The sequence below is a fragment of the Emydura macquarii genome, unplaced genomic scaffold, assembly GCF_026122565.2.
Source record: "Emydura macquarii macquarii isolate MOO-44397 ecotype Brisbane River unplaced genomic scaffold, CSIRO-AGI_Emac_v2 contig_2768, whole genome shotgun sequence".
Taxonomy (NCBI): Eukaryota; Metazoa; Chordata; order Testudines; family Chelidae; genus Emydura; species Emydura macquarii.
Genome location: NW_027132905.1, coordinates 5844009 through 5909140, shown reverse-complemented (window position 1 = coordinate 5909140; position 65132 = coordinate 5844009). Strand labels below are relative to the sequence as shown.

At 42.2% G+C, this 65132-nt stretch overlaps 1 long non-coding RNA gene across 1 annotated transcript; it reads right to left on the bottom strand.

The window, feature by feature from the left end:
• Positions 1-17341: 17341 nt before the first annotated feature.
• Positions 17342-64920, bottom strand: LOC137165352 (uncharacterized). Its single transcript, XR_010923343.1, has 3 exons — positions 64871-64920; positions 59620-59689; positions 17342-20076 (listed from the first exon to the last, which is right to left on the bottom strand). It is a non-coding gene; the product is annotated as an uncharacterized lncRNA (long non-coding RNA).
• Between the last annotated feature and the right edge of the window lie 212 nt (positions 64921-65132).

Genomic DNA, 65132 nt, shown 5'->3' with positions numbered 1-65132 from the left:
CTTGCTGTACTGAGGAAATAGGTCGGGGGAGAGGGTGGAGTTGTATTGCTTGACAAGTGAAGGATCTTTAGACCTTCGAGTATCAGACAAGAGAGCACTTGTTGGCCCAAACTGGATAGTTCCTGAGAAATGTGGCATTAGTGAGATAGGATACATTGTGCAAACAGCGAGGACCGTATCCTGCTCTGATTCAACTCCCTGGCAAAACTGCTACTGACCTGCCTGGTGCTAGAAAATATCCTTAATGAGGTAGCCGGGACACTTGTTTGGGGGAGCAGAGAACTAGTGTGTTTACTGGGGACAAGAGGGAGTCATCGTTTTGTTGTGACCATTGAGAAACCACAGCAGCAGGTCATCCATCCTTGGAGCTGGGAGCGTCATTCCCCACTCAAGTAGCCACACTCAGGTTAGCTCTCATTGACCTAGCACTACAAAGAGTAGCCTAGCCACAACAGCATGGGGAGTGGCAAGCAGTGGGAGGGGCTAGCTGCCCCGAATACAAACCCGTCCAGAGCCTGTGGGTGTGTGCTTGGCACAACTACCCCGTGCTGCCGCTCGCCGCTCATTGTGCTAGGGCAGCACTATTTTTAGTTCACTAGCCCAATGAGCGCTAGCGTGTGTCTAGTCAAGCTGGGAACCACAAGCGCAGCTGTAGCCTAAACTGACTCCTTGCTGCTGACAGTTATTTTGACAAGGCCCCTAGTTAATTTTTCCTTTGCAGACTATTTTCATCCTCTCTCTATATAAAGGTCTCTTCAGAGGGAAACTTTTCGTCCCAGATCAGATCCTCCTTCCTCTCCAGGCCCGGACAATGGTGCAGTTGAGAAGGGTGGAAACAACAGGCTTCATTTCAAATCACCCAACAAAAGCGTTCAGTCAGGGCACTGACAATAACTACAAGCACCAAGTGAGAGGGCTTCCATTTCCTGACAGCATTGCTCTCCAGAGAGCGTTTGCTGTGGAAAGAATCTATTACATCACTGACCACTGGAATGTCTGTTGAAATGGTTTAATCAAGTCACAGTACATAAGGGGGCTTCAGTTCTTCTGGCTGGACAGAATGTTCCCAGTCTGGGAGCTACTGAGAAACTCTATTGACAAACCGAACCAAAGAGCAGGGGCACGCTCACGTAAGAACTGCAGTGGTCACTACTCCTCAAGAAATTCCTCTTGGTCCAGGATTAAAGCGGGTGGCTGGAGTATCATGGGCCTAGTTCAACAAGGCACTTACGCACGTGCTTAACTTTAATGACTTCCGTGGGACTTAAACACATGCTTAAAGGTAGGCATGTGCTGTAATGCCTGCAGAAAACTCAATGATGGTTAGACAGTTCGTGTGCTCTGACCAACCTCTCTCAGTACTGATCAGCATCGTTTCATCGTTTCCTTGTGTTCCCCCTGGCCCTTTGTTGGATCCACCTGTTGCCTATGAGCTTCCATTGTTAACTCTTTGGCTCAGGGACTGTCTATGTTATACATTTATACAGTGCCCACTTCTGGGCACTATTGAAATACAAATTCATCGCAGCAGTGATAGATTTAAGCATGTGCTTAACTGTTTTGCTGAATCAAGGCTTCTATTCTGAGTCTTTCAGTTATTTGTATTGTGTTTTCTTCTGTGTATGGAACGGGTCATTACTTAGTCTAACCTGTCTGAGGATGGCATGTGCCTCTGTTGGTGTAGCCTCACTGACTTTAATGGGGTTACAACAGGAAAGAATACCACCTTGAAGGGAGTAAAACGGTTGCAAAAATCTTTCCGACTTTGGTGGATATGTTGATCAGGCACATATCTTCTCTGGCTGGGATTCCAGCCAGCTGACAGTAACAGACATGTCGCCGAGCAATTCAAAAAGCAGTGCAAGTGCAGAAAATTTCTATGTTAGCCTAATTTGCTGGTAAGGGCTCAGATTAGCTATTAATCAGAACCTTGTTAAGGAGGACATCAGCTACCACTAAAAGTCTCCTTTAAGCACAGCCTTTGTGCAGATCAGATGCTGAGGTTAGTGCTTCTAGAACAGGGAATGAGGTTTGGTGAAGAAGTACTGTTCAAAGGTAGATAAGTGAGATACATTTGCAAGAGATTAACCCAAAGGCTGCTCAGCTTCATTGGTGCAATGGCTTTGAAGTAAGCGGAGTCATACTAGCGTCAGGCTGGCACACGTTAGCTAGGAAAATAAACTTGGTGAAATTTGGAATCTGCTACTTCACCAGGTGAGATGTAATTATAAAGGTATAGCCAGTTTATTAATTAGGTACTACATCCTAACACTGAATGATTCCATTGCTGAGAGACTTTCCTAGGTCTTAGGTGAGGGCCTGATCAACCACCCGGGGTTTCCGTAGGAGTTGGATTAGGTCCTAGGAGAGGAACACGCCTCTAGATGCAACTCCTTGGTAGGGGGAAGACAAGAGACATACCTGACTGAGGTCATGTGCTGTGTTACAACTTTAGGATTTTTTTCAATTGGCTTTATACGACATGCAGTGTTTTGCCCAGGTGCAAGACAAAAGACCACATCCCTCAGTTGGTATGAAGCAGCGTAGCTCCATTGATGTCAATGCTGATGGTCAACGGCTGACAGTCTGCTCCAAAAATACAGACTACCCATAAAATCAGAAGCCTATGAATGCCTGCTAACCAATCACAAAACAAAACATGAATCATGGTTCAAGCACAAGGTAAGGGAAATGCAGAAAGCAAATGCATAAATGGTGAAAAGTTAGATTTACTAATAACAAATTTAAAATTTTGTAACAGGTTTAAAAAAAAGATTTCACTTGATTTGTCCCTTTAATCATCCATTTATCAGAGAGGGAGATTTGTGTAGTATCTTGTTTTTAACAGGAAAATAAATATTTGAGTAAGAATCACAGGATACTTTCAGTTAGAAATCTTAAAGCAGAAATGTATTGCTAACGTAACAAATTACTAATGAAACAGGTAGGTCATATTTAAATCAAAGCAGTGAATAATCCATTGCCATTATATAATTTTTCATTGGCAGGAAAGGCAATAAATATAAAATAATGATGGGCTGCTGAGCCAGTAACGGAAGCTGTGGCTGGCATCACTGGGGAAGATATCATTCAAAAGTATTTAGTAGTAAATAAGAAGCCAAGTTTAAAAGTGCAAAATCTATTTTATAAAACCACAGTTTCAAATGTATATTGAGTTTGAACCAAATGATTAAAATTCCAGTAAGACAGAATCCCTTGTTAGTTAAGCTTCAGATAACAAATCAAAATGTCAAGTTATTTAATCCTGCAATGCGACAGAGTGAGAAAGTGTATGGTGTTGCATGTACTATTCTCTATTCCATCCAAAACCGGAAGGTGACAGTTTACATAATTTGAACTAGTTAAAGCAAATTAAAGTAAACATTAATTTCACACTTATGGGTTGAGATAGACACTGTCAAAAGAAAAATTAAAAGAAAAATACATGCACAAGAATAGAAAGAGCTGCCGCTCAGTAGTCCAAAGAAAAAGAAAGCTGTTCTGCAGAGCTATGATAAGGATAGAGAGAGAAGTCTGCCTTGGCAGGGGATCACATCATGTGGATCCTGCAAGAAAAGAATGTTTTCTTAAGAAAACAGAAAATGATTTGAGAGAGGTATTTAGGCTCATTGTCTGCAGTGAAAAGTCTGTGAATCCAGCGCTAGCGTGGCAGCTTTGTGCGTATCCATGTCCAGCTTGAAAATAATTTTCTCTGCTATTTTCCATCAGAATATCTTCTGTTCCTACGGGGGGCATAATTTTTAAACTCTACTATCATGCTATCTCTGAAATCCTGCTTTGAATAAAGCAGTCCACTAGTTTAACACAAAAATCATGTCATAGCCCATTCACTCCCATCTCTTCCTCTTCATTTTCTGGGAGTTTATAGCAAGCTCGTTACTGTAATAACTGAATGTCTTATTAAAAGATTTTATAAAGCCAACAAACATCTAACATTTTTCTGCTCCGTCCTTCCTAGCACAAGGATCTTTTCAGTCTTATTTCTTCCATTGTTGCCTCTTCTCTGCCTCTCAATCCTGGGAGCTGGTTGCTATCGTGGGAAAGCTCTGACAAAGAGATGGGTATTGCATGGCATCCTGAAGGGGTCAGGATTTGATGTCACTCTAATTCTGTGACAGGATGTCCCATGCCACAATGTGCCTGCCAAGCAAGTGCTATCCCCTGAGCTCTGGTGCCTCTCTCTTTAGGGGCCATTGTGTCTCATGTTCATAGTTGGTGCAGTTGGTCTTGACCAGAGCTGCCAACAGTCCATACATTTTCTGACAGTCAGTAAAAAAAATGTACGACTTTAACACTGTCCGTAAACCCGTAAATAAATGAAAATGTCCGTGAAATTGGGTAGAAATAAAACACATTGTATTTTGACATTGATTGTCGTCGTTCAGAATCACTTCTTGTATCATAAAACTACACTGACCATGACTATCGATTTTTTGTTTTCTATTATTGCCCAAAGAACCCGCTTGATCAATTAACTGCAGCTAAAACAATTGCCGTAATTCCGAATTCCTGTGTACAGAATGTCGCGTGTAAGTGCACACTTTTGTGACATTATTGTCTTGTTTATGATATTTTTAGTGATGTCAGTAAAAAGCTTACCATGTCAGTTAAAAAAAAAACAAAAAACAACTTCAGATCTTCATGTCAGTAAAATCTAAATTGCAAGGTTGGCAACCCTGGCTAACTGTGGAGAGAAAGTCAGTCCCTGAGACATCACCGTGTGTGTAAACTTGTTACCATGTACATATAAGAATTCCACCAAATTTGCAATCATTGCAACGCTCTGGATTCTGATTGTAGTGCCTGTTCTTCACATTCCGATGCCAAGAGGCCTCAGGCTGTCCAGCAGGGAGCTCACTGAAACAGACCGAGCTGCTCGTAAAAAAAACAACCCGAAAACAAAACAAAACCCTTCCCCTTCGCTAGTGGCCAGAGCATTCAGCCATTCGGAGTAATAGTTTTCCCTGTATAATGTGGCGCATCATAGATGAACACATTGCAGATTGGCAGTTAAAGATGGATCTGAACTGGAATGCCAGCAGCAAACCCGCTCAAACTTCTCAGGCTTGAATCTAATTCAGCACTTCATGGCCTAGGTCCATCTCTACAAACAATCTGAAGTAGTTATGAAGAAGTCAGTGCTTGCCCCAAGTCATGGCATAATGGCATCTGGGATAGCACGGTGACTTTCTACCCTTCTAACAAAAGAACAGTGGGTAAAAGATGATTATTTTTCCTGGTTATTACAGTGCATTCATGCTGGGACCATCCCTATCAAATCTACACCCATCCACAGAGAAGACTACACAGGATGACACTCCAGCAAGCAGATTCTTATTTCCTTCAGCTTGTGCTGAATGAGAACAAATAGACAAGCAGACAAACAGTAGAAGGAAGACATATAATATATTAGCTGAGTAGTCAAAGAAGTCATTGGCCACATCTTGGTAATATATGGTTACACTAAATTTTCTGTCCCACAAGGAGGAGGTACATAGAAATTATTCCCAATTACAACAACTCAAAACTTGCCATTATAAATCAGCTAGTTTCTCCACAGCGTAAATGGCTCCTTAGGACTGACCCAATTATGGAGAGGTTATAGCCTGGCAGATAACCCGGGGTGATGAGGGGTGTTCCCATGCAGTTGGGGTGGGGTAGAAGGCACAGAGATATTTGTGTGAGAGGCTGACAAACAGGCGGATGAAGATCAACGGGCATCACAGGGTGGACGTGACATGGAACAAGGGCAGTTAAATAGAGGGGGCAGAATCATGCAGGGCTCTGATGGTGATGACAAGCGTTGGAACTCAATCGGGTGTAGTAAAGGGAGTCAGTGGGTGACAGTATTGTCTAGTAGCTAGAGCATGTGACCAGGAATCTCAAGACTTGGGTTCTAGACCCAATTCTGCCACTTACCTTCTTTGTCAAGTCACTTGACCTCTCTCTGCCTCTGTTTCCACTTTTGTAAAATGCGGATAATGATACTGAACTTCTTTGTAAGTTTGAGATCTGATGAAAAGTGCCATATAAGAGCTACATATTATTAATTATAAGGAGGCGAACTGGTCAGGATGGTGGGCAAGCATCATTTTAGCAGCAGCATTTTATAGAGGCTGGAGGGGAAGGAGTATCAATTTTGGGGACGGTAGCAAGGCAAATTCCTATTGCACAGCAGGAATCTAAACAGGAAATGAAGAGGCCCTGAATGAGTGTGTTTAGGGTAGGGATCAAAAGAATAGGAAGGAACTTAGACATGTCATTCAGGATGAAGCAGAAGAACTTGGACAAAGATGACAGGGCAAGGGGAAGAGAGAAGGCAAAAATAATCCCACGGCTCGAGTGATGGGGAGGACAGTGGTGCTGTTAGTGGCATGGAGAGTTTGGAAGATAGATAAGGGGCTTGGTTTTGGCCATGTTATATTACGATAGCGAGGCCTCTGGGGCCTCGGCAACACCAGCATTTTTCTACAAATTGTACCCCACCAGTGCAGCTGCACCGGGATGGCCGATGAGAATGCTAGTGTACACTGACCAGCACCTGCTGCTAGCATTATAGCCCCAGTGTAATCGAGATCTGCTGTGATTAATATGCAGAAAACCAACTGGATGGCAACATTAATTATCTGAATCCTTCCCATGCATCACATGTCACACTGGGCACAAATAAGGCCCTGCCATCCCTGTTAATTACACAGAGTCCATTGGCTGGCAAAGTTAATTATGCAGTGAGTCAAATGAGCAGCAAAACAAGTGATTTGGGCAGAATAATAGACCATTATGCAGTGACAAATGGCAAAACAAGTTACTCGGACAGGGGGGTCATGTGAAACAGACACTCGATTTCCAGTAGTAGAGGCTGGCATAACATCAGCACACACTTGATGAAGCTGCAGAGGGTGACCAGATGTCCCGATTTTACAAGGACACTCCTGATATTCAGGGTTTTGTCTTATATAGATGCCTATCACCCACCCCATCCACCCCCACTGCCTGTCCCCATTTTTCACACATGCTATCTGGTTACCCTACCTCCAGCAGGTTCTTCAGGAAAATCAATGGAGCCCAGAGTTAACATTCCTGATATTTCTAAGCCCTTGTCAACACAGGAAAGTTTTTGCGGCATGAACTGCCCGTGTCTACTTACAAATGATCTTTTTTGATTTATCTTATTTCACTGTAAGGTCACTTCTGAGGCTGATTAATAATGATTTTGGAATGAGTTTTATCTTATAACCTTATAGTGGGGAAAAAAAAACCAAGAGGTGGGGGCGGGAGACAACCCCAAAACACTGAAATACTTACAAAAAAAAAAAAAGACAGCAACAAATCCAATTTTTAAAAGATAAATTCAAGGTGACCTAGAGGCAGTGCAACATTCTTCTTGTCAAATGATCTTACAAAGAACTTCAAAATAATATGTCACAAAGGTTTATACAAATAGTTAACAGTAACATTTGGCTTATTTACATGGCCACTGTCTCCATCATAGGTTAAATATCAAAGTTTTGATCAGTGCAGCTTTCAGTCCTTTGTAATGGGAAAATCTGACAAATTGGGAGTAAGCTCAGCATAATTAGCAGCTAGTCAAATATATAATTCCCCCTTTATTTACTCAGCAGTGCGTACTTTAATCATGACAAAACATTAAACCAATCCTAATCAGCTGTTTCTACATTCTGGCTAAGGAGCTTATTTGTTCTGCACTTGGAGCAGCTCTTAAGAAAACAAATCCTACAAAGTGCACTTAAAAGTAAATTTAGTTTTTCTGATGACTGCATCTGAAAATATATTTAATAAAACTGCTGAGGGGAAAAAAGGGAGGCATAAGCATTTTGTTTGCCTGGTTGGCATATAGATGGGAGGAAGCCATTTAAGGGTTTGTTTTGTTACTTTGGAGGAGAAGGGTGGAGTTTTAACAAGTTCATAGATTGAGTCAGGATCTGAGCTTTCTTTAAGCCCTTTGTACTAGCTTGAGTGTATGAGTAATTCACTATTAGCTGGTTTGTCTGGGTTTGAGAGAGTCTCACCCACGTCAATATTTTGATCATTGCATTCTCTGTCTTGGATATTAGCCCTCTGACCCTAATCTTATCTCACTATCATGTAGTTCCGTCTTTAAAGTTTATCGTCTTGAAGATATCCCATGTTTCAGATGTCCGTAGGAAGAGGTATCTGAAGGTTGCTTTTTGCTCTAGTATGTCCCTCCTGGCAGGTCATGGTACTACCAGCCAATTCAATTGCTATTTAGAAAAATCTATTTACGTTAACAACATAACTGACTTAACATTTGCCCTGTGGGAGCCTGAAGTAACAAATGCGACTGAGTGATAAAAATGCTGTTTTCTTACAAAGGGGATTTCTTACATGTTTATCCCAGCACACTACATTACAGGAATAAGAGTTGCAGCAGGGAAGCCTTCTCTCTCGTGCAAATATTGTCCATCTTTGCCCACAAAGAACCCTTTTTTGAAATTTTGAAATTTTCTTTATCAGATCTAAAATTTAGAATTGTAACATTTCCACTGCCACAAAAATTTTGAAATATTAGAACAACATTATCAAAGCACTTCATTTTGATAAGCAAAAGGCCCTTTGTTTCAGCCTTATTGTGTTTATTTATTGTATTGAAGCACTCAATGTGATCAAAATAAAGCACTTCATTTGTTCTAGAAAAATTGTGACAAAGTGATACATTCCCACAAAATGTTTTGATTTTATGGAATCAGCATTTTCCCATGGAAAAGTGTTCCGCTGGAAAATTTTCAACCAGCTCTAGTTAGTGTGTGGTCTGATGAAATAGATATAGTGCTGCAACCCTTGCTCACAACTGTGAGAATGCAGCTGGGACTTCATTCACAAAAGTAGAGTGCTGCATGATGACTTCAGGATTATAGTCTCTTATTGACCAAGCAAAACAAGGCCCCCCACACTTAACTCGATGGCATTTTCCTGTTTGCCTATAAGTAACACAAGAACCTTGGAATATTGCAGCTAATCAGTTCCAAGATTTCAGGGAATTCTAGGTAACAATGGGCAGAGCCCTACTGATTTTGATGAGAACCAGAAAACATGAACAATCGGATTGTAGAAAGGTGGACTCACCTCTGGGATGCCCCTGGTGGCTAGGTGTGGCATAGCCCCCCAGCCAACAGTTGCTCTGGTCCAGTGGTGGTCCACCTCTGCTCGCAACTCTGGCCAGATCACGTTTTAGTTCCACACCCCTTTCAGGTACTCTAGTCCTAAATCCACATAAAACCGTACCAAAGTTCCACTTTCAGCAGCCCATCTCCCTGGGGGTTAGGAGGACCTGCAGGTCATCCCCAAAGGTTTTCAACAGACACTGCTCAACAAAAGCTCACTGTAAATACTTCTAGTCCCACTAAACTCCCAGTGCTTTACCCATCCCTGCGTTGAGCTTGCAATGGCAAGAACCCCTTGTCTCCCTTTGTTTTGGAGCTTGATTGGTCTCAGCGCTGTACTGAACCTTTATTTGGGCCTAAAGAGAGGGTCACCATTGCTCATAAACCTTTGCCTTTTGACTATCTGTGACTATGGCTCTTTTTGCCCCTGACTGCTTTCCCTCACATCCTCAGCTTCCAAGGCTTCCTTTCTAGGCATGCCCACCCCTTCCTGTTTCAGGGCTTCTTCCCAGGGCTTAGCCTAATACCTGCAGAGTTCATTCTTGCTCTAATTTCAACACATGGCTTCCCTTCTGGTCTTTCTTCCACTCACCTGTGCACTCTCCTTTTTGAAGACCCAGGTCCTTCCCAGTTGGATTTAATCACCAATTATGCCTAACACCCTCCAGGTGCCAACCAGTGGCCTACTTGGCACCAAGCTCCTGTTAAGTCATGCTAAACCTGTATGGGGTTTATCCACCCCCCTCATGCTGATTTACAGGAAAACCAGGCCCATGCACTGCCTGCAGCTGCAGGCAGAGAAAAATCTCTGGTGCCCCTTGCTTCTGCCTACACATATCAGAGGCTGCAGCTTAATTTGCTGTGTGGACAGATTGTGTAGCTGGGAGTCTAACAGACATGATCTGGCACTGGGGAGGGCTTTTGGGGGGGCGGAAGCAGTGGGGAAAGGGTAGGGGTGGAGACAAGCAGCAGGGACCCAGAGGGACGAGGCAGTTGTGATGAGGGAAGCAGGGATGAGTGGAGGGGAGTGGAGATGGGGAGGAGAAAGCAAGGACTGTTTATAATAAACCCTGGGTTTAACCAGCTCATCCGCCACAACTATTGGTTCTGGATGGAGAAGACCCTGAAGATTGCAGTGTAGGGGAACCCCACCATGGCTTTGGGGTGTAAAGGAGGTTCTGGTGGGGGAGGCATCTGAATTTCTGGGGTCAGGTGGGATGGGAATGGGGGCAGCTCAGTAAGTAACTGGAGGGTAAGTGCACGGGCTGGGCTGGTGGGGCTCTGTAACCCCGCCATGAGCTCCATCTCTGCCTCTAGCCCCCGTCTCTGTCACTCCTCCCCCTTGCTGCAGGCAGAGGAATCTGTCTGGCACCCCCTGCTGCTGACTAGACAGCGGAAGCAGCCGCTCAAAAGGTACGCATGTTCCCTTGGCGCAGCACAGTGCAGACAGCGCACTAAAAGGAAGTTATGAAGTCAATGGGAGTTACGCAAGCTACTCCCGTCAACTGCACTGAATTTTGCCGGCAGTGTAGACCTGCCCTTAGCCTCCTATGTTAATTTATTTTGATGAGCAGTTCCACTTCTCTGTTCAGCCTCAGCTACTTCTAATATCTGCAATCTAGGCTTCCTGTTGGGATGTTTGGCTCTTTTACAGTTTTGATTATGTCTGATTTCACATGCCAGGTCACACTGAGATCTCTGTAATCCAAATGGCGCTGAAAAATCAATTGTGTTGTCTTGCAGTTGGGACAGATTTTTATTTTTTTCTGTTATTAAATCCAACCCTGGAGGGTCCATCAGTCAGCGCGTTGCAGTCATGATCCTTAGTCATGGAGCAGGACCCCTGTGAGCGGGACATCACACAAGCCTCTCTGATGTTTTCAAATGAAAAATATCCTATAAACCTGTGTTCTATTTCCTGAATATTTAAGGCCCTCTAGTATTTCCTCACGCATTAGTGTTATGAGCTAGTTTCTCATTTAAATCTTCACTGCTTTACCCAAGAAGCCATCAAACACTGAACTTTTTTGCTTAGGAAAGTATCTTTAATAGATAGGATCCTTCATGGCTTAATCAACTTTTAGTTGTTTTTTTAAATGCTTCCTTGGGATTTATGAGTAATTTTATAGAAAAAAATGGTTTAAAATGCACTAATCTGAAATATCTTTACATGGACTGTTGAGCTGATTGCACTCTATGAGTACTTGATTGGAACTGCAGCTGTAATGAGATCACCACTAAGATGCTGGCATTATATGCCGTAATGGCCACAAGATTTTGGGTTGTTACAGACTATACGTTAGAAATTGGTTTTAAAAGTATGACAAAGTTGTGATGAAACTGAATCTCACAAAAGTTCTGTGTTGCACTATCCCCAAGTGAACTAGGAAAAGATATACCAAAGCTGATCCTGCTCCCAGTGAAATCAAAGTTGGATGCTGAATCCCCTCATTAACTCCCAACAACCAATGATCGTCTGGGAGAAAATGAGACCCTTCAATGGAAATACTTAAAGAATGTTCTTGGTCTATCTTGTATTGATTTTTTAATATTGACTCCGTTTTTTAATGCCATTATTATTTATATTACACTAGCTAGAGGCCCCAGTTACAGATCAGGGTCTCATTGCGCTAGCTGCTGTACAAACATGTAGTCAAGAGGCTATATCTGCCCCACACAGCTTACAGTCTAGGTCAATGGTCCTCCACCTATTTAGCATTGTGGGTTGCATATGCAGCTGTCTATGTGTTATGTGGGCTGTAGCCACACAATATATACAGTACCTGAATGGCCACAAGGATGTCACATGGGCCGCAGCTGTGAGCTGATTGGGCCACAAGCAGCCTGTGGGTTGAGAACCACTGGGCTAGGTCAATGACAAATGCTCAAGATGGACAAAGCAACCAGCTGTGGCTGGGAGAAGGTGATTAAAAACAGGCAGCTATGTGCACAGTGTGGTTTGCCACCTACACATGTACATGTGGCTGTTATAAGCTGGCAGTCTCCTGAAGACGTCACAGAAGAAGTGAGGTATTTGAAGGAGGATAAGATTAGTTGTAGCTTTACAAATTTTTCAGACAGTTTGCCCCACATGAAGGGCAGCATGGGAGAAGGTTTGTAGGTTCTTTAAAATAGTCTTACGTGCTGTAAACCTTTATCCAAAGTTTGCCAGTCACTTTACCACCCTTAAGTAAATCTCACTACTCCCTTGTGAAATAAATTGGTATTCCCTTTTTAGAGAACAGAAGCAAAGAGAGGCTCTGGCAGCCTGAGACAGTCAATTAACAAGAGCCAGATTCTGCTATCTCTTACATGGATCTGAATGTGAATCAACCCCTTTAAACTCGGTGGACCAGATTCTGATCTCAGTTCCATGGGTGCAGTTCCATTTTTGTATTAAAGTAGTTGTCTCAAATTTACACTGAGCATAAGAGAGATGAGAATATGACCTCATGTAGCAGAGCCAACAATAGATTCCCAGTTGAAGTCTTGACCCAATTAAAGTCAATGGGAGGTCCCACTTTTGTACCCTAGATTTACCTCAACCATTTGCTGTTGGAGAAGGCAATAAAGTCCCCAAACCTGAAAGAGATGTTGAATGTCTTCTAAAAGGTGCTAAGTACCATCAGCTCATATCTGAATTTCATGCTCATCTTCCATAAAAACTGCAGTGATATCCAAATTGACCCAAGAAGCATCCCTTTCATGCTGAATTTACAGTTCCAATTAGGCATAATGACAAAATATGAGGACTTCTATGTAATCATGGGAACTGCACCACCTGCCTCTAATTAAGTTGTCTAAACAGTTAGTTTAAAATAGCACAATGATTTAAAAAAAAAGATACTCAACATTTCGGCAGTTCAATAGGAGGCTAGCTTTCTTCACATGATTGACTCTAACAAAGGATTGTTAATCTGATTTCAGATTAATAGACTATTCTTGCAGCACTCTGATAAAACAGTGAGCTACCTCCTGTTTGTTAAATTCCTGCCAAAGAAGCTGAAATGTCTGAGGATTAGAAGTACATATTTACATGAAAAATGCTACATTTGTCTTCGTATTTTCATTGCTCTTCACTATAATCCCAAAGGTTGAATTCTGCAAATTCAGTGATCTTTAAAGCTTTTAATTAAACTGGAAGCCCTAAGAAAGGCTGAATTTTGACCCCTCTTCCTAATTCCTTGTGTAGAGAAATCACTGTCACAACTAATGAGGAGGAAATATTACGGGATTCCCACTGGAACATAAACATGCATGCAATAGACAGTCAGGCATTACAGTAATACAAATAAATAATTATAAACAGAATCAAATTTCAGATCCAAACTTGCCTTAGTTTTTTTTATGGAGTGGGAGAGGAAATGACGGGGCTGAGCAGATATTAGAATCTTAAACTGGTTCCAGATCTGAATTTTGCAGATGGGCTCCACCTCTCCAATAGATCAAATCCAAACCCTGATCCAAATACTCTGAAACATGGGTACTGGAATGTCAAACTCCAAACCACATTTTGCAGCTCTGGCACATCTCTCCCCAAAAGCATTTTATCAGCATATTGAGATCCTGGAACTCATTTCCTTCTCTTCAGACAAGGCTCAACACAGAAAACCTGAAAGTTTTTTTTTCTTTTTAAATGAAATGACTGGGAAGTGTCCCAGGAAAAGCCTTTTAACACTCATTCTTGCACATTGTTTACTGTCATAAGTAGCTCAGTAGTGGTAAAAACTCAGTCCAAAATATTGCACAAGTGTCAAATATCGGGCAGAAGACAGACTTCTGAAGCATCAAATTCTGCTGTTGGTTATGCAGGTGTAAATCCATTTAGCTCAGTCTCATTGCTCTGGGTATAGACTGGTCTAAGTGCAAGCATGATTTGCCCCAAATGGTCCTCCAGAAAGAAAGCAAAACATAGTAGTTTTCACAGTAATATATTGGATGGCAAGCCCACACTGTTCAGTATATCATGTCACTGTATTATAGGGTATTTTTCTATTTAATTTAGGAATAGCTTCTCAGATAGCAAAAGACCACGCCCAGGTGTAGTGACACAGACTTCAATGACATTCATAGATTTTAAGGTCAGACGGATCATATCATCTAATCTGACTCCTGGATAGCACAGGACAAAAAACTCACTCACTAATTTCTGCATCACGCCCATTACTGCTGTTTGAGCTATAGCATATATTTTAGAAAGACATCCAGACCTTGATTTAACGAACAGTGGAGACTCCACCACGTCCACAGGTAATATTTTATAGCTCACCAGTAATGGCACCCTTCTGAATTTCCACACGAGAAACTTCTACACATCATTTGCAAGCAAGGGAAAGTAATGTAGACAAATGCAGGGTAGGCTAATATACCACCCAAAATTTAATTGGCCAGTTTAAGGTAATTTATAGTTTGTAGAGACATGGAAAGTCCTGTTTTCAATGAGGCTGATGACTGAAATTGATTTTCCTTATAGAAGAGTAAGACAGCTCCAAAATGAATATTTCTCCTAGCAGATAAAGAACCAAAGCTGTAATAAGGGCCTAGATCAAGGGAATTGGGTGCCTAAATATCTTGGAGGATGTGTGCCTAGTTTACTTGGCTGGTCGATAGTTTACTCTACCCATTAAAGGATGGATTAAAGTAATTTGCCTTGTTAAGTAGAGTGACTCCTAACAATAGTATATAAAAGGGGTGTTTTTTCAAAATTATTATGCTACCTACGTATTTAAGGATGCACGGAAAATGGTTTTATCTGACAACCACTTAATGACCCTTGTAAGCATTAGTCATTGCATGTTTTATGGGAAGCGAATGTAAAAAGGATGCATTGGCTGTGCAATTTTCATATTTCCTCCCATATCATTCCACAAAAATCGATCATTGCCATTATATAAAGAGGATGTGGGTAGCAGGAAAGGATCACTCCACTGCTGGTATGGAAAAGGCATCCAACAGCTTACTTTTCTTCTCATTAGCATTTATTCTTTGATCCTGGACAATTTCATTTTCATGCAAGTTGAGTCATATGCTATTTAGATAACAGTAAATGTCTCAGCTCCCACACTTCCTCTGTGTGTGTGTAATTTATATCTATAGAGATGGTGTAAGTGGACTGCAGTTGTTCAGATCTATAAGCCCTCTTGTTAACATTGGAAATTGTTAGGGAAATATTACCACCAGAGCAGCCTCACCCTTTTCCCCTGAACACGATGGCACAACTCCATCATTGCCTTCAGGAGTCAGATGGTGCATTGCTCATATTGTAAATGAAGGGGCTGGGGCCATGGGACCAGTCTCTCAGCTACTGCCGAGTAGTGCTTGACAGAGCTAGCGAGGGGGTCCAAGTCCTGAAGTTGCTCTGCATTGGTCTAGTCCCCTGACGCAAATTAAAGCAACCCCTGTGTGGTCATTGGAATAGTTGGAGATTGCTGGGATGCAAGAGAGGAATTGACATGGCCTCTTCTCTTAGCCATTCTGTAATACCCTCAGCAATGAGGGCTCTATGCCACCTGAAAATCGCCCTACTCAACTGGGACAGGAGGTTCCCTTAGTTTAGGGTCACTTTATACATAAAAGTGGCTGGAGTGAGGTCCGTGACTATGGCAAGAGGGAAGGGCTCTGCAGCCCATAAAAGCAGCATGGGCAGGATACAGGAGTAGGGCAGCAATCGAAGCGTGTGCGTGAGCCGACAACTCCCTGAGGTGCTGATGAACGTTCTTAAAGGGCCTCTGTGCTAATGAGGTTTTTGCTCCGGTAGCTTTTTTTGTGATCAGACTTGGTCAAAAGTAACCAGTGAACCAACTCTCCTCAGGACTCTGTGCGTAGGAAGGTGGAAGTTGCAAAGTCAAGCGGTTTCTGAATTAATCAGGCCCAAAAGCGTTAGAACATTTTCTTTACCAACTGTGAACTTTTCAGAGTTGTCTAATTCAAGTGCAGCTTGGATGATTCGCTTCAGGCCTTTGAAGATAAAACCTCATTGCTGGTGTAAGGTAAAGCAGGAGACTCATCAGATGTAAATAATATTTTTAAACAAAATTAGAAAAGGGTTCAAACACTGGCATTCGACTAGAAGGGGTCTTCCAAGCATTGTTTTGACTGGAAACATAGCTTAGCTGTGGTACCATATTGGATCCAGAGCCAGGGTAGGATCACTAATGCTTTGAAATGCAGCATGTGTCCTCTCCCCTCTCTCCCCTCCCCCCCACAACTAAATTCCCAGGACTGTTTGGTCACTCACCCTAAAACAATCCTAGCATCATGGGCTGTACCTTTGTCCTTTCTTAAAGAGTTAACCTTGAACCAAAGTCAGGATTTTCTCAGACTAAATACAGGCTTCTTATTATATACTGCAAGGCCTTTACTGATAAAAACACTCATGAGAATACACACGTTTTTCATTAGTATGTACAATCATCACATATCGTTCTCCAAAATCTATAGTTCACCCTGCTTTCGATCAGTTCCTACAGTGATGGCAACACCTAGGGTTTATCATCACAGGGGCTGCATCTCCTAGCAGTTTCCAAAGTGTCAAAACTGGAACTGCTGCTAGAACTGCACAAGTGACATAGCCACGCAAAAGTCACATGTGAATTTAAATTCTGCTCATCCACAAACAGGTTCAGCACAGCCAGTGGCAGAGCAAGTTTCGCTCATGTTGCAGGCCCTGATCTGGAGGGACCACTGCTAAGGATGGAAGTGTAGTTCAATGTCCATGCCATTCACTTCCCAGCCACTGTGCTGAACAAAGATGCCAATCAGAACCAGTTGTAATGGTACCTTTTTGAGATGCGGACATCTGTCCTCTAGAAAGTAGATCAGAGATCATTTAAATTACTTCTGACCTGATCATGTCCCATTTCAGTCCCCTGGGCCTTCCAGTCTCCAATCCTTTACCCTAGGTTGCACTTCAAAGGCTTTGACCTTGCAGTCCTTAAACAAATCTCCCACTGAAGTCAAAAGGAGTTTTCCCAGATTAAGGATTATTGCATCAGGAATTTAGCATGAAAAGGAGAGAGTCAAATGCTCAAAATGTGGCATAGAAATACAGTATGTATTTATTTGGGCTCAAATTTTTAAATGGGCTTATAGGAGGTAGGTGCCCAAATCCCACTGAAAATTCACTGGGGGACTGGCACCAGCTCCTTTAGGCTCTTTGAAAAAAACCCAGCCTTATTTGTTAATTGACTGTGATAAGACTTAAGTGATATCATTGCCCCTCTGTTTTACAAGGCACTAACCCAATTAGTGTGCGGACAATCTAGAAGGCCAAAGGGAATTGGATTATGTCTGAGGAAGACAGAGAAGCAATTAAAGTGTTGCAATGGTAGGACAAATTTAATCAACACAGAATGTTTTCATTTGCTCTCACGTCTTGAAAGCAATGTGTCGGAGTCCTCCATTTTATGTCTGGAGATAGTGGGCAGTGGAAACCACTTGTAACATTCAAGCAGTTGATGTCACACCAGTATTTTAACTGTGGATAAGGTTGCCATGGGACCATGGCATGGCATGGTGGGAAACTTTCAGCACATTTGCTTTGGGAACAAGAAAGACTAAGTATCATGCCCCTTTCCATGCCCCCACTGGTTCACTCCTCTTCCCTGGCCATATCCCCTACTCTAGCATCTCAATCCCAGAAGAGGCTGCTCCCAAGATTGAGAAATGAGGCTTTAGTTTTGACCTCAAATGAATTTTTGTGGTTGACAAAGAGCAGTTCTTATCCACAGAAGATTCCTGAATAAATTAATCCAGTAGGGATGATGATTTGACCACAAAATTAAAATGGTGCATCCTGGTGCACATAATATCCCACCTTCTCAGCGTTACCCTGCATTTTATTTTGAACTGGTATGATGTTACAATCATGACAGACTACATTAAAAAGAAAAGCACACCTTAAAGTGACAAACCAAGCTCTTATTTGTCATGCTTCCAAAATTACTCCAAAATTATAATTCATACTCATGAGTTTGTTCAGCTCTACTAAACGTAAAAAGCCTCAAGTGAAAAAAATATACACACAATAGTTACTAGTTTATGGACTTATCTCTCTCTCTTTCTCATGCGAGTGACAGGATGTAGTTTATAGTTCATACCATTTGAGATTAATGTGCATGATGGTGGAAAATGAATTCTTAGTCTAAGAGAACTGCATCTGAAATCATGATGATAATGCTTAATCATGTGTTCTGCAGACTATAGGCCCCATAGCCGTAAGGATGCAACACAGAGTTGGAAAAATGAGATAACTTATGAGTCTGCTAGAGTTTCATTAAAACTCTATATGTTTTGCATTGTCCTTTGTGACTAGGTGAACTCGGAGCTGAGAATATTTAACAACCAGGATAGTTCTGCAATTGCCGAGTTTTTAAAAACAGCTATATTTTAAAATTCAAAACAGAGGTTCTAGCATGGAAGTGATACTATGAATATCTCATTTACAGTCTCAAATGCTCTCTTACACCAATTGGCTTTATTTTAGTGCATGACCGTTACATCAGTAGCAAGCTCAATATTGCTACCAATCTATACTTTCTCAGCACTATAGCAACTATCTACATACGAAAATGCAATTTTCAAACATGGGTGCCTGCCTGGGAAACCCAAATCCTGAATTTGTGTGCTCCCAATGGCACTTTAGGCATATGATGGACTATTTTATGCACCTAGGTGATATTTTTCAAAAGTGCTTAAGTGACTTAGGAGCATATGTCCCATCATGCATTTTAAGAATAAGAGTAATTAATCATTAGAACAATTTACCTAGTGATGTGGTGGATTCTCTGTCACTTGAAGTCTTAAGAGTGGACGTGTGTCTTTCTGAAAGATGTGCTCTAACTCATCCAGAAGTTGTGGGTTTCATTCAGGAATCAACCTATTAAATTATATGGCCTTTGTTGATACAAGTCATGCTGAATGATCCAGATGGGCCCTTCTGCACTTAAATGTTTGAGTCTAAGACTTTCAATGCCAGCTTGAATCGCCAAATGCAGGATTTCAACACTGAGTTAATTAGATGTTTGAAAATTCAGCCATGCTGACACGTATCAGACAAATGACCAGGGTTTTGTAGATGTTTCCTCACATCAGAGTCTAATTTCAAAATCATGCAGTGACCACAAACCCCTTTTGACTAGCCTTCTGGACATGCACGGAGCTTGAGGCTTCAGGCAGTTTGGTGTATTTTAAATACATGGCATATTGGCATTGAGTAGGACTGCAGAGTTCCAGTACGTTCTTCATTCTCACCGCTGTTCGGTAGATCCGGGGGAGTTGGATGGAGACCTCAGCTGTGCGGATGATTTGTAGAATTATATGGCTGGGCACTTACAGAATTTACTCTCCTCCCAAATAGGGATTCAGGAACATTTAAAACCCCACTATTACCTAATATGCGAATTGTTCCCTATTGATCTATCTTGCCTTTCTTTAATAACATGCCCTTTAATAATGCTTGTGCCATGAGAAAAATGTTCCTCAGCGGAGTTGCTCTTCTTGAGTTAAACACAATATAAAACTTTCATTATTATTGCATTGCTTATACATTCCTCGGACACATCAGGTTATTAAATGGCTGCCAACATCCTCTGAGTCTTCAATTCTCTAGTTGCACGCCTCTTTCAGAGTAACTAAGAATTTTAAACGCCGTAAGCAAATGTCACTGAATATTTTCTTCAAGGTCCTCATTCAAAGGCAATCCTCTAGCGTTCCCCTTGGAGGATGGATGCCTTGTAGTTAAGGCAGTAGACTACAACTCAGGAGGCCTGGGTTCAATTCCTGGTTCAGCCAGAGACTTTGGGCAAGTCCTTTCACTCTGTGCCTCAGTTCTCTATCTGTAAAATGGGGATAGCACTCCCCTACCCCACCGGGGTGGCGATTAGCAGGTGTTCAGATACTGTGGTGATGAAGCCTGTATAAAGGAGATTTTGCATAAATTTCAATGGGAAGAAGAACTGGGCAAACCTCTAATTTGAAAACAAATACTACCACCAAATAACCCACACGCTGAAGTAAATCTGAATAAAACTGAAGGCTAAAGACAATTTTTTCTGTTAAATGCCTTCTTCAGAACACGTCCCTATTCCACAATGTTATTTTGGCTCATTTGAGCCCTAAGGGTTTGCATTTTAATGATGACATACTTCACAATTATTTTCATCCCAGTGTTATTGCACTGTTATAATAAGCCTGCCTCCCATTAACAATAGTAAATTTAATGACATTTAATTTCATTTAGAACTATTTCTTGAACCCCCCTCCCCCACCCCAGCCGATGTAACACTCAATACCGCCTGAAATGCACCCAATTTTTGCAACATGAATGGCCACATTAGCCTCTTCTCTGGAGACCACGGGCTATGCCCAGGGCCAGTGTAGGATATCAGTGCTCGCAAACAGCCCTTTGGACTTCAGTGGGAGCTCACCCAGAGTAAAGGGCTACTTGGGGTGGGTAAAGATATTCCAGTCTGACTCCTAATTACCAGCTGCAAACTCCCTTCCTCTGGGAGGGGGATGGAGTGGGGCAAGTTAAAAAAAGGGATATGTTGGAGAGAAAGGGGTTATGGCTAGGGCAGCCGGGCAATGTCCTGACTCAGCACCTCTCCGTATTGGAACACTCCTACTGAGCTCCCACACAGCGGCTCTGGAAATTAAAGCTGCAGGACTCTCCCGGTGAGCCTGGCAGCAGAAGCAGTGCGTGCTTTTCCTCCCATGGTGCACGGGGGCAGCGTCATTTACATCTCTCTGCCAGCGTTAGTGAATTTGGCCCCATCATTTCTAAAAGGCCATAACAATTACTTACACCTGTTCATCTATCAAGAAAGAAACGAAAATTGCTTCTTGTTTGAGAAGACCAGCAGTGAAAATATTTCTCCTCATGCCACAGGTAAAATGAAACACCAGCCACAGGCTACATGCTTATGACTCAAGTGACAGCATTTCACCCTGGGGCTCTGCTTTGAGTTCCTGGTTGTGTATTTATAAAGGGCCATCCTCCCTGCAAGCAGGCAAGCAGAATTATGAAAATACAACATTACAGAATGGTATTCTAGGACTAATGTTTGAAGACCACCACTCTGGTCCTCGTACTGCCTCTAGAAGAGAGCTAGCAAAGGAAATACCTGCTGCCTTCTCCGACCTATCTTCTTGGCCTAAGACCTGCCCTACCTGTAGGTATATCGTGTGTGACTTCATTTTTCAGGCACCTCCTTTTTCATGATTATTATTTCCTGATTCAGATGCACCATTGCAAGATGTCAGGGCTGGTTATGTCCAGATGGCAGGTTACACAATGTAATGTGACAGACTGATATGAATGGCTATGAGGCTTCATCCTAAATATGAACAAAGCCTGGAAAATTTGAGTGCATGAAGTTTGCTACGATCCACTCCTAAGTAGATTCATACTACACCATGGGATCTAGATTAAATATTTGAAATTTTGAAGCAGTTCATAATAAAAGTGTCTGGTAACCTAAATAGAAAGATGGTTAGGCACTTGCAGGAGGATGTATTTCCTGAATGGCAGTGGGTATGAAAATACTAGACCAGCTGATATAGAAAGGCACAGCTTCATTTTCTGCAGTGGAGGATTTGACTCACAGCTGATAGTGCTATGAGAAAAGATCCATACATTAAAATCTTCGTGATTTAATTTATTGTCTCGGGGGCTTCTGTGGAATTGGAAAAAGAGATGGTTGGATGCAATCTCCTGGTTCATCTGGCCATTCTCAGCTCTAGTGCAAGCTTGTCGATTATACCAAGGCCATAATTTTCAAGCTAGATTCCTTAGGTTACAACTCGACTGGGTGATTGTAAAGGTGTTAAAACTATGTCTACACTAGGGGCTATTCAAACACAGTACCTAACCTTCATCCACTGCTGGGGGATCGTCAGCCAAGAAAACCAGTGCAGTCTTCCTGACACAGCCATGTTTGAAGGTAGGCTGAAATGGATCAAGGAAATCTCAAGAGACCAAATGACACTGAAATTGCTTTGCCCCCATCTCCCCAAAGCAAGGAAGACACACTGGTCACTGCTGTGCTCAGCAGCGTCAGTACAGAACTTCCTACGCAATGGATTGTTGGCCCACGAGTGTTCTGGGGCCCTTATTTGAACAAACCACTGTGCACGGATTTTGTCTCTATTTCACTGCCTTGGCTCAGCTTTGCAATGGTGCACTCAGCTTTCATCCATTCTGCTCCACACGCTTAGATGCAGATGATAGCAAGATGCAGCCAAATATGAATTTTCCCAGCCCAGCTGATGTCAAAGCATGCAACAAAAAGAACTGAAAAGTGGATTTATTTATTTTTTTCCCCACATCAAAAGGCTTTTCATCTGCCTCACAAAAGAAGTTTCTTCAGATTCCTGCCTCACTTTCTTCTTTGCCTTGCTCCTCAGACTGCAGCCTCTGCTCTCTTAACGAGCTTTCAGCCTCATAACACTTCACTCCCTTCAAAAGCTTTTTAACAAGTGCCTAGAGACTGAACAGGAAGAAGAAAAACGATTACTTTCAATCCATCCCCTAGTCAAATTCTTACATTTTAACTGCACTGGAGTTGAAATTCATTAACAAATGATAGGTGAGGGACTGAGAGTAAGAGTCAAAGTAGCTTTAATGGAAAATTATTCCCCACCCGCAGTCTGATTATTGAACAGCTGAGAAGATCAACATCAACAGAAAACTTCCGCCTTTGAAAAGTACTTTTTTGGTCCAGTTTTCTAAAACAGCAAGATTTTTTTTAAAATAAAAACAAAACAAAACAAAAACAAACTCCAAACCAACCAATAATTAATATCTTACTCTACTAGTATTACAGAGTCATCTTTGCTTTTAATCTATAAATAGGCCAGAGCTAAACTGAGAATGAATTGAATCACATAGGGAATGTCTACACAGCAATTAAAGGCCCGTGGATGGCTTGTGTCAGCTGACTCGGGCTGGGGCTGCAGGACTATAAATTTGCTCTGCGTATGTTCAGGCTTGGGCTGGAGCCAGGGCTCTGGGACTCTGACCCGTCGCAGGGTCGAAGAGCACAGACTCCAGCCGGTCTCCCAATGTCTGCACCGTAATTTTACAGCCCTGTAGCCTGAGCCTCATGAGCCCAAGTCAGCTGACACAGGCCAGCCTGGGTGTTTAATTCCTATAGGACACTGACAGGGAACTGAGATGCTCCCACTGGGGCTTCCTGGCTCTCCTACAACCCACTTTGCAGGTGGAAGGGGAGCCTAGATGCCCTGGAGTGCAATCTGCCTGGTGGGCTGCCACTCACACGGCTCCCAGAGCAGACCTCCCCGGGCTGCCTGACTCATGGGAGCACAGCAGCCTGGTGAACCAGCTTCCCCAGGAGTCAGGGAGCCCTGGGATCCCAGACTCCAAAGTAGTCTGCATGGTAGGCTCCTCTGGATGCCCTAGGGCCCAGTCTGCCTGCCTATCCTAGGGTGGCAGACCCTGGAAGGTCTGGGGTCCCTGGCTCTAGGGAAATCTGCATTGTCAGTTGCCCCAGAGCCATAGACCTGGTGAAGATACAGGAAAAAGGCAGGTTTCCATGGGACCCTTGCCTGGGTTTTGTCTCAAGTTTGTTAAAATCGAAGCATTTCTCGGAAATGTTTCAGTTCTGACAAACCAACAAACTGATGAAAAAAATGTTTTGTTGGGATTTTTCTGACTAGCTGTAACTATAAGTTCTTCAGGGTAGTGACTGTCTGTGATTAGGTGTATACACAGAACCTGCCACACGGGGCCTCTGATTTCAGCTGGGTCCTCTAGGTACTAAATAATAGCATAGGCCTCTAATAAGGAATAACTTTCTTTTACGATGAGGGAATTACATTATGAAATTAGAAAGGCCCCTTTGCCAACAGCCGCTTTTAAATGTCATTTATACTGTAAGTGCTTCTATTTCCTATAATAAATACTGAAAATAACCTACATTTAAAACCCAAATTCTCCCCTCAGGTGAATGCACACAGCTCTTGTCAGAACAAAGAGTAACCACGCATGTAATCTGAGGGTTGAATTTGGCCCCTGGCATTTTACAGAGAAATTTGCCAGTGCATGCCCTGTATTTCCTCTGCATCCTGCGAGTATCTTTGATGTATGACAACAGCAAGGCAGGTAAAACAGGAGGGTATTCCTGACAAGTTACGGCTTAGCTGGAAAATGCACTTCCAGGTCCAAAGTAAGTGTAGTGAAATAATGTTTGTGCTTTTTTCCATTAAAGCTGAGATTCTCATCTTAAACCATAAAGTGATCCAAACAAGGGCATACAACACAAGATTTAGAAATTTTCAGGGGATTGATAAACTTAGAGGTAAGGTGAACCATCACAAGAACCAACGCAACCACAACAGCTATGGAAGTTTAGATTGTGTAGTTGGCTGGACCAGAAGATAGTGAACACGGTTCAGAGCACACAACTAAATAATCCTTATCTAACTCCTTGCTCCCAGAGAAAAGGGGACAAATTCATCCTTGATGTAATGCCATCATTACATTTCGTAGGCTTCAGATATGAAGCTGTCCCCACTTCCACTGACCTTTGAGATAATTTTGAGTAGACTGTATTTAAGCTATCCATATGCTATGAACTCCATGGATTCTGAGTAGTGTTTAGCTTGTTCTTCAATAAGATCTGATGTGCACCTCATCAGATTCAGGGGGGAAATTATATACAGGGCTGGGTGTACTAGTTCAGACTAGCCCAGACTTCCACCAACATCGCAAAGAAAGCCTGAACTTCTGAGGTTTTGTGGAATCCAGCTCCCCTTATTTTCGCATGCCTCAGCACTTCTTAAGAAATGCAAATACAGTGAAAAAAGGTAACCCTGTATTAATTTGTAAGGTTTGGTTTGAGGAAGAGGCCTAACTTCCTCCACTGGTTACATTTTATTAAACCAGCTAATCCATTCCAAAGCAAAGGGGAGGGAAACAGATTGATGGTTTTAAGTCCCACCACGTGAAAGCCTATGCTGTGAAATCTTTCAAAGGAAGATGAAATTACTGCATAAAGGGAAAGCCAAAGAAATTCTCCTGTTCAGCATTTTCTTTTTAAAATGCAGGTCCATTTTTAAATGAGGGTTAATCCACCCCTGGACAGTTGTGCAGTGAAGTCATGTTTGTGAAGGCCGCACACATGCTTGAATGGCAGACATAAGATACAGTGGAGGAAGTGTAATATCATTCTACACCTGACAGAAAGCCAACAAAATAATAACTTGGCATGATTTGACTGGTTTTGCTTTTGTATCTTCCCTTCAGCAAGCAACATAAAATAGGTCTTCATCAAGCTTTAGTTCCTCTCTGACTTTACAAGCAAGCCAACGTGAAGGGATTGGAACAAATCCCTTTTAAGGGGAGGACAGAACTTTTATTTCTTAAATATAGAAGGAATGGTTTAGGCTGCTTTAGAAATTTTTCTCTTCTGAATAAATCATTCCTTCCCTCTGCCCCCCATTACTTAAGATGTGATTGATTTGATAGAGTAAATACGATTATTGGATTAACTATCCAGGAGTCAGTGTCTACCAGCTATGAATCATGAAAGTTCAGAAGGCAACCAAATATCAGCTTTAACCTTCCTAATCCTATCACAAGGTCAGTTCGTCTGATAATTGTGGTGATGGGTGTCAGAACAGGGGAGTGGTTTGTTTTTCAAGTGACATCTGACCAATGGAGCAGTAAGGAAGGATAACTCTGTGTCTCCCTGCCTTGAATATTCCACAACGCAGCAGAGAATCAGCTGACATGGAAGAGCTCTGTGTCGGCTGGAAAGCCTGTGCCTTTCTCACCCACAAAACCTGGGCTGATAAATGATCTTACCTCACCCATTTTTGTCTCGCTAATGTCCCAATTTGTCAGTTGCAGTAGGTGTCAATTTTTAAGAAGTTTTGACCTTGTGACAACCTCTATCTATATGTGGGCTCTTAGTCCTTTTAAAAAGCTACTATGTGTAACCATAAATCTCACCAGATTCTTGGCCTGTCAGCATCCCTCAATCCCCAAGGTCTGTTGACTGTTGCAGTGGATGCTGCAGACGAGAAAAGAAAACATGAGCGCTGAAGGTGGGAAAAGAAAACATGAGCGCTGAGAGAGAGAGCTTTAAAATCTTTGAATGAGCTTCAAAATGTATATTTGACCTTCTGGAACTGGGATTGTGCCTACCTAGACTAGATGGGAACCTCTGAACAGGGGCATGATGGCATTGAAAGGTCATGGAGAGAGAGAGCTTTAAAATCTCTCAGAAGATACAGTTCTCAGAAGATACAGTGAAGCAAATCATTATTATATTTTTTGGAGAAATTAAAATCCAGGCTCTAGTTACACACACACACACACACACACACACACACTCTCTCTCTCTCTCTCTCTCTTCAAGAATAGCACAGAGTTCTCAGAAGTGAAAGTCCATCTCTACTATATAATATTATTTTTAAGCTAGACAAAGGCAACTGGAAGAGATATATTTGGAGGGAAAGGGGACTTTTCCATAATGTCCATTACACCGTCTGAACAATCTGCTCGAGTTGCAGGCTAATGCTTTTCCAAGTCATTCATAGATCCATGATGCGATTCAAAACCCTGCATGTAGGAAGTTCTGAGTGAAGCTGTTTAATCATTTTATGAACCTAACTAGACAAATACCGAGTGATTCATCTCTTTTCATCATTAGTATCAGTTTATCATGGTTACAGGTAAAATGAAAACTTATCCAAATAAATCAAATTTGCAGAGTAAAAATAGACAGCTCACATTTAATGATATGTCTCCTCAGTTCCGCGAGAGTGGTTGTAATTAACTAAGAAATTCAACCTCCTGAGGGCAGAGATCATCTTTTTGTTGTGTGCTTGTAGCACAATGGGACTACCAGAACACCAATAGTACAGAATAATAATTCTCCTTATACAGGTTCACTCTTTTTGGGTCCTATCCTGTAAGGTGCTGAGTGCCCTTAACTTCCATTGAAGCTTTTGTGGCTTTCAGCACCTACCAGGTTGAAGTCTTAGAGTTCACTAACACAGACAGAGATCTTATAAGAAAAAAATCCTATTACTTCTGTTCCCTCTTCTCTCCCCCTCCTCAGAAGAACGTCCTGCGATGGCCAATAATATGACACTCATGTACAGTTAAATGAGAGCCATAATCCAGCTGCTTTGGGCAGCTCAGCTATTTTATATCTCTGGAAATCCCCAAGCATCACTCTTGCCTTCTGCTGGCAGCAGGAGTTTGAGAAGTTTATTTGTATGGAGTGTGATGCTTAGCACACAATGTCCTTAACATCATTCCAGCCATTAACGTTACACGAAAAGGAAAGTATCGCAAATTGTCAAAACAATGTTTTCTTTTCCCAATTCATCACCTGGGCTTCTCTCCCTGGGCTTCGTTCAGTTCAGTTCTGGTGCTGAACGTGAAATCCAAAGCCAAAGTGAACAGAGAACATCAAGCGGTAATGATTACATGAAGTATAGCACCTTGTGCTGTCATCTCGCCAGACAGCTAAACAGGCTCGAGGCAGACCAGCCCTAAGAGAAGAGATCTCCAAGGAAAATTGGTGTTGCAGGAAGTGGTGACAGTTCAGCAGAAATCACTCTTCCTTCTGAATCAGTACAATCTGAATGCCCCGTCATGTGGTCAGGACAGGCTGTGTTGCTGGGGGTGCCAACTTTCAGATAAAATGTGGCCATCAAAGATATCGTAGTACTTTTCATAAGACAAAGGTGATGAAGCCCGTGCCCTGGTCAATGGGTCCTTCTATGTCAGAGGCTCATCTGTAAACTTCTGAGGCTGCAAAGAGCTTGGGGGAGTTGAGGGGAGAGAATTGACCCTGGCTGAACCCCAGTCTGGCCCCTCCTTTCCCAATTTCCAACTCTGCTAGTTACATGCTCCTCACCTACTCTGAATTCCCCTTGCAGTTTCAGTGACTATGATATACTTCGTCCTCTGTCTTAAGATGTAGCATGCCAGGCAATTTTCACAGAGCTAATCAGAGTTAAGGCTGGGACTAGTCCTGTATATGGGATATATGGTCTAATGCTCCAATTACAGGACTGGGAAGAAGGGTCTAATTCCAGCCCTTTGATCAATTTCTGCTGTGGTGATGGACAAATCAGAGTTTATTATTTGTATTATAGCAATGCCTAGAGACTTCAAGTAGCACAAATGTACGTAGGCAAACTGCTGCACCCACATACTGCTAATTACAGGAAGAGACAGTCCCCGCCCCAAAGAACCCATCATCTAAATAGACAAAGGAAGTATGATTCGTTCCAGTTTCCAGGTGAGAAACTGGAGCACAGAGACATTAAGTGATTTGCCCAAAGTCATATAAGAAATCTGTAGCAGAGCCAAGAAGTGAACTTAGGTCTTCTGCACCCCACTCCACAAAAGCATCCTGCCTCCTGCTGTGTTTTGCTATTTTGCCCACCTGCTTTTCCAGCTGCAAAATGGTGATCTCATCATCTACCTTTTGCAGATGTTGCGAGTATTAATGTTCTTAAATGCTACTGCAATACTAAGTGTTACTAATATATAATGGGTACCTCAATGGAAAGTTTAAACTTGCTCGTTTGCACTAGTAAAAATCAGACTGATTTTTTATTTTAAAGGATTTGCCATGATAGCAGTAGCTTTCATCTAAAAAAGAATCTAAATTTTATCAAAGCCAAATTAAATGCAAATTGTTGAGTCTCTGCTATTTTGGAGAATGATAATTCGGAGTTGACAAACAATCTACTCAATATCTGAAAGAGCTTGTCACAACATACATTACCCAGACACAGAGCAGGTTAAGATTTTCTTTTCTCCCATCATATAGCACATAGAGAATTATCTTCTTTGCAGTGTTTCTTGGGATGTATCACAGTCAAAAAACTAGGACATGATTGGAATAACTGAGACTTGGTGGGGTAACTCACACAACTGGAGCACTGTCATGGATGGGTATAAACTGTTCAGGAAGGACAGGCAGAGGTGAAAGGGTGGAGTTGCTGCACTGTATGTAAGAGAGCTCTATGATTGCTCTGAGCTCCAGTATGAAACTGGAGATAAGCCAGTTGAGAGTCTCTGGGTTAAGCTTAGAAGCAAGAACAATAGGGTGATATCGTGGTGGGTATCTGTTACAGACCACCAGACCAGGAGGACGAGGTAGATGAGGTTTTCTTCAGTCAACTAGGGCAAGTTTCCAGCTCACAGGACCTGATTCTCATGGGGGACTTCAATCATCCTGACATCTGCTGGAAGAGCAATACAGCAGAGCACAAACAATCCAGGAGGTTTTTGGATAGTGTTGCAGACAACTTCCTGGTGCAAGTGCTGGAGCAACCAACTAGGGGCTCCAGCCAGTTCTCTATCCATTTTATAGTTCATTCATCCAACCCATACTTCTTTAACTTGCTGATAAGAATACTGTGAGAGACCATACCAAAAGCTTTGCTAAAGTCAAGGTATATCACGTCCACTGCTTTCCCCACATCCACAGAGCCAGTCACCTCTTCATAGAAAGCAATCAGGTTGGTCAGGCATGACTTTCCCTTGGTGAATCCATGTTGACTGTTCCTGATCACCTTCCTCTCTTCCAAGTGCCTTAAAATGGATTCCTTGAGGACCTGCTCCATGATTTTTCCAGGGATTGAGGTGAGGCTGACCGGTCTGTAGTTCCCTGGATCCTCTTTCCTCCCTTTCTTGAAGATGGGCACTATATTTGCTTTTTTCCAGTCATCAGGGACCTCCCCTAATTGCCACGAGCTTTCAAAGATAATAGCCAATGGCTCTGAAATCACATCAGCCAACTCCCTCAGCACCCTCGGGTGCATTGCGTCTGGCCCCATGGACTTGTGTATGTCCAATCTTTCTAAATAGTCTTGGACCTGTTCCTTCAACACTGCGGGATGTTCACCTCCTTCCCATTCTGTGCTGCCCAGTGCAGCAGTTTGGGAGCTGACCTTGTCTGTGAAGACAGAGGCAAAAAAGGCATTGAGTACCTCAGCTTTCTCCACATCCTCCGTCACTAGGTTGCTTCCCCCATTCTGTAAGGGGCCCACACTTTCCCTAATCTTCCTCTTGTTGGTAACATACCTGTAGAAACCCTTCTTGTTCCCCTTCACATCCCTTGCTAGCTGCAACTCCAATTGTGCTTTGGCCTTCCTGATTTCATTCCTGCATGTTCGAGCAGCATTTTTATAATCCTTCCTAGTCATCTGACCAAGCTTCCACTTCTTGTAAGCTTCTTTTTTGTGTTTAAGTTCACCAAAGACTTCTTTGTTAAGCCAAGCTGGGCGCCTATCATATTTGCTATTCTTTCTGCACATCAGGATGGTTTGTTCCTGTGCCCTCAATAAGGTTTCTTTAAAATACAGCCAGCTCTCTTGGGTTCCTTTCCCCCTCATATTAGCCTCCCAGAGGATCCGGCCCATCAGCTCCCTGAGGGAGTCAAAGTCTGCTTTTCTGAAGTCCATGGTCCGTATCCTGCTGTTCTTCTTTCTTCCTTTTGTCAGGATCCTGAACTCGACCATCTCATGGTCACTGCTGCCTAGGTTGTCACCCACTTCTACTTCCCCTACCAAATATTCCCTGTTTGTGAGCAGCAGGTCAAGAGAAGCAATTCTGATGCCCTGGCTCCCAGTCCCATGCTTTAATCACAAAACCATCCTTATTCCCTCTCTGGAATAAATAAAAGAACCAAAAGAGGTCTCAGTAAATGTTCGGAGCACATTGCTTGGCCATGAGCTATGCATCATTTCTGGCCTCGTTGGAGGACATTTCAGCAGCAAAGCTGAAATCCTAACCAGAAAAGGGGAGCTGAAACCCTCTAGAGGTGGGTTCTCACCCAGGGTCCCTGGGTAAGGAGTGATATATCTTTCCCTACCCCAACTTTCAAGATAACTGTGTGTCTTATTTTTAGATTGCCACAATTCTATTAATGCTAAAATGCTTTAATCCCTGAGTATCATCCTTAAATATGCCCTGAACAATTAACTGTTCTAAAATATCCAGAACCTAGAACAGACGATGCATACATTTGTGGAAGAAGAGCTTTAAGAAATCCAGGGAACATTAGATACACATCATGCACATTTTAAATTTAAGATTGAGGGTAATTTCTTTAATGTGGAACTTTCAATCACTGTTCACCATACTGAGTTTCTCCATTAATTTCTGTTTGAGTAATGGAGTAATGACAGCATTACAGCATGTAGTAGACAGAATCATTACAGCATCATTATCAAGGAATTACTCTTGCAATTAGTAATAATTCCCACATTTATCATCAAACAAGTCATACTTGCCCTATTAATTTGATTTCCCCCTTCTATGGTTACAGAGGAAGAGAATGTCCTTGTCTCTGTTTCAGTATAACTCCCTGCCTCTCACTTTAAATAATTCCCAATTCTCTGGTCTCAAAGAGCAAATTGTCTAGTCAGATAATTCACAAGAATTGAATTATATGATCTGTCAGGTTATCAGTCAGGTTAAAAAGTAAATCTCTCATGTTTGACCTGGTTCTACCAAGTATTCTAAATGGAAATCATGCCCTTCAGATGAGTTTATAACAGGAGAGGAATGACAACTGAGAACAGTACAGAGATTATTCTGACTCGTATTTAGCCAGCTATTTGTTACGGCCCCTTACTCACATTAGTGAGCAGTTACTCACTGGAGGATTCCCATGAACATTGTTGGGATACTCCTATGAATAACTACCCAGAAACAAGGCCTGATTCAAAGCCCTTTGAAGTCAATCAGAACAATAATAAAGGGTCACAATTTAGCCCTGTGTATTTTGTGGATGGTTTCTCTTGTTCTTCGAAATACTTTATTCATCATAATGCTCCGGGAGCCAGGGGAGAGATGCTTCCATTACTCTGCAATACAGGCATCCTAGAGATGTTCTCCTTTTCTCAAGGTAGTTTCAGGTAATAAGACTTGCTGCTGTCAGCCTGTCTCTATTGCTTTTACCTGTCTGTCACAAAGGATCGCACTATGGAAGTGATTTCATGTACATTTATTTCCATGATGTAAAATTTAGTTGCATTAAATAATTTGTAACTGAATGATTTATATAAACTTAGCGGCTGGAAGATTTTGCCCACCAAGATCAGTGTAAAAATTTAGCATTCTAATTAAAATCCATTCCTCCATCCCATTGTTTCTCCATCTTTCTTTGGGCCAACCCCTCCCCCCACCAATCAACTAACCCGCCCCAAATGTTGCAGTATAAATCATGTGGGTTCTCCCCCCTCCCCACACGTACAATTTTCATAAATGCAGTTAACCAAACTGGCACAGGAAAGGTAGGTAGACATGAGATCAAATGTGTTGAAAAGCTATTTTTTGCTTCAGTCTCCCAGAAAAGGGCAAGACATGACATTTGAACATTAGTACTGTAATTCTAGTGCCCCAGAAAGACAGATCTTGTCTGAGACCAAGTGATGATTTCCATTGTTTGATATATATTTTAGTCCCAGTCGTCTTCCTTAATATTATTCATAATTACAGACAATTAATTTGCTCTGGCTCTTCTCGCTGAGCAAACAAAGTTCTTCAGCCCAAAGGTGTCGATATAATGCAATGGTGAAGGGCATACCCCAAAAATGATTAATGCCACGAGTAGAAATGTGGTCCCTGATTTATATGTACAAATCAATGTGTAGCTTGCTTGCTAGGAATGTCTCATACGTGGATGTTCTACCACATTATGCTTTGTGCAGCCCTGAGGTCAGGTATGTTTGTGGCAATGAGTTAGTGAAAGCACTTGGCATCCATCCAGTCACAGTAAAACAAAACACACCCAGAGCCTGTAGTGAAGATTTGTTCTCATAGCATGTTCCGGCAGACCACAGCAAGCCAAGGCTCTGTTCCTGAAATCAGACCTCTGCAAACAGTCCCCAGCTCTGTAAACTTCTGTGGGGTCTCTGCTCCCAGAGATACGAATGCAGGATCAGGGCCCAAATCAGCAGTAAGATACCAATGCTATCTTTCTGAAAGAAAAGCAAAACTCAGAAGGGTTAGATACACGCTGCTCAGAGCTCACTGGAAACACTGGGGCTTGATATTAGTGTGCTTTGCAACAGGTCTTTCTCCTTAGAAATAACTTAAATTATTGGAGCGCCCCAGTCCTGCAAAGACTTACAGACAGACTCACCTTTACACACAGGCTCCCACAGGACTAACCACAGTGAATAAAGTTAGCATGAATGTAAATCTTTGCAGCATTGGTGCCTTGGCCTGTAAACTCTTGGAGGCAGGGACAGTTTCTGTTCTGTGTTTGTATAGCGCTCAGGACAGCGAGGCTGGGGGCTCTGAGCCCTATTGCAATACAACTAGGAAATAAAAATCACACTTCTCTATTCTCCTAATGCATGGCAGAGCAAGGTCAAAGAGATGTTCATTGGTTTGGACATTTTAACAAGAATGCAGACCTTTGCTGCATTCCAGTAGGTCAGGTGTCAGTTCGGATGCAGTGTTGACCACCAATATTCAGGGTGCAGGTAATCCCCCCCTTAGCCCTCTAGCTCTAGATAGAGTACAGAAGTTCATTTTTTCTTGTCCCTCCCCTAAATGGACTAAATTATCCCCAAAGAGACTCAGATCAAATGAAATGAAACCAGATTTGTTAGAAGGTTGAGAGAAGATCACATTCAACCGGAAGTCTGGACTCACATCTGGAATAACTCTGGGGGTCACAGCAGAACAAGGTAGTTGTATCCCCAAGAATGCACCCTACGTGCACGTTGAGAATAAAAGAATCTTCTATCTGCTGTCTCTCTTACGCTCTCAAAGTCCACGCCTGTCTGTTAGCATCGCAGCGTTTCAGAGAACCACCTCGGAGTCAAGTGTCCAATGTTGTCAGCAATTCCCTTCCCTCTCTCGCTCACTCCTGCTTTATCCTCCTGACAGTTTCTGAAGTCAACAGGCTAGATCCTTGGCTTTGCTACAGCTCTTCTACGTCATGAAGGCAGCAGACAGGACTCATGATGCCAGCTGGATTGGAGAGGGAAGCACCCCCACAGTGAAGGGAGTCGCTCGGCTTCTATTTGCCACCTTCAGCCTTCATGCTAGGAAGGATGGTCTAGTGGGTAGCCTACTGGACTAGCCCTCAGGAAACCAGTGTTTGATTCCCAATGCTGTCAGAGAGTGTGTCTGGTAACTGTGGTGAAGTCCCTTGAACACATCTGTAAAACAAGGGGTGCTGTGAGGATTAAATCCACAACTGACTGGCTCCATTACTAGGGTGATGAAGGCCATAAGTAGTTAGGTAGGGCGATGCATATGGTCAGGGCACTGCTGCCAGCAAAAAGTAATAAAAACATAATCATAGTTCAGCATAACTAGAAATTAAATAAATATGAAAGGCAAATGTAAAGGGAGATTTCCTCCTTCAGTACCTAAAGAAAAAGTCCTTCTTCAAACAGGTTCCGATGGACTGAGAGAACATGACTTCATGAAACTTATTTCCTGGGTTCTCACATTCTGCCTCATAGCAGAAAGATCCTGTGTAGCTGAGATGTTTGTGAGCAGAAAAACCTTCCTGGCATTTCACTTCACTTATCTGTGCCCGCCTCATGCCCTCAGACACGTCCAGACCAGGGGTAGGCTATACAAATAATTGGTGTGGCTTGATGCACACACAACTGTTCTATTTTAAGTAATAGGTTTTCACTGGGGCCACCAGGCAAGCTCCAGGACACACACACAGAGGAACGTCTTGTGTCAAACCTGGAAGATGAAGGCAGCTGCACAGCATAATTCATGGTGAAGCTTTAGAAAATACCATGTTTTTTCAGTATTGAAAAGGAGACTATGGCTGGAATTACACTTATTCTTACACCAAAATAAGCAATTTAATGATAGAGGAAGGTACGTGCAGCTTCAGTCTTGTTCTTCCACATGCCTAGGGAGGAGCCTTGTTAAAGTGTTGTGTTGCCATGGTAGTTTGTGGATAATTTGGCTGCATGGTATGTGTGTGAGAAAGCTTTGGGCAAGGGGTTATCTGGGACCAAGATACTAAGGTGTTAATTGTATCCCAAGTAAAGACAGGTTTGCTACCTGCTCAGCAGATCAGAAGAGACAGGCAGCACACAGACGCAAAGTACCAACAGTACATGCAGCTAAGCTATTTAAACAACATTCTTTCCTACAGGACCAATTGCTCTTTACTTTGAGCCAAGTAGTTATACCAATGGCACATTGTAAATAAAAATAGAGGCCCTGATCCCATGAGGTGCTGAGCACCCTCTACTCACGTCAACTGTGGTTTGAGTCCCATTTACCCTAAAAGGGTGCTTAGAACCTTACAGGAGCTCTTCCCACTTAGCAACTAGAGACTGGTTCAAACCAAAACCCTAAATCCAATAAAGCTGCAAACTTCGGGGAAAGTTCAGGACTGGATCCAGACTTTGTGACTCAGACCATTCTCTGTTATTGGCTTCAATGAATTTACATCAGCTGAGGATCTGACCCTATGGGCCTAATTCTGATCTTCCACCAGTAGCAGTCAGGGGTACCGCCGTTATATCAATGGAATTACATCTGTGTGAGAGACATGAGACTCAGCTCCTACACGAGACCTCCTGCAAAGCTTTTAATCACAGAGTTTGGAAGATTTATGATGTGTGTTATGATAGCACCCAAAGATCCCAAAGAGGCTCGGGGGCTCGTCACTGGGATTCCTATGCCAGGACACCCCCTAAACCCTAGGCCAGGCCCCAGTATTCACCCAGGATTCCGGATGCTTCGGCACACCAGTCCACTCTTAAGAGGCTCGGTCCTCTGGCTGGGCCCCGGTGCTAGTCTGTCCCCTCCAGGAGCTGTCTATAAATGAACACAAGCAAATCATCCCAGAGAGGGAACAAGCTTCCAAAGGAGGCTGTGGAGGGCTTGAACAACAGGTTGGACAAACACCTGTTGGGGGTGGGCTAGGTTTACTTGGCTGGGTCTGGTGCTTCCTTTTCTCTGCTCTTCTGGCCTTTCCTTCATGGACATATAAACCTTCACAAAACAATACCCAGTGAAACCCCTCCACCTATATGTACCTGTGTTTTGGGCAGAAGCTGCTATTGTTTCAACTACCTGGTTCCGTGAAGGAGCTTAATTGTTTCTGACATTTATCCCCAAATAAAGGGCAGTTGTTACATCCACTGGTTTCAGTCAGGTTTTACGCACTCCATAGCAATATATTTTCTGATTTCAGGTCTGGACAAGCAATGCCTTCCCTACACAGAAAATCCAAAGCAGTGGCAACATCTCACAATTCTGCTGGCGTCTTGATTATTAAAGTGCTTTTGTACATGGGCCAGGATCAAACTTGTCCCTGACGCTAATACAGTGTTTCCATGGCCTGAAAAAAACTAGCTACTGCCAAGCCCAGCCTTTGATTATTTTTACTGCATGTTCATTCCCACTCATTGGACTCACAGCAACTTGAGCTTTGGCGTATGCCTCCTTCACCAAGAAGTCAGGTGTTGTACTTTCAGTTGAAAGGCTGGTATTCTGTTGTTGTAAGTAATTGATTGAGGCTTTATAGCTTTGCATAGATTTAAGAAACCCAGCTGCCCAGCAATGTGCACCAATATACTGGCAGGCTCAGAAAAGCACCGCATGCCCTATACCGCTTCTGTGTGTTTAACAACACTGCTCCTTTTCAACACCATTCCTGAAGAAGGCTTCAAGGTTGAAATCTTGTTGCTAACTTTGTTTTCTATTGTACCTTTGCATTGAGGATACAGCTTTGGTTCCATTTTTAGCCCACATGCTGAGGCAACCCCACTGGTTTTTGTTCACACGCTATGAACTGCATCTCTGAAGCTCACACACAAAACAATGTCAGAGAAGCACGACTCTACATTTCCCTTCATAATTGGGTCTGAATTTTATTTTTAAACTCTCTTCTCTCTTTGCACTATTGTGCGTTCAAACGGCTAAGGTCGGCAGCCAGACCCAACTCTTTATAAAACCCTTTTCATTTGTTACTGGAACCTGCGTTGGAAACTTGGTGTAAATCAATGCACCAGGGTAACAATTATTGATTTCTCTCCAAGGTTTATTTGCAGCACAGTTGAAAGGCCTAATATGAAGAGACAACAAACCGAGTAATGTTACAACTCAGTGCCAAGTAGGATATAGCATTGCCCTGCTGCAGGGGAGTATCACCACACATACAGTGGATCTCTCGCAGACCCTTTCATGCACAATGCAACGCTGCTCTGACCATCCCATCTTCCCAGTATGCTGACAGCTCTGCAGGAGGGTAGTGCAGGGCTGTCACTGTTGACCTGACATCCCCTTCCCCCCAGGCTGGGGAAGTTCTCCAGGGGCCATTCCATGCCCCACTCTAGTCCACTAGTGAGGTTCAATAGGGGCTGCAGGGGTCAGCATCTGCCCCAGATCTTCAATAGAAAGGCGGAGGATTCGGGAAGCTAACACAGCAGGGCAGAACACTGTATTTAAAATGCAGCAAACAAGATGTATTTTGGAGGTCTATCGTGTTCATTCTTTTTGGGAGGGAAAGTGTGGGGGGCGAGTGACAGGCTTCTCAATTGCTATTACAATTATCTTAGGAGAAGCAGTAACATTGCTAAGAGTTAGAGCAAGATACAGGGAGCGTGAAGATCTGGGTTTGGAGACTGTCTCCTCTGCTGACTCGCTGTGTGACCTGGGGCAAGTCCCATCAACTCTCCAGTTGATCCAACTGTAAAATGGGGCCAAGAAAGTAATGCACCCTAAAGGACAGCGACAGGGAAGGTATGGGAAAGCGTGCCAACGAATCAGCCCAGACTGATACCCTGTTATAACCGATCCCTTCTCTAAGGATTACTGTGAAACTCTGAGGGTGTGATAGAGGAGTCTGCACGAACACACTGCAGAGCGGGTCTCCTGCGTTCTCCTGCCCATGGAGCTACAGCAAAAATACCACCTGGCCACTCCTTTCCCTTAGCAAAGCATTCCCTTCCACAGAGGCACCTTGCTCAATCCTGAGTGGAAGGCTTAAGGTGAATGTTTTACAGTTTGCTGGGTTGGCTTGCCATGCAGGGTCAATGAGCTACACAAGTGAAGAGCAATGGCTTTGGGCTCAGCGTGGGAAGATTGTGCTCGAGTGGGACACTATTTAGGTGTGAAGTGGCACGGAAATCCTGACACTGACTGAAATGTATTAACCCAGAGGGGTGGCAGTTTTATTAGTTATTTCAGCAAATTAATTTCTAATGGATTTTGCAGCTTCCTCTCCTGCGGCCTGGGCTCGAAGGTCATTCATCAGTGCTGAACGGGCAAAATGGGATTCTTAGGAACCCAATGAGGCATTTAACAAGCTTTCCAGTTAAGCGTAAAACATCCTAGCCTGTCCCATAGCAGAGCCGTAAGCCACTATACCTCTCAGACTAGCTAAATGCTTACAGAGTTATAACTCTGAGTATTGATGAAATCTCACTTTTTGTTAGACCAAAGAGAAAATTCGTAGCGGACACAGCCCTGACAGAGGAAAAACATAAACAAACAGAAAGTGATTAGAAATTCAATCACACTAAGCAAATACATTGGGGGAGCAAAAGGGAGTGAACCAAGTTCTAAAGTTCTTATGCAAGCAAATCTCCCACTGAGGATTTTGCCCCAGGTCTCTAATTGTTATTATTATGTATTACTGCCTCTTATAGTAACGTGGAGCTGATCCAGCTGAGATCAGGACTCCCTTCTGCCTGATGCTGTGCTAACATAGTAAGAAACAGTCCCTGCTGTCAAGAGTGTGCAATCGAAATAGACAAGACAGACAAAAAGTGGTAAGGGAAACTGAGGCACAGAGAAGGAATGTGTCCAAGGTCACACAACAGGTCAGTGATGGAGCTAAGTCTTTTGACTCCCAGTCCTTTTGACTATCCACTAGATTATGCTGCCTCCTTAGTAACTCTGGCTGGGATTTCCAAATGGACCTATGGGAGTTAGGCACCCAAATCCCAATGATTTTCAATATAGGAATTTTTTAAATGTTCAGCCTTTGTGACTTACTCTGAATGGCTCTGATTCCCTTCCAAAATGGGCAAAAAAATAGAGGTATGCAGACAACCACACCCTGTCTGCTTAAGCGTACAGCTAAATCATGCTATTCGGACGTGTTAGTAATTTTAACAAACTTTATATCTGATTAGCTTTTTTCTCCAGACAATCCTGCCCCATGCCCCCAAAACCCCATAACACCTCCCTGCACAGGCAGTAAATCCTATCTTTGACAGACCTTGCTGATGCTTGTTCAATGCAGAAAACAGACTGCAATGGAAAAAGAAAAGGTAATTTCTGAGCATCCTTCTGACATTCCTATGCAGAGTTTGTTTAAGCCAGAGAAATACTTTATTTTTCAGGGGCCAGTGCATGGAAAGGTCAGCAGTCATCCACTTCAGTTCAAAAAGGTTGTAAGAGTGCTACAAAATGGGTGCACGATGCTATCAAATCTGAATTCTTCACTTACTTTCACCAGTGAGTTCACACTCATTTTGCACAGATATAAATGACATCATCAGGTGCAAGGCAAAAGTAAGGGTCATCTGTGCAGGAGACAGAACTTTCTTGAAGGCTGCTCTGAGACTGTGAAATGAACTCCCACAGGAATGAAGAACTATCACAAACCACACCTCCTTCCGCTCCAAGTGCAAGGTGAACTTCATCAACCTCTCTCCTCTAACACAGAGCAGCTTGTAGGTTTAAAAACAAAAACTAATCAAACTTCTGCAAAAACAAACAACTCCACTGCACACACAATTCTCCTCCTGGGGAGAGGCTGAGACACTGAATGAACCACACAAGACATATTAGTTGCTTTGTTTAATGGACAACAGGAAGGCACTCCGATATTATGAGATGAGAATGATATAAGACCCCATATAAAATAGAATAGAAAAGAAGAAAGTAGAGGAGGATCAAGCCCACTGTAGTTCGAAATAAAGCGATCACTTTATGATGCTGGTTCTGTTTTAATTTTTCACAAAAAAAAAAAAAAATCGATGTTTTGCACAGTAAATTTCCAACATTTTGTCCCTAGCACCAATTCATGAAAAAAATAATGAAGAAAGTGTTTGTAGTAAAACAACGCCGTCACTTAGCAAATCACACGTCTCAGACCAGAATGCCAGGGTGGTAAGGGCATTCTGTATTCTTCAGACACCCTAATATAATGATCAATTTATCTTCATTTTATCTTGACATCTTTATCTTGAATCCTGGTTATTACCTTGGCATTCTGGTCTGAGACGTGTGATTTGCTAAGTGACGGCTTTGTGTTATTACATACACTTCCTTCCTTATTTCTTCTCTAAGCACATGCTTAATTTTCAGCATGTGTTTGAGTTCTGTTGAAGTCTATGGGTTTGAAGCACATGCTTAAAATGAACCATGTGCATAAGTGCAGGCCTGGATGTGAATGGACTTGAGCACATGCTCACATGTGGTCTCCAGTTGGACTCAAAGCCAGCAGTAACTCCTCTGAAATGAATGGAATTATACCAGAGTCAGCGAGAGAAGAATCATGCCTGCTAATCACTGATACAGTGGTGTCTCTTTTCCAGGGCAAAATTATGTCTAGGTAGTTCAGCTTCATTTTTAATCTCTCTTTTTTCATTCCATGGGTGAGGCTTGTCAGATTTTCGACTCTTCAAAGCCTCACTTCTCACACAGAAATTGCCACAAAATAAGGAAGAAAGTGTTTGTAATAAAGCAAAGCCATCACTTAGCAAATCACACGCCTCAGACCAGAATGCCAAGACAATAACTGAGATTAAAGATGAAGCTGTCAAGATAAAATGAAGATAAATCAATCACTATATTAGGGTATCTGAAGAAACATTTGTATGCACTTACAAATTATCATCTTAAACTCAGCTTCAGCTAGGAGTCCCAAAACCATAAATATTCATCAAGTAACCTTTTAGTGAAAATCAGCAGCTGTGATGGTCGCCAGCTACCAAATTCAATCTAATAGAAAACCTGAGGAATAATGAAATTATTGCATGTCTGTCTCTTCATTAAATCAGTGTCCAAATCTGCATAGTTTAATTGGTGTCAGATGAATAATTTATCTGTTTATAGCCAATAGGACTCATGATCAATATTTAGTTTTAATTCCAGTCTGGCATTTGCTCTTACAGATTGTCAGGTGTCTGCAGTTATTTTAGGTACAGGAATCCTGAGATAGAGATGCAAAAAAAAAAAAAAAATCTTATTTCCAGTTCTTATGTAACAAGAATTTTTGCATGTGATTAAAAAAAAGTAATCTCTTAAACCCAGGGAATCGAAGCCTGATTTACACCATTACACGTGAAATCACATCCTAAGATCTGAATCCTCAGCTGTGCCAAACAGCTGAAAGAGGAATATGTGACTGCACCACCTTCCTGCCTCCCCTGAGACTGGGGCTAAAATGACTTAACAGCTGATCTAAGTTACACTAGCTACAGCAGTCCCAGAGGAACCAGTCCACTAACCAGAGATTGAGTGAAGTTCAGTGCATTCTGGCCCTGCCTACAGCCATGTTGCCAGCCCTCCTTCCTGAGCCCAACATGTCCCTTGACATAGGATGTGTGTCAGGGAGGGGAGCTGGCTACGCCACCTTTATGCAGGGGGAATCCTCATCTGCTCCTTTAGGACAGCTTTCTGGCCGCTTTGTGCTGCCTGAGTTGCCATGCCGGAAGCTGAGGATTTAGCCCTGAGTCGACTGGTTTGTTCTTCTGAAGATGCATTATAAGCCTGACTCTGAGCTGAGTGACACAGGTGCAAACCGAGGATCACGCCACAGAAAATGAATACGGAGAGTTTGGCAGTATGCAAGCAGGGAACTGAGATCAAAACCGTCTCTCACATATCTCATTTTGGCAGCATTACAAAAATTAAATAAAGTGATCCAAATTCTCCTCTCAGTTACACCCGTGCTACCCCATTGACTTCCCAGAGGATGCACGGGTGTGACAGAGGAAAACTGACCCCCAGTGGTGTCTAGAAATAACAAAAAGATTCCACGGCAAAGGAGTACATTGTGCTAAGGGCCAGTTCAAACCCTCCCCAAGAGGCCAGACAGCTGGTAGTTAACCAGGGCAGCAATTCATTGTTGGTGATTTTAGATGAATAAAGGAGAAGGTGAGCGAGAGCCCTGAAGTTTCCAACCTGTTTTTAATTTCGTTTAACCTGCATTTTTACGTTTACGTTTTAATTCAGGGCATTTGACTAATCCAACAAAGCCCATCTGCTGCAGTTGTCCCTCCTGCAGATCTGCATCGCCTGGAGTCAGTAACATGCTTCTGGGCTAGTCTCACACTGTCTCTTCTTCTGTCAGCTGATGTATTGCAAATCTGTTCGTTTTACCCACTGCACACTGCTGGCTGCTATTTAACTGTGACCGTGCAGGACAGATACCCCAGTGGAAAGCACAAATCAAAATAAAGGGCATGTTCAACTGTCAATTACACAACAAGCTATTAGCATAAAAATATCATGTTGGGGGAGGAGGGGCGCTCCCTCCTCATTGAGGCAATTTAAATATTTCCAGTTGTGAAAAGCAATGTTAGCTTCTTTACTCACAATCTACACTTGGTAGTGACAATGGGGAGTCTGCAGTTATGTCCTCCTGGAACTGCATTTTAATCTGTATGTTCAGCAATTGTTACAAAAGGAGAAGAGGGCTCAAGAGGAGGAGTCAAATTCCTTAGTAGTATAAATTGGTGCAGCTCCCTTAACTCCAATTGACACCCACAGAGAGTGTATCCTCAGTTACTTGCCTGAGGTCACCGAGCAAATCTGTAGCAGAGTCAGGAACTGAAGCCCAGCTGTGAAGTTCCAGCCCAAAGCCACCTCAAGAAGATTGCTTGTTCCTTCCTCCATTCTCTATTAACACCCCATTTCTTCCCCCCCTTGTTGGTTTTTTTTGCCATCCCTCTCTGGATGATTTCTCACTCTCCCTTCACCACTTACCAGAGCTATATGGAGGCCAGAATGCTTCCCTGTCTGGTGCCCTAGCCTCTCATTGTGAATAGGCAGCTCTAAAAGAAATTTGAGATATTGAAGAATTTTCCCATTCTAAATTGCAACAAAACGTCACAGTCTTGAAAACTTCCATGAACCAGAAATCTGAAACAGAAATTTGGCTTGGATCAACTAAAATGTTTCCCATGGTTAATTCTGGAATGTTTTGATTCGATCCTGACCATTTTTTATTTTGAAAAAATGATTTTATTATAATTAGCTTCCATTTCTAAAGGATATTATTGCAAACCAGAGTTTTTATTCAGAAAACATCGAACCATTTTTTCCTCAACAAGTTGGAAACTTTTTTCAAGAACGTTTCGAGTCAAAAAAGTGTGTCAAAAAATCGATCCTTTCCCACAAACAATTTCAGTGTCAATCAATCAGCGTGTTTTGACACAAACGTTTCATTGGAAAATTCCCACACACTTCTAGCTCTTGCCTTTGCTACTACTATTGTTCATTCAGAGATGGTCCCCTCCCCTCTTAAGGCTAATTATGAACACCTGGAATTAGGGTGTTATAATGGAAACCATTCTGCAACATCAGTTATAACGTTTGCTATCAGTGGAACTACAATACTATGATTGTGTAATGACTCAGTAGCTGGTAATATGGCATATGCTTCATTGTCCATGACAACAAAGGTATAGTAATGGCAAGATGAACTGCGGGCCAGCTCTCACACAATGAAATGGGAATTACTTTACTATGCTTGACACTTACAGGGTTATATGGGTCATTTATACAGTACAAGATACAATTGCGAGATGATTGCAAATGGAAGACTGTAGTTGGGCTAGCTGGAGATTGATAGTTACTTTATATAAATGACTGGCTAGCAGAAACAAAGAGCATGATTTTCCTATTAGTTACTCCAGGGTAAATCAGGAGTAACTCCTTTGAAATCAGCAGTCTTACACTGGTGTGAGTGAGATCAGAATTAGGCCCCCAAATGTTTACAGATGAAGGTCTGTCAGCCACAATGTGAAGCTGGAGTGAACGCCTCAAAATGTATCTTTTTGAATTTTCCTGTAACCAAGATCTCTGTGGTCATTGCTGATCTACTAATGTTTATCACATCCCAATGTGTAATGGGATCTAGATAGCTGCATAGAGGTAAGACATTTTCTTAATGTAACTAATTTCCCTATTGTACCAATGCTATTACTACTAATGCTAAGTTAATTTCTTACTGAGAGACAGGCATGAACAGCTCCAAATGGCAGAATCAGAGCTGAACTTTGCACATTAGGCCCTTTCCTACTATCAGCATGTGAAGTTTTAAGGGTCCAGGTCGGGACCTCTAATTTTTCCTCTTTCATATCATTGCAGGGGAACAAGAATGCTAATTAGCTAATCATTAGTCCTCCAATCCCAGTTTATCATTTTGGGACAAACGATTCAAATGCAGAATCCCCAGTCTGAAGATCTGCAAAATAAGAAGAAAAGAGTGTGGAGGGAATAGATGGCACATTGGATTTGGTAGCTGGCTAGTTGTTCTATGCTTCAGCTTCTGAATGAGGAACAGGAGAGAAGAAAAAGTCTCTATCCAGGGATACAAAGTCCTGTGCAATAAATTGCAAACACTCTGTAGATTCAACACTAGACACACACAGCAGGGAAAGGATAGTCCCCACAGAAGTCCAGACTGTATCTGGAAAAGCTTGACTGATAGACAACAAGGCTTTCCCGGCAAACAAACCAAACATGTTTTGGGAAAAGGCTTCCTCCCCTATCTCCCTTCCCTTTCCCAACCATCCAAGGCGCAGACCCTATGGGCTGATACTGTTCTTCCCTCCATGTAAATCAAAAGGAACTCCAGCAGAGCCGCACCAGGGTAAAACCGGTGTAAAGAAACTCAGAATGAGGACCCTGCATCTAGGATTAGATGCCCACTTTAGCAGGAGACTGTTGAGAAAGAGGCCAAGAAGTGGTCCTTCAATACTCCTCCTAATCCCATGTATAAAATACCCTTTTAAAAAGAGACACAACCCTTGCTGCTGGTGCTGGGTTAAAATGGCTGGTGTGTGCTACATGAGTAAAGGAAATGGACTCTAAAAGGTCTGAGCCACTTTTCATTGCTCACTATAGCAGTCTTCAGTTTGAAGTTTGGGTCAGCTGTCACACAGCGCCATGAACCTGAGGCAGAGGGGAAGCCTCTGCGATGTTCACAGGTGTGCAGGAGCAATCTGAGTAGAACAGACCCACTTTTGACTCATCTCCAGATCAAACTACATGGAAATGAAGAACATTCGGTGGTAAATTAGCCCAGGGACTGCTCTCTACCAGACAGCTAAAAGTCATTTGGGCTGCAACGGAGCTTCAGAAAGTGGATAGCACAGCTGGAAAGAGAAGAAACACACAGGCACTGGAGATGCTGCTTTCCCTCTGTTTTATGGCTGTCTAGCACACAGTTATATAACCTCCTATGGGAGCTCATCAGCCACAGGAGGAAGGACAGAGAGTAGATGGCAGTGGTGGTAGGACCATTCATCAAGTAACAGAAAGTCTCCCTTATTAAGTGCTATTGTCAGGGGAGACCGTAGTGTCAGCCTGAAAGACTTTCAGGGTGTGTTTAAAAGCACTAATGGGGAGGAAATTGTGGTCTGCATTAGCTCTAGAAATCTGTGCTACAGGCTCTGGTTCTCAGAAATGCTACGTGTACTGAGGCTAAAGGCGTGAGGTGTGTGCTAGAGGTGTGTGTGTGCTAGAGGCTAGTGTGTGCTAGAGGCTAGTGTGTGCTAGAGGCTCTGGTTCTCAGAAATGCTGCGTGTACTGAGCTGGTGACCAGACATCTTCACCATACAGCTCCTTGGTATTTTATTGACAGCGATGTGTAAGGCTGAGCTGCAAGAAAGCAGATATGTGCAGAAAGAAAACCACCACTGTAGCAGCTGACTCACGTTTCTTTAGAATTCTTTTTATAATCGTAGTAATAAAAACAGGACATGAACAAAAGGTCTCCCTCCAATAATGCAAGCCTGACAGTGAATGCAGGATTCCGGGAAATACAAAGCAAGTCTCTCCATGGGGATTTCCTTACCCTAGCTAAACAATCATACTGATGCTTTGAATTTGCATGGTCCCTCCCACCAACAAGCCCAATGTACTTTACAAATATTAAGGGTGGAATTTTAAAAAGTGCCTACAGGAGTTGGGAGCGTAAGTCCCACTGAAAGTCCTTTATGTTTTTGAAAGATCTCCCCTAAATGAATTTGCCCTTTCTGCACCCATGCAAGGAAAGTGTTATCCCCATTTTAGAGACAGCAAAATTGATGCCCTCCGTATTTGCAAACAATGGGTGCTTAAAACTAGGCACCTAAAACCATATTTAGGCACCTAAATAAAAGTGATCTGATTTTCAGAGGTGCTCCCATAGAAATCACTTTTATTATGAAAATATCAGGCTGGGGATATTACTGTCCTTACAAGGAGGTTAACGCCTGGAATTTAGGCCCAGGGATGATCTTTGGCAGTCAGCAGAAAAGAGAAACATTCCTAACAAGACTTGCCTTAAAGGAATATCCACCACTCCCCCATCATCCCTGCACGATGGCCTCTTTGCGCCACCTGAGATGGCACAGAGGGGCTGCACGGCAGGCATCAGAGAGAGCCCCTGCACAAGAGCCCCTCTCTGCACAGAGAATACCTTCACTTTTGTTTTGGAGGTTTATTAATTCCATCTTGGGGCTTTATTTTTAGCAATTTGAGTTTTATGTAGATGTCCAAAAATCATGGGGGGAGGGGGTGGGAGAGGTTCAGGGGTCTCTTTGTATATCCTGAAAAGAGTAATGGACGTATTACATACATTATGCATCACAGTAGTATATACACACACAGTGAACATAGTTACTATATTGCTGGAGGAATAAATAACGATTTGCCACCTATTAAAGAAGGCTGCTCCAGTAGCTTTCTTAGGCGAGGTCAGAGAGCTGTGAGCACTGTGCTGTGCCTTAGCTGGCTAATTTATATATTTTGGCAGCATGCTAGAAAGAAGCCTCAGAGTCTATTTTCAGCTCGCGTGTCAGAACAGCACACGCGTTATCCTGATCTGAGCACCTAGATCCTAAAACATTCCATTAATCTGCTTTCATATTTTACTATTTTAAAATACTGACTTGTTTACATGTAAATTATCAGAAGAAAACTCCGGATGATGGGAAAAAAACATTGGTGCAGTGAGCCTACTTTAGAATACATAGATCACTTACATGCATACATGAATCAAGGGGAAGAAAATTAATGTCTTGCAGGTTGGTAACCATTTGGATCAATAACAAAATATATCATTATGATAAATACATTTTCAAAAGTCCTTACAGATTTTCAAGTCTCTGCCCAATTCATCGACCTTGGTCTTATGCTGAACTCTAGAGAATACAAATCTCTGTTCCTCCAATGCTTGTTGAGGCTGAGAAATCACAGCTAAGGAAATAGTGGCTGGCTTAGTAGTACCCATGAGAATCCTTCAGCTTCTTGACCACAGGTAAGAAGACCGGAACCAAAGCCCATTGAAGTCAGTGGGCGTCTTTCTGCCGACTTCAATGGGCTTTGGATCAGGCCCTCAGAGTTTACTAGTGTGCTTTCACTACTCCTTGATAGCTCTGTGGGGAGGCTGTACAAATAGGGACCCTCTTCCCCACATTGCTTCTCCAAACAGGTTACATGGGCCTGATCCAATGCCTACTGAAGGCAAAGGAAAGGGTCCTCCTCTAGTGACTTCAGTGGGCTTTGGTTAGACTCTCTTTGAGGCAGAAGCAGCAATTGTTGTAGTGAACTCATGTTTTCCCCCTTGGCTCCTTTTAACTGAGTTTGATTTAAATAAATACAGCATTCTAATAATGGGTGATACACACGGAAAGGTGTCCATCCTTCAGGGAAGGAATGACATGTGCATGACATGAGGACACGCTATCCTAGGACTGTAGGGCTAGGCTCACGCTCAACCTTTCAAAACTCCATCCCCCTTTAAAAAAATAAAGTCACAGAAGCTAATGGGAGTTAGGTGCACCGTTGGTGAAGCTGAATGGGCGTTGGGTGCCCAAATCCCCTCCGTCCGTTGGAAAATCATGGCCTGAAGTATTATGACACAACCATAACTTTTCCTAATTAATAGGCGCAACATACAAGAAGAGGAGAAGCAGCAGAAGAGAGCCATTCACAAACGACCTCCCTCCCCACATCAGCTAAGCAGCCGTGGAACGGAAGGTGATACAGAATGCAATTTCTCCCATTCTGGGAATGAGATCCGCTCAGAGACCAGAGGGGAGCAGCTAACCAGGGGAGGTACAGGCCTCTAAAAAAATGAGTTAATAATATCAAAAATGCCTCTGATTTTGTTCTTGTCCAAATACACAGATTCTTTAAAAAGATTATTTCCTTAGATTGTGCATTCTTTAGGGCAGTGTCAGAAGGTGGTCGCCCAGGGAGTCCTTTCAGGCCTTGAGTACAGACCACACCACTTCAAGTCTCCTTCACCACCTCTAGGTTTTATTTTGCTGCGCTAGCAAGCCTCTGCATGTAGTGCTACTTACCAGCCCCAGCCAGCTTCCCCCCTTCCTTATAGGAAAGCACACAGAGCAGTAGACTGACTTCTTTCAAGACCTCAGCTTCTCCTTTTGGAGGGCTTCCTTCCTTTCAATTGATATGCTCCCAGCTGCTGGTGTTGCTTCCCCTCTCTCATTAGCCCCTCAGCTGTAACTCTATTCCATTGATTGACCTTCCAAGTAGGTCCCAGTTAACTCAGATTGGTGGGGATTTGAGTGACAAGATGCTGAGTCAGTCTTGACTCTACACACTCTGCCACAGGCAGGGACAGTGTTGTTTTGTGCTGTGTTTATACAGCACCTAACACAATGGGGTCTTGATTCAGGACTGGAGCTTCCAGCCACCACAGTGATAAATAAAACAACATTTTCATTTTCAGACACAGAACTTCACACAGCATAAATAAATACCCCCAACCTAATTCCAGACACCAAAAGCAAATGGTCCCTCCCAGTCCGAGTAACCTTTATTTTAGATGAAGAGAACAAAAGAAAGTCTCCATGACAGAGAGAGTGTCCCATTCCCCAAATACATTCAGTACAGAGCTCCGACAACAAAATGACTGCACCCAGAGGCAGTGCTTAAAAAATGTAAAGACCCAGTACAAAAAATAGAAGGCATCACAATTTCCTAGATGTACATACCACAGTGCTGCCGTCGGCAGTTCTCCTACTCCAGAGGTCTTAAATATAGAAGTTATAGTTCCAGGGGACTCTAAAATGTTCCAGCTGTCACATATAAATCAGTCTCCTACCTACAAACAACATTGTTTGACACATTGGGATAATATTACAAGGTAGCTGCTGCTGGAGTTTCAGGCTTGGATGTGTTCAAAAGAAAGCTTCTCTTTATTCCCCAACCACAAATACTTTTTGATGGTTTCTTGTCAGCTGCTTAAAGTCCTCAAAACACTGCTCTCATCCCTCCACTGGCTACTACTCTTAGGTTGCTTAGGTACTCTTAGGTAGCTGAAGAATGGTGTTCCCCATACAGGAACTTCAGAAGACAGCTGTAAGGCTGCCTCCTGAGGACTCCTGAACAGGCCCTGAGGTAGGAAGCTTGTGAGGTCTGGAAGGGACATGTCAGAGGCAGGGCTTGTGGAGATTCCAGGCAGTGTTGTGGCCCATGGGGTAGCCCAGAAAAGCTGCCTTAACTAAGATGGGCCCTCGAGGTTGTCTAGGTTATGCCACGGGCCTTGCCAGCCACTGAGCATCTAAGCTCAGGATAATGAAGGCGCAAAGGAGAGCATCATTGTAGTTAGCCTGGTGCACGTACTATTTTGTTTGCTAATTTTGCTATAACAGATTTTTCTCTAAACAAATGTTCTCTGTCCACATTCGCTTATGGAAGCTCTTATTCCACTAATTTTGTTTCAGCAATGAGAAATATACTCACTTCTTCATTCTTACACAACAGCTGCTTCACACAACAGCTGAAATTTGGCCAACTGAAGTCCATGCTGGTGACTTGTCAGGAGTGTGACAGCTGTCCAAATTTTCATAAAAGTGGAACAGATTGTAGTCATGACTCTCTTGCCTGTCATGGTTTACCCCACACAGGCTAATGCCCCCAGTATGCAATCATTCATTTTGGTTCAAGAAGAGCAAGATGATGCTTTGCACGCTGGGAATTGTAGTCTCCACAGAGATTTGTTTTTGAGAGGAAGACACAAGGGGGCTGAATGTTAGGATCCCATGGGTCACATTTGACTAGTATTTTGAATAGAGCTGGGCAAATTTTTGGAGGGTTTGGGATGTTAAAGAAGCTGCCAGTAAATGATGGAACTATATTTTAAAGTCATTCATGAAGGGTAACAGAATATCTTTTAATCACTGGTAAGAATAAAGAAAAAACGACAATTTTGTATTCAATGATAGAGTTGCAGAGTAGGGAAAGCGGTTTCAGAAGCTCACCAGGAGATATCAGAATACTGCTAGCAATGTATGTAATACTTAGAATTGCTTGGTTACTGAAAGGCACTTGATAATCAGTCACAGTTTGACATTTTTGCAGTTTGGGGTGATTGTTACTAACTGGGGACCGAGATTACATTCAATGGCAGTGGAAATGAAGGATTTAATACCCCTTGCATTTACACGATGTTTTCCCGCTACATTATTTTTTCCTCCTCTCCACTGAACTTCCTTGCCTGGCATTAGCCTATGTCATGCTGTTTTGCATTAACACTAACAATGGAACCCAAAAGCTGCCTGCCCTTTATAATGCACTGAAGAGTCTGGTTTTATTTACTGTGTTTCTCTTTGTTACATCCCTTTGAACACATCATCAGTGCTCAGAGCCACTTATCCTTCCACGACTTAAAAACAACCCATATGTTTTCTGAACATGTTCTCTTCACACATTGACCCATCCACCATTTATCTACTTTCTCAAAGATGCCACAATCCTAATAAATTGCACTGGCATTTAAATGCCTTCTTTTCATTAGGCTGCAATTTCCTTCTCAATTTCTTCTCTTTCCAGTAATGATTATTGACTGGATAAATATTATTTTAGATGAACTAATATATATATTTTAATTTCTCCTAACTGATCTTAAATTCAATTAGTTGTGTGCCCCTCCAGTCTTTAAACCAATTCCTTACCCGCTGTGCTCTCTTCAAGTAATAGAGCGTTTAAATTCCCATATCACCATGCAAAGCGTTGCAATAAAACTAGTGTCAGTTTGTACACATTCAGAAAGTTGCGTGGGTAGAAAAGCCATCAGAATGACTGCTAAACAAATGCTTACACAAATAAAACAGCTCAAGCGTACAATACATTCAGCTTTAATATTCTCCCTGTACATGATAGATGGTTTTCCATTTTTGTTTTTTTACTCTGTTTATAGATCATCTGATTTCCAAAAAAGATTTTCAAAAGTGACAAATGAGTTAGCACATCTCAGGTTTTGGGTGCTCAACTTGACATACCTTAAAAAGTCATCTGATTTTCAGAGGATGCCATCATTTTTTTTTATCTCCCAAAGACTTATGCATGTACTTAGCTTTAGGCACTATGTAGTTCCATTGGCTTCAAGTGCATATTTGCAGAATCAGGTCCTAAGTATTTTGAGCCATTCTTATCATTTTTTATTTATTTATTTTTACTGTAGTGTATAGGGGGATTCCTACTCATAGACCAGGACCCCATTGTGCTAGGTGCTGTACAAACACAGAACAAAAAGATAGATTGTCAGCCCCTTGGGGCAGAGACTAAGTACAAGACAATAGGCAACAGATGGATGCAGACAGACCAGGAAGCACAAGGAAACAATTAGACAATATTGATCAGTATGACTATTACGGTCTCTCCATTCTAGCAGCCTAACCGTTGTCAAGTTTTTTGTAGGCATCATGGCAGAAGAGAATTTGGAGGAGGGATTTGTAGATGATTAATGAGGTAGTTTTGTAGATGTGTATGGGGAGCAACTTCCAAATGTAATGGGCAACATGGGAGAAAGCACAAAAGTGTTTGTTTGAAAATTTAAGAAGTGGGGAGAGGATGCTGACTAGCTGGTAAAACAGACTAAACTGAAAATGCTTAAAAAAGAAAAAATCCACAACGGAGGATATGTCCTTGAAGGTTTGTTTTTCCTTTTCAGATATTGTTGGGATGCAGACATATTAATTAGTCTGAATATGTCACAATCACAATGTCAGTCAACACAATCCAATGCTGTACTCACACACCAGATCTTAATCATTTTAATTATTTCTCTGAACTTAAGCAATGCAAATGCAGCATTTCTATCACAGCAGTGATCACAGTTGCAGCAAGCTATTTACATATATACAACATTTATATCCCTCATTTTTTTTTTACATTTAATTAAACTCTGTTAATCCAGAACAGCATTTACAATAAAAAGTGACAAATTAAAAAAAGGGAAAATTTTTTTAGTGATAGTTAAAAAACAAAACAAAACAAAAACATCCCTTCCATATTTTTCCTTAGACTGCTGCTGCTGTTCTATCATCAATGCACAGGAGGGTTTATTTGCTCTTGAAGGAAGGACAGCTGAACAGTTTGAGATTCATCTGAGCTTTCCCATTCTCTAGAGTTTACAGCATATTTGTAATTGTTTTCTCTGATCAATCGCTTCAATCTGGTGTTGGAATTTGCAGCAGAAGATAGGAGCGTGGCTGCGTCTAAGGCCTCGTCTACACTAGAAAGTGTTGTCGACGCAAGTTACAGCAATGATCAAAAAGCGCTGTCATAACAACGCTTGTGGCTGTCCAACCAGCACTCATTGTGTCACCAAAGCACGTCCACAGTCAGTGCTCTAGCATCAACAATGAGAGCAGTGCGTGGTGGACAGCTATACCACCATGCTACTCACCATCCTGTGCCACTAGGAGCTGTGGGAAGGTAGAGAGGATCACAATGCAGCATGGGTGCAGGCTCAACATCCCATGATGCAATGATTTCCGTCCCATCATTCCATAAGTTTCCGACTGCATTTCACAACATTTTTCAATGGTCCCGGTTTCCTGTGCGCCTATCATCTCTATCTGAAAGGCTGGATCCTGCACTGCTCTCCACTGTTGTTGTCAGTGTTCTGAACACATTCATGGCTGGTCGTGCAGTGTGTCATGAGCTCCCAATCGGAACAGGAATCCGAGGCGCCTGACCTGCTGTGTGCCATGCAAACAAACCATGCTGGATTATTGTTTGCATTCGCAGACCACCTGCACATGGTGCACCACCACTTTTGGGTGCATTAGAGAAGCACTGACTGGTGGGATTTCATCACTATGCAGGTCTGGGATGACAAGCAGTGGCTGTAGAACTTTCGAATATGAAAAGCCACCTTCATGGAACTCTGTGCAAAGCTCGTCCCTGCCCTGAGATACAAGAACATCTGCATGAAAGCATCCCTCTCATTGGACAAGTGCGTGGCGGTCGCTGTGTGGAAGCTGGCAACTCCAGACTGCTATCGGGTTAGTCACTAATCAGTTTGGAGTCAGGAAGTGCACCGTTGGAGCTGTGTTATCGCAAGTGTGCAGGGCCTTAAGGGTATTCTGCTACGAAGGACTGTGAGTCTTGGAAATGTGCATGAAATAGTGGACGGCTTCAGAGCGATGGGATTCCCTAACTGTGGCGGGGCGATAGATGGCACGCATATTCCAATTTTAACCTCGGACCATCTTGCGACTGAGTACATCAATAGAGAGGTGTACGTCTCGACGGTACTGCAGGCGCTTGTGGATCACCGTGGGCATTTCACTGACATCAGCACAGGTTGGTCAGGGAAGGTGCATGAGGCACCTGTCTTCAGGAACACTGGCCTGTCCAGAAAGCTGCAAGCAGGGACTTTCTTTCCAGACCAAAAGATTCCAATGGGGGATGTTGAAATATCCATGGTGCTTCTGGGAGACCCAACCTACCCCTCATGGCTCATGAAGAAGTTTTATATGAGCAACCTGGATAGCAGCAAGAAGTGTTTCAATAACAGGTTGAGCAGGTGCTGAATATGAACAACCAGACATCAGGGCTATTACAGGTCACAGTGGGGGGCCATTTGAAACAGGGAGGCCTGGAGGAGCCATTTTGACAACGAGCACCAAAAAGGTGTCTTTGTAAACAGCACAGTGCCATGTTATGACTGCTAGCCAGCTTGCACTGTGTATCAATGTGAGCTGCAACCACCGTGTACAAGAGACAACTAAAGATTGCGTATTCTTCACAGAGTATGTCTTCATTAAATAACACTTATTCACAACATACACAAAAAGTTGGACTGGAGGGGAGAAAGCAGTGAGGGACAGCGTGAGCTGTGACAGCTGGGTGTAAGTCCAGCTATCGTTCTGGAAGCTGTCTGAAGGGGTGGAGTGAACGGGGTACTAAGACGGGCTGGGAATTTGGCAGGAATGTGTGGGTGGATTTTGGGGAGGGCATGGAAAGCAGTTCTGTATTGGCTGCAAGGGGGGGGTGAGCATGCGTGAATTCAGTCTGCAGCATTATTAGTGACTTTAGCAGCTCCGTTTGCACCTTCATGGTTTTTATCATGCATTCGTGACCTATCACTCACTCCTAGTTATCAATTTTTTTATTTGCGGACACAGTGTGTCTCCATGCCCTTTTTTTTGGTTTTTTCCGCCTCAGAGGACTAGAAGAGTTCTTTGAACATCTCCTCTTTGCTTCTCTACGGTCGTTATTTTATCAACTGCGGGTGCTCATCAGGTGTGGAGGAGTTTCACTTCGTGAAATGTTAAGTTTTTTGCATTGCAATTCTACATCAGCATATGGTGTGATGTGAACTATAGGATATGGCTTTATCATATTACGCTGCCTTCAGGCACAGGATGGGGGGACAGGTTCAAAATGTGCCCAACTTACTAAGGTCTAAATCCTGAGCAATCTCCACTCCATGCAAACATGCCACAGGTCTGAGAGAGAGAACCTCCAGCCCCAACCAGCCTTGGTGTCTACACAGCACCTCCTACACTCTGTGGGGAGTAACACGACTGTATGAAGAACTCACTGTGCTCTCTCTCCGGTGCTGGTTTGGCCCAGCGGAACGGCGCTGTGACTTCACATTCTAACACAGAGATACCTCAGTAGCGCTGTTCATGGGTAAACAAGATAGGCTCTGCGTGAATGTAATATTTAACTCCTCATCTGCCCCAGTCAGGAAATGGGGACTCAGCAGTTCTGCCATGTTTAGAGCCCAATGGGCCATGTAGGAAGTTACAGGACTGTACTTTTACTGATAGGAAGGAATCTGAAAATTATAATGTACTTACAGCGCATCAGCCTCTAGGCTGGTCACTTGGCAGCTGAGCCCTAGCATTACGCCTATTCGATTCTGTTCTCTGCAGGTTCCTATACTGCCCTCATCACCAGTGGCTGAGCGGCTTCCAACAGTGCAGTCACGTTGCTTACTAACATCTGTCATGCTGGGTGCATTCTCTCTCCCATCCTCGCGCCGCAGTGAGAATTTTATGCACTTTTGTTTTGGTAGGATGTTGGGGTTTTTTTTAAATGTCCACACTACTCTGTGTTTATGTTAGAGAAGGCAGGTTAAAGTACAGCATCTAATGCTTAGAGCAGAGGCTGGGATGGTCCGTGATAGCTCTTTATTTCTACAGGAGTTCATTCCATAGTCTGGAACTGGCGCCTCAGCAGACTCTGTCTCCTGCACAGATGAGCTTTTCCTTGTGGGGGAAGGTTTCATTGTGTTTGAGAAGCAGAGCTGCAGACCAGTCTTCATGCCAGAATTTTAAGTGATCTATTTTATACAATATACTGAGAAAGGTAAGGTTAATGGAACTGAGTGCACTGATATTTTAAGATTTGCAGACCCGCAGCCTCACCAGTATGTTTTTACCCAACAAAAGCCTGAACATTGCTTGAATGCTTTCTTGTTTAAACAGCCATTTATTTCTTCCATGCCTTCCCCTATCCCAGGTTTTCAATAATGGCAAATGAAAACTAAGAGACTGTAAGTGCATCAGCTAATCCACTGTTGTGTTGGACAGGTTTACATATTGACATGCTAAATAATACAGTAAATTAGTTTTCATAAAGTGTTTCCTGAATGCATTGCAGCAGGAGCTCATTATTATTTATTCAGCCAATGGATTCCATTTATAAAAGCTTGCAGTACTACAGTAGGTGGATGTGACTGGAATTGTCTAAGTGGGTTATCCAGAGATCACAAATGAAGGCAACAAAGTATTAATTAAGGATTTAAATAATTTGTATTTGGGGCTAAATGCCATAGGTACAAACATAGCATAATTTACTGTCTTGTACCCAAGAACACCAACTGTACTGATGTCGATCTTTGTACTAAATCAACTTTGATTAGTGTATGTGGCAGTGGTTAGATTACAGGACTAAGCGGCAGGAGATCCGTTTTTGGTTCTCAGTTCTGTCACTGATTAGTTGTGTGACCTTACCCAAGTCATTTCTTTGAGCCTCAATTTTTCCCTCATCTGTAAAATGGGGCTAATACTTATTAGTCTCACATGAGTGTTGTGAAAATTAATTAATATTGTAAAGTGTCCTGAGAGCCTTACAGGTGCTGTAGAAGAACAAAGTATTCTCTTTCTTGTCTTCACCACACACTGTTTCCATTATGTTTCTGTAAAATGTAGGAAGTTGTGTATATTATCCTATGTCAAGTCTGCATCTCTAGCAGTACCTATCAACACCCATCCTTACAGTTGATGATGTGTGAATAACAGTGTTGTAGGGGCAGCAGATGACATAGCAGTAATATTTTAGCAAACAAAAAGCATATTGTAATAATTTCAGGTACCCTGTGTTCTATTTCACCATGTTTCTTTTCTGCATTCTCTAAAAAGAAACCTACATCCCAAGTAATGTAGTCAAGGGGCTTTCTGAGAATGGATAACAGGAGCAGACCTTTGTTTTCTAGTTCTGTACTTTTAACACTTAGGATAGCATAATCAAAGTGTGGCACTTACTAGCATCTCAATGTTATTCCGAGTATCCATGTTAAATACATTTAAACATCAGATGGAGTATTTACAGAAAATGATAAGATGTAAAGTCACAGAGTTCAGCAGCTGCTCCTACCAATTAAAAACTTTGGTTTTCTTTTATTTATTCAGGAACCCTAAGTTTTGAAGCAGCATCTGGTTTTCCAATTAGGTTCTGCTTCCTAACGCAGCTTCCAGCTGGAATGACTGAAGTTCACTGAAATGTAGTGACCTTCCGCCAAGGTGACCCAGTGTCTGTGCCCAGAAGAGAACAAAGCATCCCGGTTGGATGTCTTTCACTCTAATTGCTGCATCACTCAGCTTCTGAGGTCATTCTTGGACTTTAATTTGCTGCCAAAAGAGTTGTTGAAGGGGTTTTCTCACCCCGTGAACTATTTACACTTCAGGCTGTCTGAACTGTAGGCCTTGTAAACCTTCAGTGCATGTTGTTTTTCAATTGTGTAATTATGAGTAACATCCGGAACCATTTCTTTTTGTGTCCTTAATCAGAAATTAGAAAGGTTTTAAGACAACAATAGAGGGGAAAGACTGAAGTTCAAGCTGCCACTGAACTCCTTCTCATTTCTGGAAATGCTGGAAGTAGGCTGGGAAACACAGTGACCTCACATATTGCAGTAATCCAATCTGGAAGCAGTGAGAATAGTCTTGTTGCTTGACACAACATGTGCTGGCTAGGGACTCTGTGCAGCTAGAATAATTATTTTGCAGTAGAAAAAAAAATCTACGCACAACATTTAAACTTACATATAATATAAACATATGTGGCAAGGCTTTGTCTAGTTAAAGACTAGTAAAAACTGACCCAGGGAGGGCTGAAATTCTGTCATCAGAGCTGAACATTGCATTTCCCACCACATTAAAAGCATTTGGTTTTTGGATGAGCTGTGTGTTCACAATGGAATACAATCATATTGTAACAACTTCCCAATAGTTACTGGAAAATGAACCACTCAGATCAAATGAGAACAAAATAGGCACCCAGGCGGCACAGCATGCTACTTTAATTAATTAACATTCTAATTAATAACAACTGAAATCTCTTTAGGCCACAGACTCTCTCTCTCACTGTGGGCTTGTACATTGCCTGGCATAATGTGGTCATAGATTTCCAGATTAGATTCCAAGGTCAGAAGGGAACCATGGTGATCATCTCATCTGACCGCCTGTACAGCACAGGCCAGAGAACTTCCAGAAAAGAATTCCTAGAGCAGATCTTTTAGAAAAACAGCCAATCTTGATTTAAAAATTGTCAGTGATGGAGAATCCACCACAACCCTTGATAAATTGTTCCAATGGTTTATTACCCAGTCAAAAATCTATGTTTTATTTCCAGTCTAAATGTGTCTAGCTTCAACTTCCAGCCATTGGATCATATTATATCTTTGTCAGCTGGACTGAAGAGCCCATTATTAAATATTTGTTTCCTATGTAGACACTTACAGACTGTAATCAAGTCATCCCTTAACTTTCTCCTTGTTACGCTAAATAGATTGAGCTCTTTGAGTCTATCGCGACAAGGCAGGTTCTCTAATCTTTAAATCATTCTCGTGGCTCTTTTCTGAACCTTCTACAATTTGTCAACATCCTTCTGGAATTGCGGACACCAGAACTCAATGCAGTATTCCAACAGCAGTTGCACCTGTGCCAAATACGGAGGCAAAATAATCTCTCTACTCCTACATGAGATTTCCCTCTTTATGGACCCCAGGACCACATTAGCTCTTTGGCTACAGCGTGATATTGGGAGCTTATGTTCAACTGATTATCCAGCATGACCCCCCAAATCTTTTTCAGAGTCACAGCTTCCCAAGATAGAGTCCCCCATTCTGTAAGTATGACCTGCATTCTTAGTTCCTAAAGGTATATATTTACCTTTAGTCATATTAACATGCATAGCGTTTGCTTGTGCTCATTTTACTGAGTGATACAGATTGCACTGAATCAGTGACCTGTCCTCTTCATTATTTACCACTCCCCCAATTTTTATGTCACCTGCAAATTTTATTAGTGATGATTTTATGTTTTCTTCCCGATCGTTGATAAGAATGCTAAATAGCATAGGGCCAAGAACTATCCCTGCAGGCCCCCACTGCAAACACGCCCGCTTGATGATGATTCTCCATTTAGAATTACCTTTTGAGACCTATCCATTAGCCAGTTTTTAATCTATTTAATGTGTGCCATATTCATAATTATTATAGTTTTTAAACCAAAATGTCATGCAGTACCAAGTCAAATGCCTTACAGATGTCTCAGTATATTATGTCAACACTATTAGCTTTATCAACCAAACCTATAATCTCATAAAAAAAATCCATCAGGTTAGTTTGATTGGCTCTGTTTTACATAAACCCATGTTGATTTGCATTAATCACATTGTCATCTTTTAATTCTTTATTAATCGACTCCCAGATCAGTCACTCCATTATCTTACCAGAGATCAGTCAGGTTGACAGGTCTATAATTATCCTGGTCCTGATCCTGATTGTGGCATCTGGGTATTACTGCAATAGAAACAATACATGAAATGAAACAAACTACATGAGATTGGTTCAATCACGAAAAAAAAAAATTCACCATTTTAATTAGGAATCCTGAATAATAAAACCTGACTGAGCTTCTTACCAGACTCGTTAAGAAGGCTTTTTATGCTTTTTTAATCCACTAATATCCTCCAATAAGTATAAATAAATAGTCAATTATTACAACAGAATATGCAAGGCATAATATCCAATCAAGGGCAGAATGAGTCCAAACTGTCCTTACATATGATCTGTTCAGGGATCCCTACTTTAAGACCGATTTCTTAAAGAACTAGCCTCAAATTTTCTCTTCCAGCGACTGCAAAGGATTACCCCCTTGCTTTCTCTTCCAGCATTGATTTTTAAAAAGTATTGCTCAATGGATGGTTTTGTACATTTTCTGGCCAGGGTAGATTGCAACGTACAGGGAAAGCATTTGTGTAGCAAAGCAAACTACGATAGGGGCTGCACAATGATCACTGCCAGTAGTACTGCAAAAGTCTGGGCTCAGAGCCATCTTTCTGGCTTCATTCCGATGCTCCTATTGATCTCAGGCATAATGAGATGATCACAAGAGACAGCACTTACATTATTTATCTTGTTGTTTCAGTTTCCTCTTCCCCTTCCTTCCCTCCTCCCTTTCTTCTTTGTTTCTGGTTATTATCTCCGCGACTTACTGTTAACTAGGTTTGGAGCAAGTGACTGTCACCTCCAGTGACATGATATCGATCAGTTAAAGGAGCTTTGTGATTGGCAGCATTGATCAAGAACATTGCAGTTGTAATATCTTCGAATTACATGAGTGACTCTAGGCCTGTGGATATGCTAAGTACAATTGTGTAAAGTTTTCAGGCTAGGTGCCTCGAAGACAAGATAGTGATGATATTTCTAGTCAGAATAAACACAGACTCAAACACTCACTGCTGATTGCTTTTGGGAAGAGTTCCTTGGAAAAGTATTATTGTAATCCTGTACTATAAATTCCATCCGTGTGTCAGAAAGGGAGAGGCTATTTTAAAAAAATTTGAAACAGAACCTAAACGTTAATCAGTGGGATTCCCCAGAGGGACAGGAAAATCCATGTGGGGAAATGGGATTTTAAGATATCAGGAGTGAAATCCTGGCCCTGTTGAAGCCAAATGGTTGTTTTGCCATTGACATCAGTGGTGCCAGAACTGCACCCCAGGAATACTGCTTTCTGAAAGTACAACCACCTTGAAGAGATCCTGAAGGGAATTTTGTGGTAGCACCAGTGGGAATTTTTAAATAAAATTCCCTATTATAGACAAGGTGTAAATGATCCAGCCCTGGGAAATCTCCAATAACTCTTTGTGTTACCATTTCAAGTGGCTGTGAACTTTGAACCACTATGCCAAGGTCAATGCATTCCTACGTGACTGGGTTTTTTCTTTGTGGAGAATTTCACACTGGTGAGAAGTGCCAGTCTAATAACCCTGGAGACTGAGATACCAGGCAGAGACCTGTGCAGCGACACAGCAAGCTTCCACACACTCAGCCCCCTCCCACCATGCCCAGATGCTGTGTAGGATAACACAGCAGCTTAGTTTCCATGCTGTTCAACCCCTGCTGAGACTTTCAGCAAATGAATTATTTCATGCCAGTTGTGATTTGCGGTGTGGACACTTGTCTAGTAAGAACTGGACCACCAACTAATTTCACTTAGGCCACTGTACTATCACCAGATGGTAATCATCTGGTCTTGATATCAATCCGCAGCTAAGAGGTGAAAACTTTTACAAGACACTGCACCATCAGTTATCCACCTATCTTCCTAATGTAAGAATTTTAGAGCTGTTTTCATGCTCCTAAGAAATGCAGTTCAAGGATTTTTAATATGTTTGGATTCCTCACCTATAAAAATTCAGTTCTAATGGTTGATATTTTTTTGATCACTACCCTTTTCTATTGCTTTTTTATGCAGAATACCTATCTCCAAGAAACATTCTAGTATGCCCTGTGTTATGTTCATTTAATGCTCCAGAAACTATTTACAATAAAGAATCCACTTCGTATCATATGTAATTTCTCTTTTTCAGTGTACTACACCTTGCAATCTCTAAGAGCGCTGCAGTCTGAAGAGAAGGGCAGTCATTTTGAGAGGCCGAGTTGTTGTTGCCTGTTAACTATATTGTAAGCTCTTTGGGGCAGGGACTCTCTTATTGTCATGTGTGTACAGTACCTAATGCAATGGCACCCTTCTCTACGTGCTTCCACAATACAAATAACAATACAGAGGAGACACAAGTGGTAATTTTACATTTGTTCTTTCTTGTTTTGTTGTTGTTTCCCTTATTCTAAAATAACAGAATCAGAACAAAAGTATCTGTTTGGTCTTTGTCTATGGAAGAACGTAACACATCCCTGCACTCTGGTATAACCTCTTAGACACATGCGTACACCAAACAAAGTCAGATTCGTCTGCAAGGACTGTCAGAGCTAGTTATCACATTAGCCTGCACTCTTGAGATCCTGAATGGTAATGTTCAGTGATCGACTGAGGAGATGTCAGTCTGTCACCTTGAATTATAGACTATGATGGCTCTATTTTAGATCCCTGTAATTAATAACGTTACTTTCTAACTTTGACATGCACATCAAGAAAATCAAGGAGATGGGGAAATATTTCTGAAGCTCTGGCTTTCTTTACTTCTTGCTGCTTTTCTCTTTAGTTCTTTAATACATTAAACAAATCACCAAAAACTACCCCGAAAGAATGTTACAGACGAGGTTTAAATCCACAGCAGCAAACAATAAAATAAAAATAAAATCAAAGCTAAAGTTGAAAATCAGTCTTCAGTCCATCCCATTTCTCACCTTTCAGCGTTTATTCATCTATAATCTGTGCATTCCTTTTCTCTTGGGTATGGCACTTCTCTCTATACCTTCATTTCAGAGGTTCTCCCTGCCACATGGTTAGTACAACACACCCCATGAGTACACCTGTGACCCATCCATGCCTAGGGTAGCCACCTGAGAATGCCAGGGTCAGGGCAGGCTGTAAAAGGAGAACAGATTCTCCCAGCGCTGGTGGGTGACACTGAAGTCAGACTTCCCAACCAGCCACAAACAGTGCTTCTGATTCCCCACAATGGTTATCAAGAAGCCAAAATAAAAATACACACAGCCCCCTTTACTGTATTTCAGTCTCTGGCTCCCAATCGGCCACTAGGTCCAGTAAAGAGATCAGTTATTTAAAACTCTATGCTCTTTACCAAAAAGGTTTCTCCTGACCCCAAAGGGTCAGCCACAGTACCAGATCAATGTAAGTTTGGATCTGACCCAAAATACCACGCTGCTAGCCAATCCTTTAGTAAACAAAACTAAAGGTTTATTATAAAAAGAAAGAAACAAACTATAAGAGAAATGTTAAAGGATTAAATCAATCAGATACATACAAATGATTTGAAAGTCCATATATATATATATCAGGTTTCTACTAGAATTGTGGAGTTTGCAGGCTTGTATAGTCCTTCTGGTATACATCCAGTACCTGGATGGGTCTCAGTCCTTTGTTTCACAGCTTCAGTTCAGTTGTAAATTAACTGATTCAGAGGTAGGCGGAAGACTGAAGACAGACTGAAGACAAAATGGATGTGGTGCAGCTGCCTTTTATGTCCTTTGGCCTTTGCCATGCTGCTTGTTGAAATTTACAGGAATAAGATGGAGTCCAGAGACACATGAGTAAGTCCTGGTGACTCATCAGGTATATCCCTGGCTTCTCCCCCTGCACCTGTGAATTTCTTAATGGGCCATTAAGCAGCCTAGTGCTGCAGCCATCCTGTCTGGGGTGTCGCCCAGAAACACAGCAGAATATGAAATACAGATAAAAACATATCCATAACTTCCATTACACAGATAACACATGTACATAAACATTATCGTCTTACTTAGCACATTATAGCCTTTCTAACGGTACCTGACATGGCATATGTCACATGAATTATTATGATTCTGACGTATTGATGTTAAAAAATATAATAAATGCCCTCCCCCCAATCCAGCCAGCATGACAACACCTACCAAATATCATGTGACAGGGGCACAAAATCCTATTGCTTTTCCTGGGCTGGTGTTATGCAGTTTGATAGTGACATAAAAGCCTAATTTTGACTGTGTTACAACTCACCATGAATTTCTTCCACCCCTCTTTGTGATTCTTTCTTTCCTATGCAAACTATTACTACCATTCCAAAATGCAAGCACATTATTGCATCTACATTACAGAGGAAGGTTTTGATCTGGTGCCTATAAGGAAGAATTTGGCCCCAAATTTTAATTCTATATTCATGTGCAATAAGATGCAAACCCTGTATAGATTATTTCAACAGTGGACTCACATCTTCACAGGGTGTGGTTATAATACCTCTGTGCTATGACATACATCATTGCTTAACTATCTGAAGTTCAAAGTCAGTCAAAGAAAGCGTCAATCTTTGTTATAAATAGACAGACAGCAAAAGGAGCGCTGTCTTCATTCTTCTCTAAACAAAATCACGTACATTACTTTACTGTGTAGAAATGTAAGTAAGGACAGAGGCCAAGACTGGGAAAAAAAGCAAAGCAGAGACTATTTAAAGCTAATGTTTGAACTGTTTGAGCCCAAATATTTACTGATGACAGAAAAAAGAAATGATCCTAGGCTTTTCGATGAATAGCTTTAATTGCATGGGAAGCTGTAGTTGGAAAATCAAAAGAGAAAATAAACATGTATATTGCAGAGTCCACTGTAAAACCTTTATGTTTACTTCCATCTCCATTTCTCTTTCACCGACATTTCCCCAGACAAAGGGATTGTGTTGTGTAATAATCCTTTTCATACAGACCACATTCTCAAAAGAATATTTGCAATTTATTTAAAATATGGATTTTGGAATCGACTGTAAATCCTTTTTTGCTGAGATTAAAAAGAAAAAAACAGAGAAGAAATAACATGCAATTTAATCTTTTGGCTCCAAGTCCTCCAAGATTATTTTAACAGTTAATTTAATATATTTAACTTAGCTTCTAGCCAAACAGCTCAAAGAAAACCCTCATTTCTGGTCTGCCTTTCCTTAGGAACAACCTAAACAGCTGCTGTATCTTTGCAAGAAATATTCAAGTTAAATAAACAAACAAACAAGGATATTATGGTTTCATTGTTACTTGAGTGCAATTTATCCAATGCCATCAAGTCATCTTGCTTTCCTTCTATCTCCTCCTCCTCATAAAAGCGGTTGCTTTCCTGGGAAGGAAGGCGATTGTAGTGTTGCTGTTTGCATTGGAGCTGGTGAGAGCTAAAGGTCTGGCAACGTTGAGAAGTACATTCCGACAATGGGCCCATGGCTATATATGGCACCGGCAGAGATCACTGATATAAAGGCTTCTCTGCATTCTAGCTATAGGGCCAAACCCTTTCTCCTTGTGG